The 72,089-nt window shown below is 41.2% G+C and overlaps 1 protein-coding gene and 1 pseudogene across 1 annotated transcript; both read left to right on the top strand.

The window, feature by feature from the left end:
* Positions 1-20,444: 20,444 nt before the first annotated feature.
* On the top strand, positions 20,445-28,080 carry LOC137090341 (uncharacterized; annotated as a pseudogene).
* A 2,992-nt stretch (positions 28,081-31,072) lies between these two features.
* On the top strand, positions 31,073-58,209 carry LOC137090185 (zinc finger protein 271-like). The gene is made up of 3 exons (XM_067453997.1): positions 31,073-31,109; positions 46,304-46,846; positions 56,009-58,209. Exons 2-3 carry the CDS (start codon positions 46,813-46,815, stop codon positions 57,895-57,897), a joined length of 1,923 nt encoding a protein of 640 aa, XP_067310098.1. The 5' UTR covers positions 31,073-31,109; positions 46,304-46,812; the 3' UTR covers positions 57,898-58,209.
* Positions 58,210-72,089: the final 13,880 nt, after the last annotated feature.

Genomic DNA, 72,089 nt, shown 5'->3' with positions numbered 1-72,089 from the left:
GCCATCTCCCCTACACTCTTACCAGCACTCACACACATCATCAACACATCTCTCTCCACCGGCATCTTCCCCACCACATTCAAGCAGGCTCGGGTAACCCCACTGCTTAAAAAACCCACATTAGACACATCACTTATAGAGAATTACAGACCTGTTTCTCTCCTACCATTCATTCGAAAACACTTGAAAGAGTTGTGTTCAACCAGGTCTCATCTTTCCTCTCACAGTCTAATCAACTGGACGTCAAGTGTAAATGGAGAAGAGGAGAGGTCCAAGCACTGAGCCCTGAGGAACCCATTGGGACTAAATCATTGGGACCCATCATTCAGGCACATGGGCTCTCATATCATTGCTATGCTGATGACACACAGCTCTACCTCTCCTTTCAACCAGATGATCCCACAGTAGCTGCACGAATCTCAAGCTGTCTGGCGGACATCTCGGCATGGATGAAAAAACATCACCTGCAGCTCAACTTAGCAAAGACTGAGCTGCTTGTTTTATCTACTAATCGACCATACAACATGATTTTACCATCCAGCTAGGTTCATCTTTGATTACACCAGTGGCGGCTCCAGACAATTTTGATTGGGGGGGCAATGGGGGGTCCTGGTCATTTCAATGGGGGGGTCTCATGAAAACCAACAAAAAATATAGTGGACACAGCTAATAACTGCATATTACGGCTACTAAACAACAAAAACAACACAACATATCAACTACTTTGTTTTAAATTTGCAGTTTGCAAACAATATGCTCAAACTTTAATTGCCATAGCCACACCCATGTCAGAGAAAACACATTTTTTAGCTTCAAGCTATAGCTTTAGCTTATCAGTTCTTGCGGGTTTGTTGCAGCGCCTTGAACGCAACGAAGCAATGCGCAGCAATGTTCATGGTGTTGCTCAGTAATTCTTATGTTTATATTTTTTTAGGTGCTGTCAATCGATTAAATATTTAATCGCAATTTAATCGCACACTTATCAGTTCTAAATGTACCTTAAATGAACATGTTTCTAATACATGTTTCTAATACTAAAGTTTTTTAATACTCTAATCAACATGGGTATGGAGAAAAATGCATGCTTTATGCCAATGTATGTTTATTATAAACCATACTCAGAGCATGAAGACTAGACATGTTCCAAAGGTCACAGATGATTTTCAAAGAACTTGTTCATGTCTCTTAAGCCAACAATTCAGAATAAGCAGTGATTTCTCTCATTTTAAGAATATAAATAAAGGGAGTTTTTACACAGGCAGTTTAATTCAGAGCACGGCACAGTTCAAAAGCTGTCATGCGGACCTGTGAGCACACCATATTCCACAAGTAGGAATATAGTGTGGCCCCTTTAAGAGATGCGCGTTCCTGCCCATATGTCTATGTTCCTGCCGGTATTTTGTGTGTGTGCCGAGCTGTGCCGCAGTGAGAGAAACATGGACTCGGGAGCGCTCTTGTCCAGAAAAGTAACCTGCTGCTTAATCGTTTTAGCCGATTATAATGTATCTAGTTCAATAAAACACATGTACTGTAGTAGTGATGATGGTGTTAATGATTTACTTCAGATATGAGCGAGAGTGAGCTTCAGTGCATCGCGCTCGGACTGCAGAGAATGTTTTTTGTGAAAAAACAATTTTCTTTCGACCTGCGGAGCCTAATAAAAGTTAAGCAGAAAATATGGTAGGCTAGCTTATGAAGGCAATAACTGCACTTGTTTCAGAGTAAAGTTAATGTTAACCCTTTTTTCCCTATTAATGTTTGCTGCATCCTTTGCGTCTATGGCTGATCTAAATTTCTCTAATACAGGCGGATCAAAGAGAAAATGCAACCGCATGTTAATCGCGGGTTTATCAGTTTAATAAATATTGTTCTGCGTAGTTTGAAGAGAAACATTTTTAAATCTTTATCACGGATATACAGTCTTGTTCAAAATAATAGCAGTACAATGTGACTAACCAGAATAATCAAGGTTTTTCGTATATTTTTTTATTGCTACGTGGCAAACAAGTTACCAGTAGGTTCAGTAGATTGTCAGAAAACAAATGAGACCCAGCATTCATGATATGCACGCTCTTAAGGCTGTGCAATTGGGCAATTAGTTGAAAGGGGTGTGTTCAAAAAAATAGCAGTGTGGCATTCAATCACTGAGGTCATCAATTTTGTGAAGAAACAGGTGTGAATCAGGTGGCCCCTATTTAAGGATGAAGCCAACACTTGTTGAACATGCTCAGCTCAGCACCCGCATACTTCGACTCACTCCTATGAATCTACACACCCACCAGAAGCCTTCGCTCAGCTAATGAGTGAAGGCTTGTGGTACCATCACAGAGAGGCATGAAATCCCTCTCCAGAACTTTTTCTTTCATTGTTCCTGGTTGGTGGAACGATCTTCCGTCCTCCATATGCACGACAGAATCACTCGCTTCATTCAAAAGACAGGTAAAAACTCATCTCTTCCATGAGCACTTAATCTTATCATAAAAAAATAAAAATAAAAAAACCTCTTCCTCCTCTGTTTCTCTTTTCGTCTTCCCTTTTCTGTTTTTTGCTACTCTGAGCAGTATACAAATCTTGGTATTTAGGGCACGTTTCGCGTTTTCTTTGCCTCTTCTTGACAGATCGCTTCCTGTACTCCTGAGTTGTAAGTCGCTTTGGATAAAAGCGTCTGCTAAATGCATAAATGTAAATGAACCAGCAGGGTCCTTCATATTATTGTAATTTTCTTTGGGGTAGCTCTATTTCCTAGGGTAAGACATAACCTAGGTGGTGTAGTTGGATTTTTTTTATACTTTTAGCCAAAGGTTTTTTATATTATATAATGCGCATGCAGGATGCTTTACAGACCAGTTAACCAAGCAACAGTTGGGCATCAAACCATCAAAAGGACAAAACAAAAATCACACAGAGGAAACACATTAAATAAATTCATATTAGATAAATTAAAATTAAATCAAAATGTGTTTAATGCAAAAATAACCCAACTCCGCTTAACCACCAAGCATATAGCATCCTTAAACGTATGTATATACAATGGGGAAAACAAAAGGAAAAAGGACAATACTAGTCCGCCAAAGGGGCCAAAACCCTCTAGCTGATCAGTGTGGGTGAATTAAGGGATTGTGTACTTTGCTACTGCTACTCTCAATACGTGTGATGTCATGTTCATCTTCATGTCTGATTCTTTCTGTGAGAGACAGCACATAGAGGAAGCCATGAGGTTCTGGAGAGCTGAGGGCTACACTATTGGCCATTTCTTGAGCAAAATCCTCAGGATTTGATGTAGGATCTGAATATCCAGGAGTATCAACAATGGACACTTCTCTCCCTAAAACAGCCGATGTATGAATGTCACAGTTTTTTGTGACGGAGTTAAAGCTGCTCTCAGATTTAAACAGCTTTTTTTCTCATTGGGGTTAGATATAAACATTATTTTTTTGTTGTTGTAAATGTCGGATGGATTGTCTCTAGATCAAACCCTATTCCTCCTCTGGGATCATCAGAGTCTCTGAAGCTCTTCCTTGGAAACTGCATTGATTTGGACCTTCAGCCGTTGGTTCCCATTGAAGTCCATTATGAGGAGAAAAAATATTTTCCACTGAAGAAAGAAAGACATGAACATCTGGGATGAGATGGGGGTGAGGAAACTATTAGAAAGTGAACTAATCTTTTAATTTCACTAACAGTATTAACATATGCTTTTATGTTAAAGTGATGTCAATGTCTATGAATAGAAGTAATGATGCTAAGATTTTATTTATAGTAACTTAATATTACACAGGAAAGAACGTTGACATGTTTAATTAATATTGACCTTAACACTACTTGCGTCTCTGAGGTTGAAGATTTCTAATGGCTTCAATCAATCTTTGGACTTGGTCATGTTTAGGATGTCCTGTGACATTATTAAACACAAATTATCTGTTGTCAAATATCTGAACAACTTTTTTTAGATCCTCTGATTCTTCTATCCTCTATGGTCTGTCCTCTCTCCAGCTCATTTCTTCTGGTGAAAATTATCCAGGTGTTCTTTATGAGCCAGTCTGGCAAATAATCTTCAATGATTTCAACGGTGCGTTTCTCTTCTGTGGTGAATCTTGTAGGTCTGAGCACCAGCAGAATCACAAGCGGCTCTGGAGGAATTAACTCCGGAAGCCCCTGATATCCCATAAACATCTCTTCAGGGGTCGGTTCATTTTCCGGTCTTGTGTTGATTGTAGCTATAGGTAATTAAGGGATTTTTAAAAAAAATAAAACTTTAAATATTTTAAACTTCATTATTAGAAAACTGTATTTACACATGTATTCAGTTATATAATAGTGTACATGTAAGTTACGTTAAAGTGTATTTTAGTTCACATGATTGCATTGATAGGTGTATGCCGGAGTCAGAACCAATGAACTGTGATCAGACAGTCCCAGACGTGGACAGGTGGTGTCTTAAACCCATGCTGGACGTTTCTACAAACATGGTCAGGTGTGTTTTTCTTGTCATTTCCTGTAGTTTTGGCAGTCTTTAGACGGGCTCTGTTGAAATGGCTTCCATCCATCTGGCTGGGCCGCTGTGGTTTACTGATAGCAGTCCTGACTCAGTGTGCTAACTGAAGAGCATCTGATGGGATAGATGGGTTGAGCCAAGTCCCTGTATTTACCACACACCGCAGTCCTGGATGGTCCTAACCCGAAATCTGAAATATGTATTGTTCATCTCACATCATGTCTGTTAGAAATTATACTTGCATTGTTTCAGGACAAACCTAGTGATTTAATAAAACAAATCATCTTCATGACAGATGTGATGGGATTAAAATGACTACTGTATTCCTTAAAGATCTTGAGTTTGAGCTTCACATTTGTCTCTCATTTGAAATCTGTTACGTTCGCTGGTGGAAAAGAGACAGAGAATCCAGGTGCGAGAATTGAACAGTTTATTATACTCAAGTTCAGCATGAACACAAACAGTTCGCTGGAAGACGCGAGACGAGTACTCAGGAACACAATAGGACAGGCAGGCTGAAGATCAGGCACCAGCAGAGCGGGCAGGCAGAGAGAGCACGCCGGGGTGTGACGCAGGGCTGAATGGGCTATCCGAATCGGCGGGAGACGGGACTCCGGAGTGACGAGTAGAACATCCAAGACACACAGGAACAGGAACACCACTTGGGACCCAGACGATCTGCAATAATCTGACAGCAAAGGAGAGTGAAAACCTCGTATAAATAGCCCCAGTGATGAGTGCAGCAGGTGTCCGTGATCAGAGTGAGAGTAATCAGAAACCACACCTCCAACAAACCCACACACACAGAAAAGGTGAGATGATGCATTCACCCAACGTGACAGTACCCCTCCCTCTAGGAGCGCCTCCTGGCGCTCCCAGAAGGACCTACCTGTCGATTGTATTCATCGATGAGAAAGTGATCCAGTATGTCCCTGGCAGGAACCCAATTTCTCTCCTCCGGACCGTAATCCGATTTACCAAATAAGTAAGTTCCCCATCTATGAGACGCAGGCTCTACTCCAGGTCAGGCGACACCTCTGGACAAATGTGTGAGCGGAGGGGACCGCGACCTCTGATTCCAGCCACAGCTGTCTCCTTGGCAGAAGGTAATTTGGCCAAGGGAATGAAATGAACCATTTTTGAAAACCGGTCCACGACGGTTAAAATCACTGTCTTGCCCTGGGAGGGCGGTAATAAAATCTAGAGCAATATGAGACCAGTGTCTCGAAGGAACAGACAGCGGCTGGAGTAACCCATCTGAAAAGCGATTGGAAGTCTTACCCACGGCACACACCGAGCACGCCAAAACAAATTTGCGAATATCGTGAGCCATCCCTGGCCACCAGAACCATTGCTTGAATAGAAATCTAGTTCTATTAACCCCTGGGTGACAAGCTACATTGGAACAATGACCCCACCGAATAATGTCGGACCGGACCCCCTCAGGCACAAACAAATGACTCGGTGGGCCACAGGGCGGAGGCATTACCCCTTCTAAGGCCTTCTTGACCTTTAACTCAATCTCCCATGTGAGTGTTGAGATGATAAGTTTCTCTGGAAAAATACACTCGGGAGTAGAAGGGCGTTCGGAACGATCAAAAACGCGCGATAAAGCATTGGGTTTGATGTTCTTAGAACCCGGACAATACGAAAGAGAAAAGTCAAAACATCCGAAAAAAGTGCCCACCGAGCCTGCCTAGAGTTAAGTCTTTTAGCAGATCTGATGTACTCCAGATTCTTATGATCGGTCCAAACGATAAAAGGAACCCCCGAACCTTCTAACCAGTGACGCCATTCCTCCAATGCAAGCTTAACTGCCAACAATTCCTTGTTACCAATGTCGTAGTTACTCTCGGCTGGCGATAAACGATGCGAAAAGAAAACGCAAGTATGCATCTTATCGTCTGAAGCAGAACGCTGTGAAAGCACCACTCCTACCCCCACCTCTGATGCGTCTACCTCCACCACAAACTGACGTGAAGGATCAGGGGCAACGAGAATGGGAGCCGAAACGAAGCTGCTCTTAAGTTTAGAAAATGTAGCTTTGGCTAGACCAGACCACCTGAACGCCGTCTTGGAGGAGGTCAACGCGGTCAGAGGTGAGGCTAGTCGACGAGCTCAGGAATCAAGTAGACATCTTTGAGGACCTGTTTGTCAATGCAGTCAGACCACTGGAGCAAAACATTTGGCCACACTTTTCCCGGTGGACTTCTCACCCCTTGAAAGCAACAAAAGACAGCTGGAAAATAAGACCATCTGTTTCTGGAGAGACTGGTTGATGGATGTAGAAGGTAGGGTTTTAATGCTTTATCATTAAAAAAATGTGGTAAAATTTAATTTGTATTAATATGAGCTTGAGTGGCAAATTTCTTGTAAAGGTAAAAAAAAAAATCCTATAAAGATAAATTGTTGGCTTGAAAAAGCAAACATACTGAATCTGCTATTGCATTTAAACCTTATTCTGCTTTTTTGTGTGAAGTAGTGTTCATTTCATCAGACAAGACGAGAATAAATATGTTCGTCAATGACCTTTTGTTCTATGACTAAGACGAGACGATGACAAAACTGCACCAATGTCCAAAAATGCTGACTAAGACTAAATTAACATGCATTATTGTTGACGAAAAAAGACGAGACTAAAATGTTTAGCATGAAATAAAAACTTAGATAAAATCTCTCTTCACACTTTGTACCCCTTTGTACCCCTGAATTAAATCGAATGAATAAATTAGTACATTGTGTTACATTCAAACTCGTAATTGTTTGTAGATGAATATTTCACAATAGTGAAGCAGCTGCTGAGATTTATCTCTGAAAGGTTATTGCTCACTGTCAATAAAGAACTGATCGTCTGTGATTTTAACATTCACTCTGTGACACTGCTATACTAGGTATACTTTATTATTCAAATGTGAAGGAGAATGAAATACTGCAAAAAACATATAGGTATGTTATATAGGTATTCGGTCCCTAATTGAAGTTCTCTGTCTTTGGCATGTGGGGTTTTTATGTTTGGTGCAGAAACAGCTTGGATTTGGACAAATGGACTTTTATTTTGACAGGAGAGCACCTTGGAACAGGAAGGCCTTCTGTAGTAGAAAAGGCCAAGCCAGGTTTATTTCAGGAGCATATAATGAGGAAACCGGGTTGTGTGACCAGTGCCAGAGAGCTGAGACTGTAGAACATGGGCTTATTTGTTCAAAATATGAATTACAGAGAATAGACATAATAAAAGACATGGAAAAAATAGGACATGAGATGGCAGTAATGCAACATCAAGGATGCAAGCTGCCTTTAAAACCCAAAGAAGAAGATTTCAGGAGCATGGATCTGAGGTGATCCTGTTTGTATACTCCAGCACGGAGGCAGTGGAGCGGGAACACAGACAGCAGGAGAGAGTGACGCAGGGACTGAGATGGTCAATCCTGTGAAGTGAAGGTGAGTCCGTGGTGAGATCGGCGATGACGAATCCAGAGTCCAGCACACAGGAAACAGGCACGGGAGACTCAAACAACGATCTGACAACATGGAGAGGGAGAGAAGGCATTAAAGGGTTAGTTCACCCAAAAATGAAATGTCTGTCATCAACTCCTCACCCTAATGTCCTTCCACACCCGTAAGTTCATCTTCACACACAGTTTAAGATATTTTATATTTAGTCAGAGAGCGTACACTGCATGAAAAGTGGGATTTTCGTCAGTAAGCGGCACTGTAGATTGTCGTGGAAGATCAGGTTTACGACTGTACACGGCAGTTTGCAGGCGACACCGAAAACTGCCGTGAATTGTCAGAAATTGACGTGGGCCTTGCTTGGCAGTTGTCTCCCCCAAGACCCCCCTTCCCTTAACTCCAGGGGAGGCTTTAACATGTAAATGAACATGCTGTGAGCTATACAAATGCAAATCAGGGTAGCAGGAGTTTTAACCCATGTGACATTTTTCTAAAAGGTATTAACTTCCTTCTAAAAAAATCTCTTAGATAGATCAGGCTCAGTATAGCCTAATTGTAAAATCTTAAACTTAAGCTTGAATTTATATATTTGATGAAAGTATTCTAGATTATTTATTGTGTGTCATTTGCAATCAGTCCCCGTGAATTCAGTGCGACTCGCAATTTTGACCAATCACCGCAACTTTTACCAATCATTGCGGTCTCCTGCTAATAAGCGGCGTCATACATCAGCAAACTTTATATATCATATATCATTGCCTGTCAAAATTAACGTGTTAACGCAAATTAATTTTAACGGCACTATATATATATATACATATATATATATATATATATACATATATACATATATATATATATATATACATATATATATATATATATACATATATATACATATATACATATATATATACATATATATATATATACATATATATATACATATATATATACATATATATATACATATATATATACATATATATACATATATACATATATATATATACATATATACATATATATATATATATATATATACATATATATATATATACATATATATATACATATATATATACATATATATATACATATATATATATACATATATATATATATATATATATATATATACAGGGGTTGACATTAACTTTTTTGCTCACCGGCCACCGTGGCTAGTGGTTTTCCAAAGTTACTAGCCACTCAGCATTTTCACTGGCCACAATTTTGCTGTTTGGAAATTACATTGTATATGTTTAAAGTTGACTTTGGCATATATAAATTACTTGATTTTGAATCATTTTACTTTATTTAGAAGATTTAAAACCCTTTCAAACTTTCAAATGCAGAATGTCCCCCCAAATCTTGTATATCAGCTTACAAAAACAATAGTTATTAAAAATAAAATAAAAATTCCGATACTAATACGGCACAATGTAATTTATTGAATGTAATTGTCATTGGATACGACTTTCATTGAAAAGAATGTAACAAAATGTGGGCGTGGTCTGTGTTGTGAAATGAAACCACATTAAAAATTCCCTTAAACTGCGTTTGAAACATACAGCAAAGCAGCGACAGAGGAAAACACAGAGCCTGATATTATGCTAACATTTACCAATAATGTGGAAAGCGTTTTAAATCTGTTCAGTGGAAAATCCGCTGTGACGAATCTGTCCTCGTCTAACATCTGCTGTAAATCCAGGTAAAACTAGCTACGTGCACGCGCCCGTCCCCAGATAACATGATCCCCAGTTGATCCGTAACACCGGCGGGAAGACACAGCTGAATGCAATCATTGGGCTATCTCGTCAGCTTGCTCAGTTTGCTGCCGATTTTAACGAGCAGTTCACTTTAGTAATCTCCAGGTTGCTGTCCATAGATGATAGGTTGCTTGCTTTGGAGTCGAAAAACTGTGTGGAAGATACTAACTTTAAGAAGAGAAGACGAGTGCCTAAGAGAAGACCAGTCCTAAGATTGCGGTAAGACTGTTATCTAAGCTAAAGTAACCTAAAGCAAAGCTTTTTAAGCAGCACAAGCTGAAATTAGCCTTGTAAAAGAACAAATGTAAGTTGCTTTATAAAAGTGTTTTCTTTTTCTGGTCATTTTACAGGAAGCAGTACGCCGTCTTCACAACTTCGTCATAACACTCATTTAATTGTTTTCCAGCTGCATGTAAGACATAGAGACAGTACGCAGGAGCTTCAGGTACAAACATCCAGTTCTTGCATCGCAAGCAGAAGCTGTGAAGAGTTCAGCTCTGAGTCGATTAAGAAGAGGGTAAGATTTATTAGATTAGATCCGTTTTTGGTCAGTGTGACTATTTTTCAGGTGCATTTTACGCAGTACATCGCGCAATACTGATTGTCTTTATTGTTTGTTTTTACAGCTGCTACAAGCAAGAAAGCGTGTGTTAGCTGAGGATGAGGTGGGCCTTTGGAAGTGCGCTACCATAGACCTGATGAGGAAGACGGCATCGTTCGCGCGGTGTTTGGATGGACTGTTTGACCAGCCAGGAGCTCGCCGAGCTCTGTGCCACGCTGCAGTCGAGATTAGAGGCGATTCCAAAGTACAGGGCAACGCACGACAGACATCTGAAAAATGGACTTAAAACAGACAGAATGGCGCTAGTTACCTACAGCTCTGAAGCGGAAAACAGAGACTTCATTGTGCTGTAGGATTTTGGGCTTCTCGTGAGCTTCCTATTGTTGTGTGGGCAGATCTCAAACGTTTTGCATTTGGTTGTGTGTTTGTGTTTGTTCTAATAAAGCTCTTTCTTTGAATAAACTGCACGTCCCTGGCATATTTTCCTTTCCTCAATAAATGAATGTCCTTGATGGTTATAATAGCGTAATCCATAGGATAACAATGACATGAATATAAAACATAATAGCATATCACATGAATATGAATATATACAATTAAAAAATAATATGCAAATCATAATTTTATATGGGTAAAATTATTATAATTTGGGGGTTTAAATTTATTAATTTATTACCCAGGTTGACCAATAGTAACAGATCTGCCAACCAATCACGAGTGATATTTCTTGTGTCAATGTAGTAATTTCAACCAATACTGAGTGAGGAAATTCAAGCAAGGCGCCGCCCAGAGCTGCTATTCATATGCTAATTAGAGCCATTAGCGCCGGCGCCAGCATGCCTCCGCAAGCTCCACATACGTCATGGTTCGTTTCCGTCAATATGTGGCACAGACGAACGCGACGTGCACAGGCTGTAAACTGACGTTAATTGTCGAAAATCAGGGAGATTTCCGGCCGTTTACGGGGACGAAAATCCCACTTTTCATGCAGTGGTATGCAAGTGTATGCACACTATACGGAAGAGAAGACAATGCTGAATAACGTTATAGTTTTTGTTATTTTTGGACCCAAATGTATTTTGGATGCTTCAAGAGACTAATTAGCCCACTGATGTCTCATATGGACTACTGTGATGATGTTTTTATTCCCTTTCTGGACATGGACAGTGTTTGTGTTCAATCCTCAAATAAAGATTCAAACGTTATGAATCAGTGAATCGATCAATCAATCAATCAACTTTATTTATATAGCGCTTTTACAATCACGATTGTGTCAAAGCAGCTTCACAGTGTCAAACAGGACAATATTGCATCAAAATGAGATCTGGCTGTACAGTCGTTCTGGAGAAAACAGTGATGTTATCAGCTTATTTTAATCTATCATATAGCGACAATGTTGGCAGATCTGCACTATAGTCCATAGAATCAATAATTTTATTTGTATTATTAGTTGAATAACTTTGATCATTACATTTACATTTAATCATTTAGCAGACGCTTTTATCCAAAGCGACTTACAAAAAAGGGGAGAGTAATAGAAGCAACGGAACAGACAAGGCCAACAAAAGAGCTGTAAGAAATCTCAATTAATTAGCACAATACACAACAATTTTTTTTTTTTTTTTTTTTTTAAGACATCTACAACAAAAACTCACGTACGCAAAGTGCCGAACACTGGATTTTGATAGCTATGATAACAACCCATTAGGACTAAGGCTGTTGCCCCAGCTGTTGTCGTTAATGCAGATTCAGTGGCCCAATGGGTTGGTTTTGTATTCTAGCTAAACGCGCAGCAATAGCCATCTACAACAAAAACTCACGTACGCAATATACAGAACACTGGATTCTGATAGTTATGATAACTATGTAACATACCCGCCTGAAGGCACAAATCCGGATGAGAGACGTCGATATGATCCAGGAGTGTGTGCTTTTTGGTCGTTGCTGTGGTGATCAGTAAGTGCTATTCTGTATTGGTCAAGTGCAAATGGAAAAGATGTGTCTTAAGATGTTTTTTAAGAATGGCTACAGACTCGGCAGCACGAATTGAGATCGGCAGGTCATTCCACCAGGTGGGAACGGTCCAGGAAAATGTCCATGAGAGCGATTTCATGCCTCTTTGGGATGGAACCACGAGGCGCCGCTCACTTGCAGAACGCAAGCTTCTGGAGGGTGTGTAAGTCTGAACAAGTGAATTTAGGTATATTGGTGCAGAGCCAGTGGTTGTTTTGTAGGCGATAACTAGTGCCTTGAATTTGATGCGAGCAGCCATTGGCAACCAGTGCAGTTTGATGAAGAGAGGCGTAACATGCGTTCTCTTCGGCTCATTAAAGACCACTCTCGCCGCTGCATTCTGGATCAGCTGCAAGGGTTTGATAGTGCATGCTGGAAGCCCAGCCAGAAGAGCATTACAATAGTCCAGTCTGGAGAGAACAAGAGCTTGAACCAGGAGTTGTGCAGCCTGTTCTGATAGGAAGGGTCTGATCTTTCTAATGTTGTATAAAGCAAAACTGCAGGACCGGGCTGTTGCAGTAATGTGGTCAGTGAAGTTTAACTGGTCATCAATCACAACTCCAAGGTTTCTTGCTGTCCTTGATGGAGTTATGGTCGATGAACCAAGCTGAATGGAGAAATTTTGATGAAGTGCTGGGTTGGTTGAGAAAACAAGTAAATCTGTCTTTGCAAGATTGAGTTTAAGATGATGCTCTTTCATCCAGTCAGAAATGTCTGTCAGACAGGTAGCGATACGAACACTGACTGTAGGATCATCTGGTTGAAATGAGAAGTAGAGTTGAGTGTCATCAGCATAGCAGTGATAGGAGAAGCCGTGTTTCTGAATGACAGAACCTAATGATGACATGTAGATCGAGAAGAGAAGTGGTCCAAGGACTGAGCCCTGGGAAACCCCAGTAGCTAGATGATGTGACTTAGACACTTCACCTCTCCATGACACCCTGTAGGACCTACCAGAGAGGTAAGACCTGAACCACTGGAGAGCAGATCCTGAGATCCCCGTCTTCTTAAGTGTTGACAGGAGGATCTGGTGGTTAACTGTGTCAAAAGCAGCAGACAGATCCAGCAGAATGAGCACTGAGGATTTGGAAGCTGCTTTTGCCAGTCTCAGGCCTCAGTTACCGAGAGCAAGGCAGTCTCAGTCGAATGGCCGCTTTTGAAGCCGGATTGGTTGTTGTCTAGGAGGTTGTCCCGTTCAAGAAACATAGAGAGTTGATTGAACACAACTCGCTCAAGGGTCTTTGTGATGAAAGGCAGAAGGGATACCGGTCGGTAGTTTTCTAAAAGTGCTGGATTCAGAGAGGGTTTCTTAAGCAGTGGGGTTACCCGAGCCTACTTAAATGCTGTGGGAAAGGTTCCTGTGTGAAGAGAAGTGTTGACAATGTGAGTGAGTTCAGGAGTGATTGAAGAAGAAATAGCCTGAAGGAGGTGAGTGGGTATAGGATCAAGTGGACAGGTAGTAGGGTGATTGGAAAGGATGAGTTTAGAAATATCTGCCTCGGAGAGCGGAGAGAAGGATGGAAGCGTGTTCATGTTAGTTGTTGAGATGTGCGTGTCAGTTAGTGATGAGGAGAACTGTTTGCTAATGAGAGCTGTTTTGTTTGTGAAAAATGATGCAAAGTCATCAGCTGTAAGAGTTGATGAAGGAGGGGGAGGAGGAGGACAAAGGAGAGAGGAGAATGTTTTAAAGAGTTGGTGAGAGTCAGAGCAATTGTTGATTTTGTTGTGGTAGTATGTTGCTTTAGCAGTGGAGACATTTGTAGAGAAAGAAGAGAGAAGAGACTGATACAAGGCAAGGTGAGTATTGTTTTTAGATTTCTGCCATTTCCTCTCTGCCGCCCTGAGTCCAGAGCGATGTTCACGGAGAACTTCAGACAGCCAGGGGGCAGATGGGGTGGGGCGGGCTGGTCTGGATGAAAGGGGGCAAAAACTGTCTAAGGAGGATGTTAGAGTGGAGCAAAGAGTGTCGGTAGCACTGTTAGTGTCCAGTGCTGAGAACTGAGCAGGTGGAGGGAGTGAAGATGGAACCATAGTGGATAGGCAAGAGGGAGAGAGTGAGCGTAGATTACGCCGAAAGGTAATCTGTGTAGGAGTACATGTTGTATCAGGAGTCAGTATGAGGTTAAGAGTGATGAGAAAGTGGTCTGAGGTGTGTAATGGAGTAATTAAAGTGTTGTCCGTGGAGCAGTTGCGTGTGTAGACCAGGTCTAATTGGTTACCTGATCTGTGAGTAGCCGTAGTAGATACTAACTTAAGGTCAAATGAAGTCAGTAGAGTGCTGAAGTCTGCAGCTAGGTGTTTATCAAGATGGATGTTGAAGTCACCAAGCAGAATCAGTGGAGTGCCATCCTCAGGGAAGCTAGAAAGTAACACATCCAACTCCTCCACAAAGTTACAGAGGTGACCTGGAGGACGATAGACCACTACCACATGGATTTTAACAGGGTGAGTAATAGTGATTGAGTGCGATTCAAATGAATTGGCCGGTAGAGACGGTAATGGATCAAATTTCCAATCATTTGAGATAAGCAAACCAGTACCCCCACCCCTCCCAATAGGCCGAGGAGTGTGTGAAAAAGTATAATTGGTTGAGAGGGCTGCAGGAGTGGCAGTGTCCTCTGGTTTGATCCAGGTCTCAGTTAGGGTCATGAGGCTGAGCTGAGAATGAGTCCCAATAGATGAAATAAAGTCTGCTTTGTTTACAGCCGACTGGCAATTCCAGAGACCAATTGGAATAGAGAGTAAAGTAGCAGAGGATGTTAGGATATAGCGCAAATTATTAGGATTACGGCGTCTCGTGCGTACAGAGCGTGATTTACGAGTGCTAGTAGTTATAGTTGAGATTTGAAAGCACATGGTGAATACAGATCAGAGAAAAGGCCAGGTAGGAATTATAAAAGAACCGAACACAAATAATGAAAAGCAAGATGATACTCAAGTGCCTTGCCGGGGTCCTTGCTCGGGTGGAGTTGCATTTGTAGGTCTTGCACAGGGAAGAGTTGAAGTCTTTACACTCGTAGGTCTTGCACAGGGAAGAGTTGAGGTCTTTACACTCGTAGGTCTTCACACAAGGAGGGCTTCACATTGCCGCTTCCGCTGCCGCGGACTATCACGCTATTTATACTCACTTGAGTATCGTTATTGAAAGCAGCTGGGAACGCCCCCAACAAACTCACTCCCAACGTGGCAATGACCAAACAAATGCTAACTCAACAAATGCTAACTCCCACACACACCGAGAGAATATACCAAAACTAATAATACACACCTCTGCACTACACAGACACACTTATCCAACAACAAATGAACAAACAATCAAATGAGAAAAGTTACAAACACATACAGAGTAGTTTTCTATCAGTCAATTAATTGCTCCTCTCTAGCCCATAATGATCATAATGTTAGTGTCTCCAACTGAGCAAGCCAAGCCAAAGGCGACAGTGGCAAGGAACCAAAACTCCATCAGGGCATGATGGAGAAAAATAAACCTTGGGAGAAACCAGACTCAGTCGGGGTGCCAGTTCTCCTCTGGCCTATTAACACACCGTGTAAGATTATTATTCTGGCAACCTTACAGGTCAGAAATCATATTAGATTGGATTATTCAAAATTTCAGGGTATCCCGGAAGAGACGGGTTTATTTAGGATGGTGCGTCGATTACACAAGAGTATGAATACATGAAAGATCGGAGTTATTTCGCCGGAAATGGGTTTATTGAGCATGACTTGCGGTGAGGCAAATTTCAGAGGAGACACCAACTGACACGGCTCAGCAGACACTCCAGGATGAGCTGGTCATGTCCAGGTGCAGGTCCACCATCCGATCCGGACATGGCCTGGATCCGGGATAAACAGAGAGACTAACATTAGCGTATGTAACATGTAACGAGTACATCAGGTGTTATGGGAAGTGTTCCCGGTTCCGGCTGACCTAGTTAATGCAGCCTAACAATCAGTCAGTTGATTTGAATAATGAAAGTTAAAAATGATCTGTGTGTATGCCATAGTAAAGAGATGTGTTTTTAGTCTAGATTTAAACTGACAGAGTGTGTCTGCTTCCCGAACAATGCTAGGAAGACTATTCCACAGTTTAGGAGCTAAATAGGAAAAAGATTGACCGCCTGCAGTTGATTTAGATATTCTAGGTGTTATCGACGTTTTTTTGATCCATTATCAATGATTCGGATTGCCAGTGTCACGTGATTTCAGCAGTTTGACACGCGATCCGAATCATGAATCAATACGCTGATTCACAACCCATTTTTTGGGTGAACTAACCCTTTAAGTAGGCTGATATGATGACATGCAGCTGCCGCAGAATATCTTAAACTGTGTGTGAAGATGAACGGAGGACTTATGGTGTGGAACGACATTAGTGTCATTAATGACATCAGTTTCATTTTTGGGTGAACTAACCCTTTGAGTAGGTTGATATGATGACCTGCCGCTGATTGGGATAATGAGAGACCACACCCGCCAGAACAAAAAACATAACGAGAGTCACACACACACACCACACATGAGACTAGAATGAGACAGTGGATCTACCGACCATGACAAGGAATCATTTCACTGATGATGCTTCATTGTGTGTGAGATACCTGAACAACTTCTGAATAACCATGCAATAATTGAACACTGAGGAATTTTTGGTAGTGATGGGCAGACCGAGGCTTCGTGAAGCACTGAAACAGTTGAAGCAAATGTGCCGAAGCTTCGAAACAACACCCGACACCCAGCTCCATGACGCCATCTAGTGGACACTTGCATGTATTGTTCTGAAATAACCTTGACAGTGATCCATGAAAAAAAGAAAAAAGGTTCTAACATCTGTCTGACAACTACTTGGTTTTGTAACCTGTAGCCTTCTTGTTGTGAATTCAGTCCTTCAGGTACTTTTTCTCTTCTAATGTTGCAACAGCTGTTGCACTGTGTGTCGTCTGGGTTTCACGGATACGGCTATCGAACAGTTCCCATAAACTGTCCTGGGTTTCTGCTGGTGTTGATGATGATGATGATGATGGGCCTGATGTTGACATTTGTGGCTCTGAATGAAAAAATAAATCAACAATTAGTTACAAAGCATACATACACACACTGACAGCATATATGAAGTATAAGTGACATAAGTATTCACATGACATATCTCCATAAAGTTAGATGAAGACTGAAACTGCTCACCAGAAGTTGCTGTGTTTAAACGCATCAGCGAAGCGCACTCCAGTGTGATGTTCTTTTCAGCCTCCTGGGCTTTGGCAGCATTTCCAAAAGCAACATTTTTAAACCTTGGGTCCAGCAGTGTGGCAAGTGCCATGGCTCTGAAGGACTCATACCCCCCACATCTGGAGTGCAGACCTTCTTGCAGATGTGATCCTGACACGAGCAAAACATATGAATTATATTATTGACACCAATATGACATTTATAGCCAATTACATAGAATGGTCATTGTGGCCTTCCTAATTGTATAGTTGATTCATGTGTTGCAAGTCCTTTTTTCTGAGCAAGTTTGTGCTGCAACATCCTGTAGAGAGGTATAAGTTTCAAAGCTGACACCCTCTGTTCCTCTGACAACTCTGTTGTTGCTAGTTTAAAGGGTTGCAGTAATGACAATGATTCTTCAATAATGTCATACTCAAAACTTGTCAGAGGAGCAATTTCACTCTTTAAATTTGAAAGTGCAGAAAAAATATAGAAATAGTGCACAGATATTACAAGCTATTACATTATTTGGAAACCTTTCTAGACAAACAAGTTTGCTAAAGTTTATGATCTGACAGACACAGAACAAGCTGAATATAGAACTACAACAATTAGGGCTGGTTGGCTGTCAAATGGTTAATCATATGTAGGCCTATACATGTTTTTCAATGAATACAGTAGCTACGTTTGTGAAGTGATATATTTCAATATTCACAGTAACGCTGTGTTTAACACAATTGGGAGTTGTGATTAGTACATTACTTTGTAGGGGTGGTTGACCTACAGGAATAGCCTAAGCCTTTTTAAAACTATAGACTTTCTAAACATGTCCAGACAACACTTTGTGACTTTATCTGAATGATATTTCAAACAATGCATACCTTGCTTAGACGGCCCAGCAGTGTCAGTAGCAGGCCTAGGTACAGGGGGAATATTACCATCCTCTGCACCCTCCAAAATGGCAGGATGACTGCTCCTCAAATGGCGCATCATTGATGATGTACTATTGCAGTAGGCTAGCTGCCTATCACAAATCATACATCTCACTTTATTTGGGGTTTCCAAATGAAAATGCTCCCACACCACAGATGTACGACATCTCTTATGTTGAGCCTCCATATCTATATATCAACTATTAATCTCTCTCTATATATAATAATCTATATCTATATAATTCTCTATTTCTATCTTATGCTGTGCTATCTGGCACTATCTAACTTTGCCTATATGAATGTGTCACTAGTCTATATCTATACTAACTATCTGTCACTGTCAATACCTATCAGTCAATTTATCTCATTTAAATCTAGCCTAAACATAACTAACCAAAGCTTACTATAAATCTCACTACTATCACAAAATCGCTGCTATCACAAAATGTATCTCCTCTCACTAAACCCACGAGGTGAAGATGGATTACCTTCACTTTTAAACTGTGGGGAATTAGGTTCATTCAGATGTGTGACTGTGCGGTTTGTTCCCGCCCTTTGCAATCAAAGCAGTTTCGACAGGCGCACCTGATGAAACACTTCGGTGCTTCAGTTAGCGTTAGTCACGTGACATGGGTGAGTCGAATCACAGTCCGGAGCAGTTTTTCCAAACATCTGCGCTTCGGGATCTCGACACAGCTTCGAAACGTCAGTTTCGCGTCAGCCATCCCTAATTTTTGGTTATCCTGAGATGGGAAAAGAGGGGTGGAGGATAAACCCCAGAACATACAAATGACAACACATGATAAACTCATGTCAGAAGTGCGAGTGATAAATACGGTCTCATTTCTCAGGGTCAGATATTAAGTGGGCAGGTCTCATTTGATCTCCAGATTCTTCACTAACACTGTGATACGGAAGTGGAATTTAAACGTGGTCTGGATAAATTAAAGGAAAGGTAACAAAACGTCCGTATAACTAGTATATTTACCAGCAGTATGCATAAATAAAATACATAATTTGATCTTTCAATTAGAAAATGAGATTTACAGAAACATATTTAAAATCTCTAGTTTAGCTTTTGAACTCATCTTCTGTGCATTTGATGAACAGGCCAAGTCTCACTCAATGATGCAGATCTGACTGAGAATTGTTTCATTTATTGATTGAAATGCGTTCCAGATCTAACTCTTCAGATATATTTTCATCGTTATTAGTCATATGTTGGAAACTAGGGGGCGCTCCCAGATTTCAGCAATGCTAAAGTCTGGACATAATAAACATTATTATCACTCAACTGATGTGTGACTATAGCCATGCACATGTTTTATGGACCTTAAAGTGTTTACATACAGGAAGTTGACATGGCTGTAAGCCGTAAACTTGTTCAACATAACTGAAAATAAATTATTATTTTCAGTTTTTTATTTTTTTGTTGTGGTATTTATGGAGTCATTCGACCTTCTGACCATTTGGATCTCTGTGGTGTGTAAACCCTGTGGAGGTAATGCCTGAGGTTAACTAAACACACAGCTTTCATTACATGTCCAGTAAAATAACTTCCCCGATCAGATCCCATGCAATCTAACGCTCTCAGAGACGATAAAGGATCTGATATATTTCCTCAGGGCTGGAGAGAGTAAAGCAGCACATTATAATCCATGTGTTAAACTCTCCCTGAAGACAGTTCATATCTTCTTTAGAGACACTGGACACAGGAACTTCTGAAATAAAGAAGTGAAACTAACAGTAACGCTCTCGTGTCGAGCCTATACTCACAGTGTTGAGCCAGTGGGGTTAACAGTATGCACTTTATCACACTGAAGCTCATCTTTCACAACCGTTGGCCTGTCAAAGCCTGCTCTCTATTGGGTTATGGTTATGGTTAGGGTATGGCACATCACCATAAGATGGGACAGTTCCTATTACAGTATACATCTACTGTAATTTACATTTATTAATGAATGAAAAACACATCTACTGAATTTAAGCGAAGCAACACTTCTCTGTCAGGCACTGGTCTAGTGTCACTAATAACAGCTCTAGCCGGATTTCAACACTCTTCACAACTTCAGAGGAAGTTCACAACTACAGGAGGAGCTGATGATGATAAAGGAAGAGATGTGTCTATATAAAGAACAGAAAGACGGACAGAAACAGAAAATGGCTGATAAGTGTGATCTGTGTCTGCTGGGACTGATCGTTCTCTCTTCTCTTCTCTCAGGTAAACACATCTGTATTTTCTCTAAAGACATTTAGTGTGTTAGTCTGGAAAGAGTTCATCTGATCATGATCAGTTTATTCACGCTGTGATCTCAGAGTTTTGTGTTGATACACACAGATCATACTGTATTATTCCTGATACTGGACATAGAGTCAGTCAAACATCTGAGGATGAGAAATGATCTTCATATGAAGAGTGTGTGAGTGATCTGAGCAGCTCTCGGATGAAGAACAATAGATCATTCTGGAGAGTGTGTTTGCATTAAAGGTGTCCTAGAATGAAAAATTGAATTAACCTTTCCATAGTGAAATAATAAGAGTTCAGTCAATGGACATCACTGTGAGTCTCAAACATCCTTGCCTCCTACTTCTTATGTAAATCTTGTAAAACAAAAACTACTGATGGTAAACAAGACACTCGAAGATAGCAAAAACAGCTCTCATGACACATGGTTGAGGTTTATTATATTCGGGTAACACAACAAAACGTCCGTTTGTTCGGCCCATTTCAAGCAAGCTTCACTCAGGCTACATCTACACTAATCCAGATAAATTTAAGAACGGAGTTATCGTCTAAAAACGCTCCGCGCCCACACTATCATTTTCAATCGTTTTCCAAAAAATGTTCATCTGCACTGAAACGTCTGAAAACGCTTACATCCCCGTTCTGCGCATGAGCAAATCCAAGACGCTTCGACTTGCGTCATTTCCGCTACTCGTTTATTTACTCTTTGAAATTTTGCGGCAATGTCGAGAAAAGGCACTGAGTTTTTTAAATGAGCCGACAGTGAGGTGGAGTTGTTGCTGCGAGTAACACATGAATATAAAGTGCTAAAAGCAAGTGAAAATGTAGACTGGGAGACGTGCCAAATAAATACGGCGTGAATTGGTCACATGACTGCATCACATGGCTAAAAATGCGTCATCGTATTAAAAAGCCTCCGTTTTCACAGTCCACACTACGACGCGAAGACGGCATTTTCAAATTTATCCGCTTTGGAGAGCGTTTTCAAAACGATACGTTTTCAGTGACTTAAAACGCTGTCTCAGTGTGGACGGAAGGCCAAAACGGAGAGAAAAGTGTGGACATGGCCTCAGCATCTTAAACTAAAGAAAGTGGCGACTATATTCCTGCAAGCAGTAAGTAATTGGTGCGATAAGCAGTAAGGGGCGGCAGTGGCTCAGTGGTTCATGTAGGTTGTCTACAAACCAGAAGGTTGGTGGTTCAATCCCCGGTTCCACCTGACCAAGTGTCGAGGTGTCCATGAGCAAGACACCTAACCCCAGCTGCTCCCGACGAGCTGGATGGCGCCTTACATGGCTGACATCGCCGTCGGTGTATGAATGGGTGAATGTGAGGCAAAAATGTAAAGCGCTTTGGATAAAAGCGCTATATAAATGCAGTCCATTTACCATTAAAAAAGTAATTTGTCCACTTATTGACTGTTTAAACAATTTCTGATTAAACTGAACGTTTCTTAGAGAGACAGCATTGTCTAGATAACACAAGGTCTAGTACAGTAACAACAGGAAACTCCAAGTACAATACAAAACTAAATAGTGTGTCTAATGACAAAGGGTAATATTATTTTGTATTACAAAATACAACCGTAGATACTTTGCTTACAGATCGTTCACGCGATCCTTCTAGCAAACGTCACCTTTTCCACCATATAAGTTAAAACGATAGTCAATGGAGATTGCTGAAATGCAGCTTACTTGTTTATTGGTGTTTTCAGATCATCCGCGCGCGAGAAAGAGATTGGACATGTTTAGGTAAAACACCGGATAGCATACGTTTTTTTCACAGAAAAGCTCTGTTTGGGGGATTTAATTCTGAAATCTGGCAACTGCACGAACGTGAGCTCTTTCTCGCGCACGGATGATCTGAAAACAGTAATAAACAAGTAAGCTGTATTTGATCAATCTCCGTTTGAGATGTTCTGCTTAAAGTGTCGTTCAGTCGGTCTGTGTTCTGTCAGGACTCACGAGCCGCTTTACTGAACTGCTGTGAGCTGCTGAAATAAGCCAATCAGAGCAGAGCTCAACATTAATATTCATGACTCTTCCAAATAAGGCAAAAACAGAGCATTACATCCTAGGGACAATTTATAGGGTGATAAATGGACCTGTACAACTATCTGGACAATTTTTGCCCTTAAATAAGCCATATACCCTCTATGTAGATATTAGAGAATAATTTAACATATTGTTTCAAATCATTCTAGGGCACCTTTAAATGTGGAAGAAAATCTATGATTTAAATCTGCTTTTTATGCTTGTATGTTTTATGTTTTTATTAATAACATAATGATCAGTCAGATGTTCTGTGTTTCAGGTTCCAGTGGAGAGGATGTTGATCATGTGTTCATCAGTTCTGGTGGAAATGTCCGTCTGTCCTGTAATAATGCTCTTTCTGACTGCACATCAACTACATGGCTCTACTATAACAGATTCAGACATTCAGCAGCTGTTGATCTGATTAATGGAGGGATAAAGGAGAAAGACACAGAGAGACATGAGAGACTGAGTCTGGGGTCTGACTGCTCTCTGAACATCAACAACATCACAATAGAAGATCGTGGATTATACATCTGCAGACAATATGAGAATGGACAACAAGAAGGACTTTATGATTATGTTTATCTGCATGTTCTTCATGGTGAGTTTATGATTATATGGCCAATTTAAAGGGGCAGATTCTTTGTGTTGTGTTTATAATTTGTACAGATTAATAAACACAGATTATTTGTGTTGTGTTTCAGTGTCTCCAGCTTCATCATCTTCATCCTCATCCTCATCATCATCATCATCATCCTCTCAGACTGAGATCAGTCCAGGCCGCTCTGTGACTCTCTCCTGTCAGTTGTATTCATATACTGGATTCTCCTGTGATTATTGGTTCCGTTCTGAGGATATTGAGCTGTTGTGGGTGAATCAGACTGGTGTTGATCTTCAGACAGACTCCAGATATCAGATATCAGCTCCAGATCGCTGTAACATCACTCTGACTACAACACTCCTGAATGAAGATCACAACAGAGAGTGGAGATGTGAAGTTACTCAGAGAAAACAACTCAAGACCTCAGTCACATACACTGTCAAGTATTCAGGTGAGAAAACACTCTTTGATGTGCCAAGTCTCTGGCCCCGTCCACACGGAGACGCGTTTAGCTGTATACGTATACATTTTGTACCGTATCAGCGTTTCGTCCACACGGATCCGTCGTTTTAGAAGCATGAATCCGATATTTTTCGAAACCGGGTCCCAGAGTGGATAAATCTGAAAATGGCAATCTTCCGTTTTCGTGTGTACAGCGAATCTGTATATTTTCTGAAACGGTGATGTCATCACACTACGTCCAGCACGGTGAAAGAGTTACGGGATACGGCTACGGGCTCTGGGCATGCGCACATCAATATCGCCTCATTTAATGACCGTATCTGCATTATTGTAAGGGTGTGTTTTGGGTTGGGGTAGGTGTAAGCATTAATAAAACACATCTGTTAAGGAGCAAATGTCTTTATTGTTATTTTATTGTGATAAAATAACAATTTTATCACAATAATAAAATTGCCTCACCTCCGACCACTGCTATACCCCTTCTCATAGACATCATATACGTAGACGCCCCATGATGTGCTGGAGCGTGATCCAGCGTCGTCGCCATATTGGTTGGGTCTCTCCACTCAACGCTAGCATTCAGAGTCAATGGAGAGCGAGCAATTATGCCCGCATTTTAAGCAGCTTACGGTTACAATAACGTAATATTGATACCAGATCGCATGGGATTACATGTCACAAGTAAGATTGAACAATAATTTAGGTTATTTTACAATTTATATATCATTATCATTTCATGCTTGTGTCATTTCTGGTGTCTGTAGGCCTATTTCACAAAGTAAGGCTGCAACACATCGCAAAATTAACTACCCTGGAGTTACAGAGTGCAAGCATACGCAAGGAGCTGTGCAGAACAGTTCTTTTTAAAGGATTTTAGCTCCCCAGTCCCAGTTGCAAGCCTGACAGGGTAATGTAAGATGCTGGAATGACCTGGAGTTATAACGTTTACTTTAGGCCTTTACAAAAATAATAATTCTGAGCTGGTACAGTATATATAGGAGTGTGTGTGTGTGTGTGTGTGTGTGTGTGTGTGTGTGTGTGTGTGTGTGTGTTTGAGTGTTTCTGTGTGTGTGTGTGTGTGTGTGTGTGTGCGTGTGTGTGTGTGTGTGTGTGTGTGAGTGAGTGTGTGAGAGAAATAAATTCAAATGAGCAATCAAACTTGTTTCTTTATTAAAATATAAAATTTATTCATTTATACATTTATCACTATGTCATAGTCTACCATATGTCTTAGTTAAAGCTCGTAATACAAAGTCTTTCTACATGAAAGCAGAATTTTTCAATGTGTGACAGCGTCCTGTATCATAACTAAGTCTCTGCAGTTTGTAACAAACCAAACCGTGTGGAAATCCGGTAAAAACTCGGGGAGTTATGATCATTGTAGTTGAGAATACATCTTCCTCAGTAGAAATAAATGCAGGGGCGGCGCATTGGAGACCCATCCAAAATGGCACCGCGCTGATACATCCGCTCCAATAGGCAGCGTAAGTCTATAGGGCGTCTACGTATATTAGCTGTGTCCCAAAGTGAAGTGCGCGCACTTTCCACAGGGCCCTGTCCCTCGGTTCGCCCTTCGTGCACTTCGTGCACTTTGAAGGCGTGGCCTGGTCTGGCCTTCGAAGTGCATGGCCTTCGAAGTGCGCACCCTTCACTTTGGGACACAGCTTTTTGCTGCGTTCCAGTTCGTTTTTATCATGCCCTTCACTCGCAAACTTCCCTCCGTCTCGTTCACTCGGATGTGCGTCATGCCTACGTTGCATGAGTGCCCACTACTGGCGGAAACTTTGCAAATGGACTGAACTGGAACGCCCTAAGCCCTTGATCACTTGGAATCCACTATGGAGTTGATATATTATTTATTTTTTACCTTTACGAAACTGTTTAATGCAGCATTCTATATGTATATGGATGTGTTTGGGTTGTTTTAAATGTTTTTAAAAATAGTTATAGTTGTTTGTGGTGGGGTAAATTAAACGTGATATGTGGTGACGTCACAATCGCGTTGCATTGTGGTATATGAAGCTGCCTGAAGTGTACATATGAAGTAGACTCGGTCAAAATCGAGGGAGCAAGGGTCTGTCCATACAAACTTCCCTTGTCCAATTCACGGAGTGGAACGCACTTCAAAATGGCGGCAGGGATTCCCCCAAGGGGAAGTGCTTAGGGAAGTTTGCAAGTGCGTGTCTTAAAGTGGAGTGGAACGCAGCAATTAAGTCTATGCCCCTTCTAGCCACAACTCTTCTTCTCCATTTTTAGTGTATTTCTGTGGCAGAATTATAGCGCCACACACTGGCCTGGCATGCAAACTACATTGCTTTTAGTCAGTTTTCTTAATCTCGTGTGGACGCAGATATTTCTTGTAACGAGGGGAAAAAAAGATCGGATTAGGAAAGCGCTGGCTTCGTGTGGACGAGGCCTCTGTTAGATGTGCTGTATATAATGACAGATTATGCTAGAGTCGTCTTGTGTGTTAATTTATCCCATTCTACTAAATAAGTTTGCATTGGTTGTCTGGTGTTGTATATGTGCCTGAGCAGTTTCGTTACACTGTTTCTTGTGCTGGATTACTCGCTTCTGTTTTGTAAAGTTTAAACTGCTAAAAGATCAGATAAACCTCACCTCTTCTTTTTCCTCATACTCATGGGCAATACAATGATGAATCTGAATGAATATTCATCCTTTACAGCTCAAGATGATAAAACAACACCAGTCACAAACTCTGAGGATCCCTCAACTGCAAACACACAAGTTACTAAAGGTACACCATCGCATTCCCATGAGCAATGGTTTCTGCTTTCGGCTTTATAGTTGGCCCGTCTCTGACTCTGAGCTCGATCTCTTCTTCAGTCGCAGTGATTTCTGTCGCTTCAGTCGCTGTTTTCCTTCTGGCTGTTCTCTGGATGATCTGCAGAAAAAGAGCTGGTGAGTTCCAGATTTACTCCTTCAGAACAATTAAAACCCGATCTCAGCAAACAACCACATCATGCTCAGACTGAATACGTGCCAGAAACATGTGGATTATCTCACACTCTCAAACGGTTTATTCCTCTATTCTCAGAGTTATCAAGTCAACATTCATTTCTACTGGTTCAACAGCATCTTATTGTTAACATTGTGTTCTTCATGTGTGTTTTATCATAAATCATAAATTTCACGAGGCACTTGTTTTCAGATAATACCAGAGGGACTGTCGACTCGGCGGTGAGTTCAGTAATGCAGTGATTTAGATCTGATTACGGTCTCTAAAGCTCAATAAAGTGTCCGTTTGAACTGTGTGTGTCTGAAGGTCAAAGATGAGAATGACCATAAAGGGACGAATGAGACGATCAACATGTCCATTCCTCCTGCTGCACGAGCCAATGTGAGTCAACCATCACACATTACATTCACTGTCTGCTCTATAATGGGATTTACTCAAAGCTTTTGTGTTCTTCTCATCTTATAGTGAGAGAGATGTGTCTGATCTGTGTGTGTTAAACTTCATTCTCTGATGTTTAGGAGCAGACCGATGATCATGTGACTTATTCTGAGGTCACTTACGTCAATATAAAGCCAGTAAAATCCCTCGATGTGAGTAGATAGCAGCAGCACATTCCCTTGTTCTTCATCACTGTCCACTTCTCTCATCTATATGAGTTTGACTCTCAGATAAATGAGGCTCATGCTCTGATAATAATCATCAGCACATTGATGAGCAGAATCTGTGCTGTTGTTTCAGGATCATGATGATACGGTGACTTACGCTGCCATCAGATGAACAGAAGATCAACCGCAGGATGAACTTTACACCTCTGTGAAGAAGAACAAGAGCTTCACAAATCAACATTAATGACAGAACATGAGCTCATCATATCAGGAGCAGACGGGAAGCTCTCATCTCTCTGGTGTTTGGAGGAATTACGTGATGAACAGAACTGTCATATTTGATGAACATCAAACCATTCAAAAGCAATATACAGTAATGTTTCCTACATTTCCAACCCAATGCAACAGAAACTACTCTTGATTTCGGCGTGTACGTATATATTTCCTCTACAAAAAGACTGTAGAATTACTGTTCACATATTGTCATAAAATATTCTCTATTCTATTTGTTGCTAAACTAAATGTCAGCTCTTCATTTTTTCATAAGTGTTAACCTCAATCTCCAGGTTTAAGTGATGCGATGTAATTTACCCAACAGGACTTCTTTAGTCTGCTAGATATAATACACTGAGTAACAGACTAGACGGCAGACATCACACTTTATACTAAAATAAATGTCCTTAAGTAACAACTTGTTTATTGTAGTTTGTTAGTCTGTGCAAACATTAAATGCATTTTTCTGGATTCAGGATCTTGGGTTAGTATTTTTTGTTGGCTCAAGCAGGTTTGTATATTTGTGCGGAACCACATGACGGCTTTTTTGAAGAACATCTCACTTTTTTTAAGTCCTAGTCGGGATGGAACATTTACATGTTTTTTTTCTTCTTCTTTTTAAACCGTCTGTGTCAATGCAAAATTACTTGGATTTTAGATAGTGCTTGATTTGTGGAAACTTTTACAATGAGATTGTCACGTTTCATTGTTTCTCACTGCTCTGTCCTCTGACTTTCAGGCTGCCGATGAATAAACAGTCCAAGCTATTAGATAAATCAGCTTTATAAGAGCAAAAACAGCCATCTGACGGGACATGTTAGGCTCCAAACACTGTTCTGGGGAGCGTTTCCCAAAGGCATTGTTAGCCAAATATGGTCTCACGTTCTGTTGAACTCTGTTACGCTACGTTCACACCAAACGCAAATTGAGCGTCAAAATCGCGTCTACGGCGTCTAGTTTGATGTTTTGAATCCATTCGCTCGTCCGCAGCTAATTGGACGCGAGTAGAAATCGAGCATTTGAACCAAAATATACGCGTGTTAAAGGCGCTCCAGGTGAAATATATTAAGCATTAACAGCCACACATGTGGTTCAGCCAACACACTACCTGGATTATCTTCACTGCATGCATATTTAAATAAAATATAAAGTTATGAAACTTTACTTTGCCCTCAGTCAAAATGATTTGGTAGGCAACAACAGATTAATTGGACCAAAGATCGGCCATTAGATGTACACAAGACGAAGTATATGTCATGTTAACCTCTACAGAGACATCCGAGCCAGCGGCAAATGCCAGAAGGACTGGCCGAGGAAAGGCTGCTCTCGCTGGGGTTAACGAGCGCTGAGCGCCCGGAGATCGCCTGGAGCTCACAACTCCAAAAACGCAAGGGTGTTCTTTTTAAATAAGCTCTGTCTATGAGTAAAACATCCTAGGTAAACCACATATTTTAGCTTTAAACAACTACATTATCAACTGAAAAGCATTAAAACTACATTTAGTGACAAAATATCAGTATTTTTTTAATTATATGCAGGGTTTCTCATCACGTGGCAGCAGCAAGCAGGCTCCTCATTGGTTAACGCGGCGCGAATTGACGGCAAAGTTCAAATTTTTCAACTCGGGCGTAGACGCGAATTCGCTTTAAACGCGTGAATGCACAAAAAGCACCACACGCGCAAGACGCTCAATTCGCTTCAAATTCGCGTTATTTGTGTGAACGAGGCGGAATCGTGTCCATCGCACAGCACGAAACGTGTCTATCGTGCCTCAGGACCTCCAGACGCGCGTCAACGCGCCTTTCCATTGACTTAACATGGAAATCAATCGCTCCAGACGCTCTATTCATGTTTGGTGTGAACGTACCTTTAGTACATGAACGTGCGAGCATAGCTGAGAAATGCACGTACGAGAAATGTAAATAACGATTTCTAAAATATTTTACAGTACGTTTTTTTGCGTTTAAAGACACAGTATGTAGGTTTTCGCCATATTAACGCATTACATATTAAAGGTAGGGGAGGTAGGAATTGGTTAAAAAACTTTTTTTTCCAAACTTGTTTAAACTTTCTTTATATATCAATACATAATTAAAAAGTAAGTACTCTGAAAAAGAAAGTATAAAAATTGAGTGTCTGTAGACCTCTCAGGACTGTTTTAAAGACAGCTCATTATTTCCATTCACTCCACCTTCTCCCTTCTGGGCTCTTTCCAAAGCCACGCCCCCAAAATACATGAACGCGCCTCACCGACCAATCAGCTGGAAGACGCATTATTGACCTCAGACGAGCAGTGTGCATGTAGTGACATCATGTCAGAATCACATGTAATAAAACATCTAACTTTATCAGTATGAATATAAACAGATAAGATGTCTTTTAGTACTCACTATCAAGCTAGAATGGTAAAGTTTAAAATATATTTTTGTTTGATTTGGTAACGAGCTAGTTATATTTATAAGGCAAAGAAAACGGGTAGCATCATGTTTTTCCAATAACATCAGTTATACTGTAATGAAGATGAATTTCGGGTAAGATTCATAACATATACAGTGTTCTGCATGTAAGAGTTTCCATGATGAAAGCATTGTTGATTAGTAGCAGCTAAAGCTAACTTAGCTCTAAAAAAAGTTCCTGGATGCGGTGTACTGGCTTTTACACATGCATTTTGTTATCTAAAGTTGAATTTTGCGAAATTCAACACAACAGCGATCAACTTGAGCTAAGCATATTGAATATTTACCCTACCTTTAAAGCATCTTTGGTGTTTCCATGGTTTCTACTGAAATCAAGGGTAGCGCGGTTATGACATCACTGACAGGTGACGCAATGAAGCGCTCGGTGTCCTGAAATTAAAATAGCTGATCAAATCTTACATATTGTGCCTTTAACTCTTCATTGAGTCTTTAAATTAGCACCTTTACAGAAAAGAAAAAAAAATCACTTAAAGTCAAACAGTAATAAGTCCAGCTGTTTTTGCTGTGATGCTATTTAAGGAGCTGGACTTTCTATAGAATCATGATCACAAGTACCAATTTTATTCATGATACACAAGGATAATTATGCTATTAAATGTGCCATTGGATATTTTATATGTAGGTGTTTTTATATATTAGGTTAAAGATCCATGTCCAATTGTTTATTTTTTTATTTATTTTTTATTTTGTGTGTGTGTGTGTTTTGTTTTTAGCTTTACATGTTTTAAAAAGCTTAATAGTGTATTTAATTGCATAATAAATATTCACCCACCACACATGACTGACATTAAATGAGATTGCTCTGTCTTTCCAAATACACTTCAACATTTTGTTTAGTCACCATTCACAATAGAGGCTTAATGGAGAACAACAATTACAATGAACTCTAAACAACAGTTTTTACAACAACAACAATAACAACAAAAATATCTACTGTTGTCGGTCGATGACGTCGCCGCTCGCGCGCGCGCCCCTCCCCCATTGAGTTTCAGCGGCGAGTCTCTGAGGTGAGTCGACAAGTTCGCGGTATTTCTCCTCATATTTACACACCATCACACACACTTTATACAGTTTGATAAAGCAACAGACTCATTTCTGTATTGTTCTCATCGGGCTGAGCGCTACTTGAGCGTTTTTTTCTGGCGTCTTCCTCCTGAAATAAACATTTAGTGCAGCAGCAGCAGCGAGCTTGAGGGGAACGCGACCTGAGTGAGTGTGTGTGTGTGTGTGTGATTGTTTCGATGTTTGAGTAAAAACTGTTACTGAAGGTCAAGTCAAAAGGCAAAGTTTGAGATCTGTGATGGGAATGTGTGTTTTAGGTAAATTTTCACTTGAGGAAATCAGAAAAGAAGCAGGCAGTTTGTAATCGCAGTTTTCACTTCTTGATTCTAAGAATTCCTCACAGTTTTTAGTCAGAAATGGTCATACTCTTGTGCCAAAGTTTTTTAAGTTGCCAAACTGTCTGAACATTTGTCATCATCTGCTAAATAAACTGACAGTTCATTAAATTGATAATGTACGTGTTTATTTAAATGTAATGCTGCTGCGTGACTTTGACGGGCGTGCGCGTTGAACGGTCAAACACTGGAAGTTACCATGGAAACGGGCCGGACACCCGCCTGTTATTTTCGCTGCTTTCAGGTAAGTTTTGTCCCTAAACATTACACAAATAATATAAAACTGTTCCGTACACGTTTCTTACTTGTAATTGACACGCTTCTGTCGAATATTTACTTTATTAAAATTGTTCAGTGTCTTTGAAAAAGTCTGTTAGCATCTCAACCGTTTTCAGAACAGTTTGCTAATATACTTTAGCTCTAATGAAAGTGAGTTTTTAATCACGTCTTTATGTGCAGAAGAGAGGCTTTGATCGTTTTTTTTTTTTTAGGTTTGCTGGTAGTCTGTCAATGGGTTATTGGAAGTGAGCTAATTTATTTAACTTCACTATAAGTTAGTGTTAATGTTATTACAGGAAATGCCAAAATCAAATGAAATGAAATGATCTTTCACGGTAAACAAATTACATTTAATGTTTAATTATTTAATACCAATTACGTTCAATTTTTCCCCCGTGATTTCAGTAAAAAAAAATAAAAAATACAACAACGGAGGCAAAGGATGGTCCCATGGGCTGCTGACAGAGAAGGGTAAATCTCATTAAATCTTTCGTATTTTTTCTACAAAAGGTAACACTTTAGTAAAGTGAACAATTCTTAGCTTGCACATTTGCTGTTTATTAGTATTATTAAGCACATATTAATGCATGACCTTATACTACAACATCCCTAAATTCTTCCTGGTATCTAACTAAACTTAAACGCTACAACAACTACCTTACTATCTATTAAGCAGTAAATTATGTATTTGAGGCAAAAGTTAAGTGAATGTTTCCCATACCAAAGTGTTACCATACAAAATATTTTACCTATATCCCCATGCATGTTATTTTCTTATGCAAAATTATTTTTTATTGCAGTTTGCAAGGTTCTGACAACCACACGTAAATAACACTGAGCAATGTAAAATGAAGTAAGCCTAAAACAAATTATGTTAAGAAATTATTGTATATATACTCTGTATATTCTACTTCTCTTATCTGCGTTTCACCTCTGCTCTAGCTTGTCTCCTTCTAATAAGCCTGACATTATATCTCTGTGATAAACTGTTTATGTTCCTAGATTCTTCCATGCTGATGGCCTGCACTCCTGTTGAAGAAAATCTCAGGCTAAAAACTAGATGACTGGTAAGCAAAACCTCAAAAATTATACTACTGTTCAAAAGTTGGGGGTCTGTACATTTTAGAAACATTAACTCCATGTTGTTACAGTGAGACCGTCTGAAAAGCCTTTAGGGTAAAATAATCAGCAAAATTAGACAAGGTGACAAATGTAATGTGTTATAGTTTGTATTTATGATCAACTATTATGATAACAGGATGTTATGGTCATTAATATTAATATATTTTCTCTAGGTCTGTTTGGAGTTACATTTCTGAGACACCATACTACAGTGCCCCACTATTTGTATGTATATTTTACTGATAAATTCTTAAATACTTTTACTAAATACTCAAATACTTTAAATGCTGACTGTGGTTCAGGCGGTCAACAACTTTAGGCACCCTAACCCTAACCCTAACCCTAACACACACACAGCCCCTAAACCTACCCATCACACACACACAGCCCCTAAACCTACCCATCACACACACACAGCCCCTAAACCTACCCATCACACACACACAGTCCCTAAACCTACCCATCACACACACACAGCCCCTAAACCTACCCATCACACACACACACACACAGCCCCTAAACCTACCCATCACACACACACAGTCCCTAAACCTACCCATCACACACACACAGCCCCTAAACCTACCCATCACACACACACACACACAGCCCCTAAACCTACCCATCACACACACACAGTCCCTAAACCTACCCATCACACACACACAGCCCCTAAACCTGCCCATCACACACACACAGCCCCTAAACCTACCCATCACACACACACAGCCCCTAAACCTACCCATCACACACACACACACACACACACACACACACACACAGCCCCTAAACCTACCCATCACACACACACAGCCCCTAAACCTACCCATCACACACACACAGCCCCTAAACCTACCCATCACACACACACACACACACACACACACACAGCCCCTAAACCTACCCATCACACACACACAGTCCCTAAACCTACCCATCACAAGAAACATTCTGCATTTTTACATTTTCAAAAAAACATAATTTTGTATGTTTATTAATCCATTTACTTTGTGGACACACACACATATTCAGACACATTTTGAAGGCGTAACTCAAACTCTTCCCTAAACCTGCCCATTTGTGTATTATAAAAACAGAATAACAGGCAGATACGACTGCAGGCACAATTTATTTCCCTAAGTACAAATACTCCAAGTGTTCCGAGGCCAAACGATTGATTTGTGTGAAGAAAATCCCCAAAAGCGATCAGAACGTCGACTCCATCCGCAAAAGATTAATACATTTCAAATATTGCCGCCGGAAGAACCGTCAGGTCAGCTTTGACAGCATTGGCTGTCGTGTGTCTCGTGACCAATTGCGTCATTACGTCAGCTTTGATTGTAAAATGCCATTGGCTCTCGTGTGTCTCGTGACCGATCGCATCATTCTCATCATTGTCGTCTCGTGTATCATTTGAATCAGAAATATTAACGAGTGCGTGTGTGTTCTGTTCACGAAGGGGCCCGATGATCATTTAAACGACTAAAACATTAAGATCAACTCTGTTCTTCACATGAAGATATCGTCTGACTTCAGAAGACTTGGAATGAAACATGAGTTAATACTTTTATACTGTTTTTGGTCCGTTTTTGCAGTAAATACCTGTGACTGTACATTTATTTGCCTGTTACGTGTTTTATATTGTTGAGAGTGGGTAGGTTTATGGTAGGAGTGGAGTTAGTTGCTCCAAAATATAAAATTAGGCTATAAATATTAATTCTGTCAGATCAGGTTGGCAGAATCACACGGCGTAGACATACACGCGGAGATGATGGTTCGTTTAGGCGTAGACATACACGTGGAGATGATGGTTCATTTAGGTGTAGACATACACGCGGAGATGATGGTTCGTTTAGGCGTAGACATACACGCGGAGATGATGGTTCGTTTAGGCGTAGACATACACGTGGAGATGATGGTTCGTTTAGGCGTAGACATACACGTGGAGATGATGGTTCGTTTAGGTGTAGACATACACGTGGAGATGATGGTTCGTTTAGGTGTAGACATACACGTGGAGATGATGGTTCGTTTAGGCGTAGACATACACGCGGAGATGATGGTTCGTTTAGGCGTAGACATACACGCGAAGATGATGGTTTGTTTAGGTGTAGACATACACGTGGAGATGATGGTTCGTTTAGGCGTAGACATACACGCGGAGATGATGGTTAGTTTAGGCGTAGACATACACGCGGAGATGATGGTTTGTTTAGGTGTAGACATACACGCGGAGATGATGGTTCGTTTAGGCGTAGACATACACGCGGAGATGATGGTTCGTTTAGGCGTAGACATACACGCGGAGATGAAGGTTCCTTTAGGCGTAGACATACACGCGGAGATGATGGTTCGTTTAGGCGTAGACATACACGCGAAGATGATGGTTCGTTTAGGTGTAGACATACACGCGGAGATGATGGTTCATTTAGGCGTAGACATACACGCGGAGATGATGGTTCGTTTAGGCGTAGACATACACGCGGAGATGATGGTTCGTTTAGGCGTAGACATACACGCGAAGATGATGGTTCGTTTAGGTGTAGACATACACGCGGAGATGATGGTTCGTTTAGGCGTAGACATACACGTGGAGATGATGGTTCGTTTAGGCGTAGACATACACATGGAGATGATGGTTCGTTTAGGTGTAGACATACACGCGGAGATGATGGTTCGTTTAGGCGTAGACATACACGCGGAGATGATGGTTCGTTTAGGCGTAGACATACACGTGGAGATGATGGTTCGTTTAGGCGTAGACATACACGTGGAGATGATGGTTCGTTTAGGTGTAGACATACACGTGGAGATGATGGTTCGTTTAGGCGTAGACATACACGTGGAGATGATGGTTCGTTTAGGCGTAGACATACACGCGGAGATGATGGTTCGTTTAGGCGTAGACATACACGCGGAGATGATGGTTCGTTTAGGCGTAGACATACACGCGAAGATGATGGTTCGTTTAGGTGTAGACATACACGCGGAGATGATGGTTCGTTTAGGCGTAGACATACACGCGGATAGCTCAAAATGCGTATAGATAACACGCCGCTTGCCTTTAGAAAGTGGCGTGTATGTTTACGCAAAGTCATGATGTCATGTTGCTCTGTGCATCATCCGAGAGCGCGCACGTCTCACAGCGCGCAAATATTGAGTTCTCTTACAAGTCTTGCGCTTAAATAGACAAACTCGCACAAGAAGTATGTCAACATGTCCATCTTGATGAGTATCCAAGCAGACAGTCTGTATATGCCTTAAGAGAACTTCATACAGTCGAGAAAGATGACACACTCTTACATTAGCATTAGCTCTTAAAGGGGCAGTAGCCTTTACTGCTTTCTGTTTAATGTCAAACAAAAGATAAGGACATCACTCACTAGTCTGATATGAGGTAAAAATAACACAAATACTGTTGTGCTTCTCACAGAAAGTGATCGTTTTGTGTCTTAACCCTCTTGGCGCCACGGTCGAGTTTACTCGACAAGATGCGTCACTGAATAAAACGGCCGATTTTGTCAAATAGGGTGTCGAATTTCATTCAACCTCCCCTCCACTAGATGGTAGACATGTCGTACTTCATCCCTGACTCATACAAACATCATGATTCTATACAAAATATACGAGCAAGAGCGCATTGAGTCAGTGTAAACAAAAGCAGAGCTGACGTGCGAGTGAGCTGTTTTATCAGAGCATTGTCAACGTCAGCGAGTATTTGCATTAGATCATTATTACTATTATTATTTTCTAATGGCATCAATAAAGCTTACCCGCAATGAAGTGTTGGGTCTTCTATTCGCGGACCCTGATTCTGAAGGTAAATATGAGATGACGGTGATTCTGAAAGTGAAACTAAACCTAAGGCCGGAGACACTGCTAGCGTGGCGTTTCTGCTGCGTGTCAGCCGCGGGGCGGCTGCCTGGCGTTTTCTCTGTCTTTGCACACCAGAAGCGTGTCTGACGCGGCGCTGCTGCTGCTGGGAAGCCCTATACTTCATGTTAAATATAAATATATATTGCCTATTGATACAGCAAAGACAACGTCGGCAGTCGCCTATTGACCATATATATGGTATTGACGGCAAAATAGGCTACAGAATATTTTGTTCTGTTTTGACAGGTTTAATATTTCAAAATCGATATTATGTTGTTTTTTATTATTACAAGTAGGCCTATATCTGCATTTATGTTAACCTAAAGACTTTCAAACATGAAAATGTCTTTTGTTAATATGTATTCGTGTCAAAATGGCATATAAACATCTTTTCCTATGCTGTTTCACGCGTGTTGCGTGAAAAATAGGCGTCTCTTCTATTTGAAGCATGCACGCGTTTTCCGCGTGAGCCGCGCGGCTGACGCAGGCAGTATGCAAGCGCTAACCGGTTAACATGGGAGCCGAAATAAAAACGGACACGCCACGCAGCCGAGACGCTCACAGCACGCTTGCAGTGTGTCCCCGGCCTAACGTTACACTAAGCACAACTGGTGGATTATTTGCCCAATGTAGATGGTCCTTTGCCCAATGTAGATGGTCCTTTGCCAATGTCAGTGGTGGGAATAATGTTTCCCGGGGTCCGAGTGTTCATCGCGAAGTTAGCAGGTGTGTTAGTGTTGGGAACGCGGCGGCCGCGGGAGATTTTTGCCGCGCTCACCATGAAGCGCGTGTCTTCTCACTGCGCCTCTCCGCGATCGCGGCGACAGTATTGTGGTGGAGACTTTATCTAACGCCACTGGGTATGTTAGAAGAGGTTAACCTGATAACCGTCACGAGGACGCACTGAAGGTCTCTTTGTTTAAATTAGCTCAAAATTACTATCAGATGTAAGTAATTACCTTGACAAACTATACATCATTAAAAAGATCTAAGACTAAAGTTTAATTTTTTTACCTCTGTTTTATTCTCAAAGTCTTATAGTGACCGTAATGTGTTAATATGTTCCAGGAGTTATGAATATGATCTTGGGCGTCGCTACCTTTTGATTGTAATATGCGCGTCATTTGCTCCCATTCATAAAAAAATCCTCCTTGGTCGTCATGAAGACACTCGACAAAACAACTTCCCTCAGGGCTTTTACTTCAAATGTGTGCAGATGTGGAGAAATATTGATAGATTCTCTCATGTTTGAGTCAAATTTCTATACAGAGAAGTATTATTTATTCAATCTTTATCCAAAATCCGCGGATGTATGATTATGAGAGCAGTAGGCTGTGATATGCTGTGTTTTCAATTCATTCTGGCAGCCGGAGGGCGCTGGAAAGCTGTACTACTGAAAATTCACCCCATGGGGAACACATGAAGAACAGACACACCATGTGACATTCAGGAAGTATCTGACATATGGACATATCCACACAGCTCCCTGGGATCGTCAGATCGCTATTTTATGCAGATAAACACGTTTTAAGACAATAAACACACAATCGCGGCAATATATGGTTGGTCTGTGTTCTTTATGCCATGTTGGGTGGTTTCATAATAGATGATATTTATAATGCAATGCTATTCCACATAGCTTTTAGCATTGTATATTTTCTATCAGATTTTTTGACCCGAAGCTATATGAGATCACATATTGTTATATAAAACACTCTACATATAAAATATAAAGTGATATGAAGCAAGTTTTGAATAAAACATGATTTTAATCGTATAAATTGTTGTTTTGCTGGTGTGCTAAGCTAACATGCTAGCTTGCCCTAGATGCACCTGCCACTGAGTAAATACTTTATTTTTATGAACATTTTCTAAATGTAAAACTACTGAAATGCTTATTTGGACGAAATGCATTCAATAGAGTCTCAGTGAGGGTAAAGTGAGAGGTTTGATTTAGAAATGAGGTTTGAATAGAACAGTTTGAATAGAGAATCGTTAGTAATTATAATGCAGACAAAAGAATAATAATTAGAGCCATAACCAGTCCGCAGAAGTGTGAATGTGTGCCGGGGAGACAAACTGAATGGGGCAGTTTGCACCTCTAAACAATAGAGGCAAAATAGAGAATGAAAGCTGAGAAGATGTGGCAATAAACATCAGTTGATATTTCAGCGATATCTCAAAATAAAATCACATGAAACGATCTTGTAAAACGTTTAATAAAATGCAGAGTTTTAGACTGATCATCTTCAGATCTGAAATATAACATGGTCAGACTTGTGGCTTTAGCTGTAGTGCATTTCTAGATTTCTCCAAGGCCCACTTCAATTTTATTTTCATAAAGATATATCATACAAATAAATTTCTAATAACTTTACAAAACTTTGAAGCTTATTATAGCTTTTTTTATTATAAAAAATATTATCATTTTGACTTTACAGTAAACTGCCAGGTGTCTGCTTTCAAATGAGACCATAATTATGCTTTTAGTGCAAAGGATTCACAAACTGTATTTGTTTTAGTCTGAGTATACATTTCTTAGGATTTTTTCAAAATTTAGAAATCAGCTTAACAGGTTAAAGTATTCATAAGGAAGTTCGAGGGCAACGTGGAGGCAGGGTGGAGGGTCAAAATGATTATAACACTGGCCGTGGCTGTGCACTCGGCGCCGCGCGAGGCAGATCTGGACACGAGCAGACGCGCTGTGACACGGGGCAGAGGGGCTATTATGCATAATATATAATATATATGTGCCCCATATATGCAATCAGAGTGCTTACTGTATGTAGTAAATGGGAAATCTCTACAGCAAAAGGAAAACCGCTACATGCATTCGGTTTGTTTCTACCATTTATTTGTAATGATTTACACAGTTTGTTTACTATTTACCTGAACATTCAGTATTGTGCAATATAGCACACAGAAGGTGAGGGACATTTTGGGGGTAAAGAAGGGCTGCATTTTATCATTTAATCATGTGGCTTTTCATGATAATTCTATAATCCAAGATGGCCCCCACGTTATGATGTCATAATATGCAAATTAGATGGGAAAATGTAATCTCTACATAAACTTAGGGTCCTCCTTAATATTTCTCTAATTTACAGAACGTTTCTATCTTTTATCACTTTTAAGATATAGTCTTTTGAAATTAAGATGTCAAAATCGAACGTTTTAGGAAAAAACATCTGATTACTTTATTCAATTGCTGTACCTTTCTGCAGGCCTGTACATTAGCTATTATTTAAAGGGTTACTTCACCGCTTTTTCATATTAAACTATGTTATTCCCTTAACTTAAACGAGTTGATACATACCTCTCTCGTCTCAGTGCGTGCACTTAATCTCTCTGACACGCAGTAATGATCTGATAGCATTTAGCTTAGCCCACTAAGCCCAGTTCATTCACTATGGAACCAAACAGAGATCAAGTTAGAAGTACCAAACACCTCCACGTTTCCCCTATTTAAATACAGTTACACGAGTAGTTGAACGATCAAGTATGGTGACAAAAGGGCTAAGCTAATGCTATCAGATCATTACTGCGTGTCAGAGAGATTAAGTGCACGCACTGAGACGAGAGAGGTATGTATCAACTCGTTTAAGTTAAGGGAATAACATAGTTTAATATGAAAAAGCGGTGAAGTAACCCTTTAATGTACACATGAGTGAGGTCAAGTTAAACATTTTAGTTTGAATTTTATTTTATACTGTGCATTGTTGCAATGAGCTAAATAAATATTTGCATAATTTGTAATTGATTGATTTTTTTAAACTTTAATATTAATTTATGCAATTGCAATGCCTTGATTTTTAGTAAAGTTACAGTCATAGCCATAAATGCAATGCTTACTATTGGTTACAATTACTAATAATTGGCATAATTTCTTTCGGTGTTTCGGCCTTGGTTTCCTTTTTTCTGGTTTTCAGTTTCGGCCAAGAATTATGATTTCGGTGCACCCCTTTTATCTTGAGAAAGGAAATGACATTGGTGTCAATGAAGGCCTTTCTGAGCCATCGGATTTCAACACTAATATCTTCATCTGTGTGTGAAGATAAACGGAGGTCTGACGGCTGTCCAACCACAGGAGGGATTAATGACAGAATTTATTGGGTTAATTTTTGGGTGAACTAACTCTTTAACTCTATATCGCACACCCCACCCACACCACAGGTTTAAAAGATGGTGGTGCGCACTGCAGCCTCACTTCACCGCTCTAAGACACCAGCATTGCATCCGTGGCTAAACACCCCCTAACCTTAGTGCATCGTCATTGGATATTTTGCTCATATCAGCATAGACTCATTGGCACACAAAACAGCCAATTCAGAGGGAAATAAAATGCACAGAAATTAATGCAATACACAAGCGCCTACTGATCCAAGGGTGTCGTACCGAATGGGTCAATATTATTTTGAGAATTGTGGCATCCCTAATATTTTTCCAATTTAGTTAATGCATCAATTATTTTTATTGTACATTAATCATTCATTTTGTATAAAAGTTAAATAGAGAAGAAAATGTGACAATGTCACTGGGCTTGTCACAAATTGCCAAATTAATGTAATATTCAGAGTGCAAGACAAAACCGTGCCTTTTGTGCAATATTATGCTGCAAATATTGTATATTAAGCTAAAGTTAAATTGAACCTTGTATGTTCATTTGTGTTACCAGATTCAATACTTTGTAATGAGTATGTACTAGAGTTTCCGCTAGAAAAAAATGGTGTCGGCCAAAGTGACCGGCAGAGGTTTCGTTTTCCGGACATTTTGATGATATGCCGGTCAAATATCGCCTCTTAATTAGTAAAGTTGAGGAAAACTGAAAGCAGTTTATGTAACTTAAAAAAAAGACATAATCAGGCCGTATATGCAACATGTTGATTAGCCTAACTTTCAAATAGACGGAAAAAAAAAACATGAACGTCCGATTGGCATCAATCAACCAATTTTTTAAACTATGGTTTCTACATAGGCGTAATTTGTGGGTGGGACGGGTGGGACAGGTCCCCACCACTTTTTTAAAACATCTTGCTTCACGGATGAACCTAACTAATACAAACAAAACATCTCTGGTTAACTAGAAGAGTATCATTTCATTCGTTTGTTAAATAAGAGGTGATCTGGCGCTCGTTGCCGCTGTTATCAGTGGAGCAGATTTCTCTCGCGGCTCATGCAGTCTTCACACAGACGAGCGCTTTAATCTAACGCTTAACACCGAGACTTTCTATTTGTTCCGGTCAGATCACGAAACAAAATGCACAAAAACTGCCCCTGCTAATGATGTACAACCACTGATGGTATTCGGTTTTGATGAGAGAAAAAATAGGCTATGAGGGCAGATTAGAAACGAGAACTTCTGACAAGTTTAACAGACTAGACCAGGGATTATAAGCAAAGTGTGCAAATCTATTTGCCTTTATTCACGTGAAAAATCTTGGCACAACACTATTGTGTTTAGATGCAATAATTAAATGAGATCTTTATCAATAAATTAACTATTTAATTGATTTCCGGACATCTTAATACACATTTTTCTGCAATTGTTATTGTACATATTTTAAATCTGATATAACATTGTATCAGCAATGCTACCCCCCTCTTAATACGCCTTATAGTGCATATCATATGTACACCAAAGCTCATTTTGACAAACCAACATAAAATATCTGAATATAGCATTGTTTTTACTCAAGAAAATTTTATTATAAACTCAGTATGTCTCATTTAGTTACTAACATTTCAATTGGCCACCGTGTGAAATGACTCCTTGTCAGATGAACTTGAACAAACAAATGACTAGGCGTATAACATTGTCTCGTGTCATTTGGCTACTTTTTACGCTTTTTTGCAGTGCTGAATTGTGCAGTTGCCGACTTAAAATCAAATGTTCCCAGTGTCTCTCCACAACTTGCAATGCGCATAAGCCGCGTAACCTTGTTCTCCGCAAGGCGACTTCGCTGCTTCGTCTTTATCCGATTCTGCGGCGAGAACCCCCTCTCTGCAGGAACACTCAAGACAGGGATTACACAGGATATCTTGGCGAGTTGGTCCACTCTGGATACATTTCTCTGAAATCACATACTCTGCTTCGCAGGCTGTGGAGAATTGCAATCCTCCATAGCCATGGAGCGCTGTCATGACAGCGAGGGCATCACGTCGCAGGCTTACGGTATCGATAAGAGGCAGTTTTAATCTGACAATTGGACCGAAAAGATTTCATTTTGTCGGACATTTAATTTTTTTCCCGGCCAATGTCCGGTAATTACCGGACAACGGAAACCCTGGTTTGTACAATGGATTTTGAACTGTCCTATTTTTGTTACAGGTTCTCTGGAAATCCCCAGTTGAAGGCATGAAGACATCAAATGTTGGCCTGGACAGATGTACCAACAGTCCACCACACTGACCTCTGCTTTTGCATGGATGGCTGATTGCTACCCTGTTCTGTGAGGGTATTATTATAGAAAAACTGAACACCTGTGACAGTGGGATTTGTAGTTGTAAAGAATAGTCACACATCAGTGCACTTAGGGTGCTTTCACATCTCTAGTTCAGATAATTTGGTCCGAACCAAGGCCAAACAATTAAATAATACATTGTGGCATTTTACAGCTTTTTTTGGTTCCTTTTCACACCACACTGATTGCTTTGGTCCGAACCAGTTGAAACACGTGACAACATCCACATCACTCATTGGCCATGGTGTATTACCTAAACTGCTTTTCGATTGGTCAGAATTTACTTTGTGGGAAAATTCCAACAGAGGAGGAAAAGCCAGCAAACTATAATAACACTATGGAGAGACGACTGCGGGCTGGTTTTGTCCCTGGCCATAATCTACTACAATTTTTGTATTAACCACAGTATGCAAACAATACCTTTCTATAATGAAGCGCGGATGCGACTTGAAAACAACGCCCTAATGCACTGTAAATGGCGAGCGCGCATCACTCGTCACTTCAAGCAGAGGCGTGCATTAATTATTCTTAACTCTGACATGCTCATTCCGAAAATATTGCCAATGATCCATCAGGTAATAATGTCATGCACATAATGTCAGTGCAGCTAACTACGGCAGCTGGTTTAGGCCGGATCACGTTCTCACCACCAGCTAACCGCTCCAGAGAGCGAAACCAAAAGGAAAACGAACTCTAGTACGATTCAACTGAGCTAAATGAGGCAGGTGTGAAAGCACCCTTAAAATTAGAGAAAGGGATGCTAACAGCAGGTGATGGCTTGGTTAGCAATGGCAGCCCCTATGGGTGGAACGCTTTCCGAGTGCTAGATTACCCCCTTGGTTCCATAGCTACTGTCCTCACTCCAGTCACTATCCATCTTTGCGAGTCTGACAGCTGTCAAACAAGTTGTCACTACGGGTCTCAGGTGCACACCCCTCCGCTCAGCCCCGCCCTCGGCTCCTTCCCTCTGTCTCCGCTGGGCTCTGCCCACTTTTGCAGCATTTTTCAAATATTGCCAGTGGGCGGGGTTAGGCTGTGAACAGGGGTTTAGTTACCTTTTAAATACTGTGTTTGAATATGGAATCACATGATTCTGGCTCTAAATATGCCAGAAAATGTTTTTTTTTTTTTTTTTTTTTTTTTTTTTGGCTATATAACTCTTTTTTTGTGTGTGTGTGTCTTTGACCTGAATACTAATTGACACATTTAAACATTTCAATCTGTCTATTGTAAAGTAAATGATGCCAATTCACTTTTTTGTATAATTCTTGCATTATTCTGTTTCTTAATGAAAATAATTGAAGATATCTAGAAAATTAGTAAAGAACTGTAAGAAAAAACATTTGAAGGCATAAAAACAATAATGTAAAATGTGTACCTTGAATGAAATGTAAGTTGCTTTGGATAAAAGCGTCTGCCAAATGCATAAAGGTAAATGTAAATGACAAATAAACATACATTTTGTGACCATCAATTCCCCTCCGTTTGTTGACACCAATGAAATGAGCTTTAATTGTCCATTTACTAGTGATGCAAAGTCCGATTCATTTCCGCAAACCGGTTCTTCTCGGACAGTTCGGCTCAATGACCCGGTTCAGAAAGCCGATTCATAGGTTCCAGACGTCATCATGCAATGATGTCACTATGCATTTATTTTATGCTTTTTAATACATTTCTCTGGGTCATGTCATATCAAGGGAACATTCAAATAAAGTAATAATCTGTATCAATGCATATTGAAACAATCGAATAGTTATTTACGTGAGTGCATTTTCTGATTATTGCCTTTCATTCACTTAATAGTGTTTGTGTTGTGTTCAGTTAATTCATTTATCCTTCGCGTCGGATTCAGCTGAAAACTGCGCAACTGCAGTACATTACAGGCACTGATCAACAAATGCGGATATGTTACATGTCTAAAATAGGCAGCTATATAGAAAGAATAAACTTGTTATAAACTTGAGATTCTTATAAACGTATACATTTCGCTTAACAATAATCTGCATGCACAATAAATTACAGTAAAATGTATGGTTTTTGCATGTTTTAATAAAATGTTATTTAATAACAGTAGTCATCATAATTAGCATATTTCCAGTAGTCTACGTGCCTCAGACTTGCATCGTCAACTCAATCACCCTGGCCTCGGTAATCCTCGGCAAATTTCGACAGATGTTTGAACCGCCTCAATCGGTTCTTTTTCAGTCGGACGTGCTACTTCAGCTTTAGCGTCTTGCGTCATCCACACGGAACTAAAGATCGATTCAGTTCGATTAGTGAACCGGCTCGACTGGTTACTTGCTGAGAACCGGCTTAAAAGAACGATTCGTTCAAGAACCTAACATCACTACAGGAGATTTGAAAAAATGAACTGTTTGTCTTTCAATAGATCAGTTTAATAATTTTTTGCCATATCCTGAGTGGAATAATTTGTTTGTAAGAGCAAACAGTCAGAATAAAGTGAGAATAAAAATGAATAAAGTAAACTTTCAACTGTTTTTCTTACGATTATTTATATTTGAAAGAATTCACATTGTTATTTTTTTATTTTTTATTTCTGTATGTTGTATAATATTTTTAATTAAACTGAATTGAGAGTAATCTATGAGAATATTCCCAAATAAGTTATACTATTATATGTGGCTCAGGGCAGAATCCTGAGAGATATTAAAGCAAGCGACTGGAATGGATCTTCCTGCTTATGGCTCCCTGTTTCAGGCCGGGGTGGAAATGCTCAAATATGGAGAAGCCTTTGTCTCGTAATGTATTGATTTCCTTTTAGGTGTGTGTATGTTAGAGACTGGACCCTGGTGTTGCTTTTGCTGAAGTACTCTGCTTTGTTAGATAATAAAGTTTACTGGATATTAAAACTCCAATACGAAAAGAGTAATTTAAAGAAGTGACAGACTCCACAACATTTACCTATAGGCTATTTGAGAATAATGTTAGTGTTATGGGTTGAATGAGCATCAGTTACTTTAAGACAGAAACACAGACATGCTTAGCTGTGTCATTTAATATAAAAACAAACTCTAAATAATTTTTTTATTTTTTTTATTTTGGTAGATCAGCTCCTCCCACAGCAGTCACATCATCAGTGAAGTTCCTCCCACATCAAGCACATCACCAGTGAAGCTCCTCCCATCTCAGGCACATGATCAGTGAAGCTCCTCCCACGTCAGGCACATCATCTGTGAAGCTCCTCCCACAGCAGGCACATCATCAGTGAAGCTCCTCCCACGTCAGGCACATCATCAGTGAAGATCCTCCCATCTCAGGCACATGATCAGTGAAGCTCCTCCCATCTCAGGCACATGATCAGTGAAGCTCCTCCCACGTCAGGCACATCATCTGTGAAGCTCCTCCACAGCAGGCACATCATCAGTGAAGCTCCTCCCAAGTCAGGCACATCATCAGTGAAGCTCCTCCCACATCAGCTCATCAATAAATGCTGGAATATTCCCATCAGGCTACAAGTGAAGACGAGCATCAACGCATCAGGAAGAGCTGAAATCTGCTAAGACTGAGTTTATTAAAGAGGACGGTGAGAACACGAGTGATCCAGAACCTGCAGAATGAAACACACTGAAGATCCTGAAGAACAAAGAGGTTGGTGTTTATTCTTCATTCATTCATGATGCTGGAGAACATTCATGATAGGAAGACTCAACACTTCAGCACATTTTTAGAGAAACAGTTATACTATCAAATATGTACTGAATTTAGCAAATGGTCAGTAGAGGGAGGTTTGAGAAACATCAGGTCAAATTAGCATCCTAATTACATTTTCACGCCCCTAAACATGATGTGGAACAAAATGAACTGTGGTTTGTTGCGGTACATGTCAGTCAAATGTCCTCTTAATTCTGCTTCGCATGCTGTGACATTTGGGTTTGATATTGATGAAAAATGATGATCTCTATTTTTGGGAATTACATCGATTACGATAATTCCATGATATTTTGCTGATAGTGTTTTTGTGCTGGTCTTGGCTGGTTTAGGCCTGTCATGGATAAATAAATATGACACTAAAACCACCAGCGGCAAGTCCCTGTCTTAATGAGTGAAGCGTCGAATCATTCATTCAACTGGTTTGTTTCTAAATGGCTGGTTCATTGTGATTGACAGTTTTTACTAGTTAAAGAATGGATGGATCATTGAATCACTGAAACATTTAACTCAAAACTGCCGAGTCATTTAGAAACTGAGCAATGCCAGACTAGCCTGGATGCCAGCCGAACTTAGCCCTGCCCACAATATTTTAGGTCGGGCAGTTTGGTCTGGCCTTGCTCCATAGAGGAGTAATTATCCCCGAACAGAAACTGTTCGGACCAATGAAATCATCAGGGCGGGCTTTAGACGATGACGGACAGATGATAAACAGAAACTGACCAATGAGATCATCAGGGCGGTCTTTAGACGATGACGGACAGATGATCAACAGTAACTGACCAATGAGATCATCAGGGCGGGCTTTAGACGATGACGGACAGATAATAAACAGAAACTGCAAAATGAGATCATCAGGGCGGGCTTTAGACAATGACGGACAGATGATCAACAGTAACTGACCAATGAGGTCATCAGGGCGGGCTTTAGACAATGACGGACAGATGATCAACAGTAACTGACCAATGAGATCATCAGGGCGGGCTTTAGACAATGACGGACAGATGATCAACAGTAACTGACCAATGAGGTCATCAGGGCGGGCTTTAGACAATGACGGACAGATGATCAACAGTAACTGACCAATGAGATCATCAGGGCGGGCTTTAGACAATGCACACAGATGATCAACAGTAACGTAATCATGCACATCATCAAAGGGGCTTGGATTATATTTTTTCGAATCCTAAATCCTAGAGCTTGTTTGTATCCACAACTTTCCTGCAAGTCTTAGTGGGCGTCGCCATGACACTCGATACTTCCGCTTGACGGTATCTCAGTTCCGGTTTAGCACACATAACAGTTATGCTGCGTTCACGCCAGACGTGACACGAATTAATAGTGCTATTCGCACGAACATTTTGACTCCATTCACTCATTTCGCACAACAGACGTGAATTTGCGTCATGGGAGGGGCTTCTGCCAGGCAGCGGCAGTCGTCAGAAGGACGAGCCGAGTTAAGGCTGCTCTCGCTGGGGTTGATGAGCGCTGAGCGCCTGGCTCTCACACCTCCGAAACCTTGCTTCCATAAACCATGCAACATAAACGGACCCGTTTGACATGTTGCCCTGCACCCTTCGCTCTCCATTCAATGCCCAACGAGCTTCAGATAAACACAAGAATTGTGATGTAGAAGTAATATTTATATTTTAATATTTGTAATTGTTGAAATCATGCCAGACATTGTCAGTAGACTTTTTTTTAATCAATATGAAAATAGATGCATGAACTTCAATTAATTTAAGTGCATTATAATAAAAATTAACATTTCATTGCTGTAAATGTAATTATTGAGTTGATATATTAGTTTAACCTATTTAAAATACTGCAGTAAAACTGTATAATTTTTTGCAAGGGGTATGTTTATTGATTTCAATAATTTACAGATTTATTGTGTAGCAAGACCGCTCTAACAACCTAACGTTAAATAGAGACATGCACTCCCGCGGGACCCAGCACAACCGAGTGCGGCGCAGGATAATATCTGATGGGTGAATGCGGATGCGGGCGGCAAGATATTATTGTGTGTGTGTCACAGGAAAATAAAATTATTTAGCGGGACTCCCGCAAAGTGGAAATATCTAACAAAATAAATAACTAGAAACAAATAAACCACACAGTGGCAAAATGTGTGCACCGCATAACTCAGGTGAACCGCTTAGTGCTACAGATATTAGTAAGTTCTTGTAAGATAGTCAGATCCATGCGACCATCTAAAAATTCTTAAAACAAGAAGTAGGGATGCACGATATTAGATTTTGCCGATATCCGATATGCTGATAGTTTTCAGCTCCGTTTGGCCAATGCCGATACCGATATATGTTTATTTGTTACCTTTGTTTGGAAACAACACCATTTTGAGCAAAAACTTTTTTTTTTCATTCTGGTTTCAGATTTCTGAGGTCTCCTTACTAAAAGGATTCTTGTTGAAGATAAATAAATGTTAATAAAGTTCTTTGTATGATAAGAGTATATTAAAAGCCCTGAAAATAACAATAATAAATTTAACCAATAATAAATAAAATAAAAAAATATTTTTTTACCCCAGATGCAGCTGTAACCTAAATATTGTATTTTGGGATTTAGCATTTGTGCACACCTATTGTAGAGCTCCTTGGATTATTTTTCATCGTCCATTTCCTAAAATTTTATTACAGATTAATACATGGTATATAAAAGTATTTAATTTACAAGTGTCTTGCTTGTGATTTATGACATCATTACTGATTTGTTTATTCAGAACAAGAAGTAACTTTAATTTATTTGTGTATTCTACTTTTCATTGTATAACTGTAACAACAGCGCCCCCACTACATGTATAAATATATAGCGGTCTGGGGGGCGGGCACTAGGACCTGGAGGAGCTTCTACTGCTGTGGAGGCTGCCGCACGTGCTAGAGAGTGGGGAGACGCGATTGGGCTTGTTTTGGGTTCGTTTTGGTCTAGTTGTTGTGAATACCAGGCAAATCTGCTGCTGACGGTCACGTGCATTCACAAATTTAAGGCAGCATTTAAAAACAGTCAATATAAATCCCTGTACATGCAATGTATTAGGCTGTTTTCACTTCAAGAATGACCGCAATGCTGACATGGTCTCATCGCTGTAGCACTCCTTGCACACGTTAGTTATTGCAGGCGCATATTAACACGTTATTATATCGGCAAGGCATATCGGCATAATTTTTTCATTTTGGCCGATGCCGATTTTTATATTTTAAGCGTTTATCGGCCGATTCCGATGTTGTGCCGATAATATCGTGCATCCCTAACAAGAAGTATTTACTAGACAAGCAAAAGTAATTGTCTTGTTTTGGGGGGAAAAATACTCAAAATTAAGAGTTTTTGCTTTAAATAAGATAAATAATCTGGCAATGGGGTGAGAAAAATAATCTTAATTCAAACAGAAAACAAGATTATTTTTCTCACCCCATTGGCAGATTATTTATCTTATTTTAAGCAAAAACTCTCTTAATTTTGAGTTATATTTCCCAAAACAAGACAATAATTTTTACTTGTCTAGTAAATGTTTCTTAATGTAAGAATTTTTAGATATTTTGACTAGACAAAAATACTGAGTAAGAAGAGCATGTTTTGCAGTGTATGGCACTATTGCGTGTGTGATATTACTGAACGTCCCTGGTTACGTATGTAACCGTAGTTCCCTGAGAACAGGGAACTCAAGCTGCGTCAGCTGACGCTACGGGGAACGCCTTCAGCGTGACAGGTGTCTGAAATCGCTATCAAATCACAATCCTACTGACCGTCGTCAGCTGGTGATGTCATCACCGTTCGACCAGGAAGTATAAAAGGGAACCGTGCCAACATACGCTATCCGCTTCGTCTGAAGGGACTGTGGGCAGGCACACCTTGAAGCATGGCCATCTGACGCAGCGTCTCGTCCCCTGTTCTCAGGGAACTAAGGTTACATACGTAACCGGGGACGTTCCCTTTCGAAAGGGAACTTGAGCTGCGTCAGCTGACGCTACGGGGAACGATATACCCACGCCGCCTTGCTGAGGGGAGTGCACACCCCTTACTGGCAGTGGGAACTGCCTGGACGAGAGTTCGAAGAAAGTCTGAACCACTCCCCCTCTAGCCACACAGGCTGCCAGTGACATCATTCCCAATAGCCCAAGCTATATGCCTAAGAGAGAACCTTATTAAGTTTTATCTGAGGTTTCCTACACTCGGCTTGCTCGAAGGCCTGGGACCTACTACTTCGACGGAAGGAGTCCCTTAAGGGAATGTGGCTAGGGGACCCGAGGGCGCCCCAGCCCGTCACTTATTCGGGAAAGCCTTCACCGAACGCCACCAGGGAGGCCTCACCTGGCATCACTTCTGTGGGACACCCCAGCTTGGCCAACCCTGTCTGTAAACAGAGCCTCCGGACATCGCTCTTACTCATGAGCATCCAGACTGAGGGACTGCAAACTAGCAATGTCCTCCTCCGAGACCAGAACTCGGAGACGGGAATCCTGGAGAGCTCTTCTGCTTAATCCTAGGATCTACTGAACACATTTATTACAAGGGTGCTCAGGAGGCCGGAAAGGCCTAGGGACTGATCTAACCGGAAGGCCCCGAGGGGGGCCTACCCGTCTGATCAGACTCAAGCGGCCGTAAGCTTGCAGACGACCCTCAATGAGGGGAGCTCTTAAGCCAGCCTGGTAGGTAAACCATGCTGTAGGCTAGCCAGTCCCTGTCCTGAAGGGACTGCGCAGCAGAAACGGAGTCTCGTCGTGCTAGGGCATGAGCCCGCCCTTGAGTTATACCGGCCAAGGCCAGGGCCTACCGGCGGGCAGCCGCTAGCTGTCAGCACAAAGCCAGTTATGCGTTCCCGCTCAAGGGAACCGTTTCCCCTCCAGGGAGGCCAAGAGGAGCCTCTACCTGGCACCTTTAGTGCTAGCTGTTAAGAGCCGCAGGAAAGTGGCTTTACTGGTTCCTCAGGGGGCCCATGAGGCCATAACCCCAGAAGCCACTCATGCTAATGGCTAGCTTGTCACCGAGACCTGGTCCGGGAATCTCTTCCCAAAGAGGCCCAGAAAGGCCTGACAGCATAATGCACTGAGCCTCGGGGGCTCACCCTCAGACGGCCTGGAGAGGCCTGCTACCTGCCAGCCAATGTGCAAACTGTCTGACTTTGCTGTGTTCCCGGGGCTCGCCTCCAGGGAGGCCTGTTTGATGCCCACGTATAGTCCGGTCTTCTAGGGCGGCCTGGAGAGGCCTATTGCCGAATGGCAGTTCCCTATTAGATTGGTGACAGACGGTGCTTATCCAATGGCAAATTCCACCGGAAACCCCGCAGGGCCGGGAAACGACCTTAGGACGGTCCTGAAGCGGCCTGCCCCTGATAGCAGACCATGCTAGCCGCCTGGCTAGCACCCACGCACACTGTTGCAGGACCTGGGAACCAGGGCTCACCCTACAGGAGGCCTAAAGCGGCCTAGATCCTGTCACCCAGTGGTCGGAACCCTAGGTCACCCCCTCAGGGAACGCCATCTGAGGCGTGCTGAAACTCAGCGAGCCCTCAAAGTCGGGCTGACAGTGGCTTGTCTGCTGGCTGATGAGGACTGGATATCCAGTCACTACCTGGGGACTCACCCGCAGGGAGGCCTACTGAGGCCTACCACCTGACCCAGAGTTAACTGCCTGGACTGCCTCGGCTGGCGTCTCCACGCCAGCCAGCCTTCTATAGATGGTCCGCCCCAGCGGCCCGTAGAAGCCTTCTGCGACGGCGCAGTCTCCCAGGCAGCGCCTACCAGCGTGAACCTAAAACACAATGCCCACAGCAGTGCACTCAGCATAAAACGCCTTGAACCCTCTAAAGCGAGGGGAGTACAACTTACGCCACCTGCCTCCAGGGCGGCTGTCTGGTCGTCCAGCTGTCCGCGGAAGGGGGTCAGCCGTGGCAGTGTTTCAGCTCTAGGGGAGCATCCTACCAACCCATGCTTTCAGATTGTTGCGAAGTACTGCTCGACACGAGCCCTAAAAGGTGGAGCAGAAGACACAGAGCAAGAGGTGAAGTATTGAACACACACAAGCCGGTCGTCTCCTGAACAAGGCCGGGGGGCCGCCCGGAAGCGGCGGCCACACTACGCTCTGGGGGGCGGGGTTAGCAAAACCAGTCTAACTGCGCACCTGCGAAGAGTTGCTACCCCGTCCCCACGACCACTGGCAGAGTCGCGACCCATTCTGCTGCACACCTTTCTGCATTAATAACAACCCCAAATGCAGAAGGGGGGTGGGCATTGGCCGGACGACCCTAACTGCGGGGAGGCCGGATAGGGATAAAAAGCTCCTGCGGGACTACCGACAGGAGCCCGGGGCAACTGCCAGGGCGATATGCCACCGCGAGAATCCACCGCCATCCCATCAACAGCCTAGGCCAACTTGATGCACTAGCATCGGTCTGATAATCCCACAAACGAAGGCCCTAAAGAGGGCTGGGACAGACCGTACTGCAGTTCATGCTCTAGCCTGACCTCACATATTCATCTAGATATTTCACTAGCAGAGGTGCTAACGCTACCCAAAGGTGGCTACGGCTAAAAAAGTTCGCTAGGAGAACGTACGTCAGTTTATATAGCCGCTACATGCCCGCGGTGGCCTCAACTACTCATATTACAAATATCCAGAAGAGAAACAGCCTCATAAACTACAGTTGCTACGCTAGCAAACATACAGCCTACATAAACACTCTGTGTTTATCACAAACATCGTTCTAGCCTCCTTAACAGGGGAACTACAGGCCCAAACTCCAATTGTTACAAATTTTTTGCAAAAAAAACATCCCTCAGGGAAGCATAGAGTCCAAAAATACGGCTTTAAAGAAAGAATGTTTGCCCTAAAATGGGACTCACCCGCTGTCTTCAGTGCCTCATCGCTTCATGTAACATGCATGCTTCGGCGCACTAACCTGAGGGTGGGGCACTCTCACACACCGGCCTGGCAGGCCGTCAGAGTCTCACATCCGCCCGGCCTGATGTAATGCGCGCCCGGGGAGAAAAAAGGAAGACAGGAAGGGACATATCATCACATTCTCCGCGCCCTCGGGGGCGGAGACCCACCGCGCTTCCGGTTCACTGGAAGCGGTTCTTCTCCCCAATTTCCCTCCTCCTGTTGCGGGTGTCCCGCCTCTCTCTATCTTTTTTTTTTTTTTTGCGTCCTACTCCTCCACGGAGGGGGCGCACGAGAGGCCACGCTACCGCGCTGGCCCAGCCGATGATCCTCAGATCTCGACGGGCCAGGGACACCCTCCTGCCTGGGCACCGCCCCGGACCTCCGCGGGATACATGTTCTATAAGCCACTGAGCACGCCCTCGCCTCTCTGAACCTTCCCACCACCGCCTCGATGGAGGTGCCGAAAGCTCAGAGGGCGAGACCGGGGCATCGAGGAGAAAGGCCTTTTCTTTCGCCCCGATGTCCACGAGGTTTAGCCACAGATGCCTCTCCGTGGCCACCATAGCCACCATCGACCATCCGATGGCGACTGCTGTCTGTTTGGCCGCCCGGAGAGAAAGATCTGTGGTGCGGCGCAACTCGGCCATCGCATCAGGGGGTAGAACCTCCCTCTTATCGAGGTCCCTCAGTATAGGCTCCCGGGAGCTGGGCGGCTATGGTAGGGGAGTAACCGATCGCCCAAACTATCAGGGCGGGCGGCCTCCCCCTTAGCTCTCTGCCATGGCAACTGAAGCCTCAGTGCCGCGTCCAGCAGCTCCTCATACACGGGGCAGGATGGCTGGGAGGATTCGGCCTCAGCCTCCTCATCCTCCTCATCCACAGCCATCCTCTGATCGACTGGAAGAGCACGGGCTGACGAAGAGGAGGAGTCTCCCTCCGACTCCTCCTCCGTCAGCCTGCCCTCGCGACCTGGCTGATCGTCCGCGAGCACTGTGCTCTCCAGACGATGAGCCAGGTCCATCTGGGAGCCCCAGGACAGACGGCGCCGCTCAGCCTCGGCATGAGCGGGACCGCTCCCAGATGCTGGCTCTTCTTCCCTCGAGAAGAAGGCCAAACGAGAGCGGAGCGTCCTTCATCGGAAAACGCTCGCAGTTCGTGCAGGAAGCCCCCTCGAGAACCCCCCGCACGTGCTCTTCCCCCAGGCAGAGCACACAAAGGGTGTGCGTGTCCTCAGGCGTGAGAAACCTGGGACACGGATCAGCGCCTTTCCTATACGGCCCCTTACTTTTTCGTGTGCATTTCATTTTCAACTTAGACAGACTTTCTAGCGAACAGAACAGTCCCTGAAGACGAAAAGGATAGCGTCATGTTGGCACGGTGCCCTTTTATACTTCCCGGTCTCACGGTGATAACATCACCAGCTGCCGACGGTCAGTAGGATTGTGATTTGATAGCGATTTCAGACACCTATCACGCTGAAGGCGTTCCCCGTAGCATCAGCTGACGCAGCTCGAGTTCCCTTTCGAAAGGGAACTACATCACATCTTATAAATATAGAAACAAAAACCCATGCAGGGATGTTTGTTGCTTTTTATAACTTGAATTATAGGGTAATTCTGACTGAACTCTATGGCTTCATCACACAGTGAATGTGTTTGAACTCTCAAGATGTGTTTTTGCAAATTAAAGTAAGCGATGTCATTGATAATGTCAGCTTGCACATGGTTAAAACAAGTTATGATATTATGGTATTTAACTCACTCAATAAAAGAAACTTGTTTAACAAATTGTTATATAAAGTAATATTACATTTCCAATGACGCTCACATGCTGCTATTCAGAATGCACTGCAAAAAATGTTTTTCTTACTTAGTATTTTTGTCTTGTTCTAGTCCAAACATCTAAAAATTTGATTGGACTAATTGGAGATAAGATTGGAGAGGTATGGTAAATATTGCACACCTTGTGTGTGAAGTAACCTCTATTGATCACACGTCTGAACTTGATTTAAATGTGCAGGTTAACCTTCCGATGTCTTGCAGTCGTATGAGTTTGAACAGAAATCAATGAAATGTGTGACCGGCCCTTAGTAATGACAGTATTCAGTCAAATGAATTAAATATTAATCTAAAATTTTGTGCCAAAATTATGGCAGTGCTGCATAATTTGTAATGTTAAATATTCAAATATAAACTTTGATTTCAGACGTGATGGAAGAGAGTGAAGAACATCATGTCAAGCCTGGAGAAAAACCTTTGAGTCGCTCAAAGACTAAAAAGATATTTATGAAGAAAACAGGAGCCAAGAAATCTACAACCTGCACTCAGTGTGGAAAGAGTTTCACAAGGAAACAACATCTTAATATCCATATGAGAGTTCACACTGGAGAGAAGCCGTTCGAATGTGATCAATGTGGAAAAAGTTTCAGTCAATCAGTACACCTTAAACATCACATGATGATCCACACCGGAGAGAAGCCGTTCTCATGTGATCACTGCGGGAAATCATTTATTTTGTCATCAAACCTGAAGAAACACCTGACAGTTCATACGAAGGAGAAGCCACATTCATGTTCTGTGTGTGGAAAGAGCTTTTCACTGCTGCAAACTTTACAAAAACATCAGAAAATACACACTGGTGTGAGAGAGTACATGTGCTTTGAGTGTGAGAAGACTTTCACTACAGCAACCCGTTTAAAACTACACGAGAGGATCCACCGCAGAGAGAAACCTTACAAGTGTTCACACTGTGACGAGAGATTCAGTCGGTCAGGATATCTGAAAAGACATGAGAGGATTCACACTGGAGAGAAACCTTACAAGTGTTCACACTGTGACGAGAGATTCCGTCGGTCAGGATATCTGAAAAGACATGAGAGGATTCACACTGGAGAGAAACCTTACAAGTGTTCACACTGTGATAAGAGATTCAGTCAGTCAGGAAGTCAAAAAAGACATGAGAGGATCCACACTGGAGAGGAACCTTACAAGTGTTCACACTGTGACAAGAGATTCAGCGTGTCAGGAAACCTGAAAACACATGAAAGGATCCACACTGGAGAGAAACCTTACAAGTGTTCACACTGTGACAAGAGATTCAGTCAGTCATCAGATCTGAAAATACATGAGAGGATCCACACTGGAGAGAAACCTTACAAGTGTTCACACTGTGACAAGAGATTCAGTCGGTCATCAGATCTGAAAAGACACGAGAGGATCCACACTGGAGAGAAACCTTACAAGTGTTCACACTGTGATAAGAGATTCAGTCAGTCATCAGATCTGAAAACACACGAGAGGATCCACACTGGAGAGAAACCTTACAAGTGTACACTCTGTGATAAGAGATGCAATCAGTCATCAGATCTGAAATCACACGAGAGGATCCACAGCAGAGAGAAAACTTACAAGTGTTCACACTGTGACAAGAGATTCAGTCAGTCATCAGATCTGAAAATACATGAGAGGATCCACACTGGAGAAAAACCTTACAAGTGTTCACACTGTGACAAGAGATTCAGTCGGTCAGAACATCTGAAAACACACGAGAGGATCCACACTGGAGAAAAACCTTACAAGTGTTCACACTGTGACAAGAGATTCAGTCAGTCATCAGATCTGAAAACACACGAGAGGATCCACACTGGAGAGAAACCTTACAAGTGTTCACACTGTGACGAGAGATTCAGTCAGTCAGAACATCTGAAAACACACGAGAGGATCCACACTGGAGAAAAACCTTACAAGTGTTCACACTGTGACAAGAGATTCAGTCAGTCATCAGATCTGAAAACACACGAGAGGATCCACACTGGAGAAAAAACTTACAAGTGTTCACACTGTGACAAGAGATTCAGTCGGTCATCAGATCTGAAATCACACGAGAGGATCCACAGCAGAGAGAAACCTTACAAGTGTTCACACTGTGACAAGAGATTCAGTCGGTCATCAGATCTGAAATCACACGAGAGGATCCACAGCAGAGAGAAACCTTACAAGTGTTCACACTGTGACGAGAGATTCAGTCAGTCATCAGATCTGAAAACACACGAGAGGATCCACACTGGAGAGAGAAGCCACTTAAAAAAAACCTAAAGTGACACATGAGGATCCATGCAGATGAGAAACCACATCACCAAAGTCTGAAATAAGCAGTTCATCTTTATATGCTGAGCAACAAAGTTATTTTGTGACAGTACAATTTTTTGACTGCTTGGAAAGTTTCTCATCATAGCAAGAACGTGTCTCATTATTAGGAGACATGGAGCTTTCACACCACATACTGCACACAAATATTACCATGACCTTTTATATCTCAAAGGCTTAAGGGAACGTTGATTTCTTCATTCATCACCCCTTTAAGGGTGGGGGTGTTACATCCCTGACGTAATAACGTGACACGTTTTGTTTTTTTCCTCCTGCTGTTCTCTCTCTCTCTCTCTCTCTCTCTCTCTCTCTCTCTCTCTCTCTCTCTCTCTCTCTCTCTCAGGATTGATTCTGGTTCTGGGTTTCTCCTGTTCTACTGGTTAGATAAGTAGATAGGGAATGTTATTGTATGTTTGGTTGTATATTGATTTGTAGGGAATGTTTTTTTGTTTTTTTTTCAGGGAAAGTTGGTTCTGGTTTGTTAATTGTTTTGGCATTAGCTCACCCCTGAAGAGATAACTTCTGACAATTTGTTTTTTTTAAAGATATTTTTCCTAAGCTAAAAACACCCTTAGGTTTAAAACAACAAGAGATAAAAAAACAACATCTCAAAGCAGAAGATTGTACTTTTTTCTGCACTGTTTCATATTGAATATAATTTAATTACATTAAAAATGTAGTAGTTTCTCAGTTTTACTCAAGTAAATGTAATTCAGCGTTGGCTTGAACAATCACACATGTTGCTGTTTAACTGGATCTTCTGTGGTTAATATGATAATAAGTTAAATATGATGATTTTTAATGTGTTTTTAAACGCAAAACACCAGCTATATGAGTTGAACTGAAAGACGTTCTTTAAATCTGGAAAAAGTATCCTTCTAATATAAATAAATGAGTAATGAAATGCATTGTGAAGTCACTGTGCGTTTACATCTGCATGTGCAAATCAGGTATTGTAGAGCAGATCCGATGCTCCAGTCATTGATGTTGCTGTGGTGATATTTCAGTAGTTGATCTTTGTTTTTGTGTCAGACATAAATCAGAGGTTAAATATTTCACTGTCATATGTGACTGTTGGTTTGGATCAGTCAGTTCTCTGATCGAGTGACTTCAGCTCAGCTGGAAACACAATGAGCCGAAAGTGAAACTAGATCACAGTCACGTGACACACGGCGCTTCTCACTCATTGGCTGTCAGCTCAGCTGCAATATCCCTTGTGTGTTTGGGTCAAGTATAAAGGTGCAGATCCACTTATCCGTGATTGCTAGCGCGCCGTGCTCCACTTTATTTCTATAGGTGGAGATCAACTTGTCCGTGCAACACTTCTGTCGCGCCGGCTCCACTTTATTCCTAATGTCCACCCAGCCGGTTGTTATCGTAGAATAAACCCCTCAGAGTGATCAGGACCCCGAGGCGAAGCAGAGCATCACTCTGAAGGGGTTTATTCTGCGATAACAACCGGCTGAGTGGACATTATCCCGCTTATTACACGGCTACTAGTCTCAAATAAATTAGACACAAAATATTGTCTTGAGATTAAATATTTTATTAGCTCTTACACAAAGCTTCCGCGAAGAAAAACAGTTCCAACCTGCTTTAAGCCTTTATCTATTGCTGCTAAATGTTGAAATGAATGCTGAAAGGGTTAGTTCACCCAAAAATAAAACCAAGCCTATGATTTACTCTCCCTCAAGTCATTATAGGTGTATATGACATTCTTCTGTCAGACAAATACAATCAGAGTTATATTTAAAAAGTCCAGGCTAACGTTAATCCCAGCAGTAGTTGTAGTTGTGTTTGAAGTCCATAAAAAATGCAGCTGTCCGTCAAATAACGTGCTCCACACGACTCCGATGGGTTAATAGAGCCTTCTGATTCGAATCAATGCGTTTGTGTAAGAAAAATATCCATATTTAAAGCTTTATAAAGGAAACCTGCCTTGAAATCTTCCATTGTAACCCACGGCTGTTTAAGCCACAAGATGGCGCCAGTGTTAAGCATAGAGGTAGTACCGGTCAAGATAACTCGTAGTACCCGGATGAGCGGTTGTTATCTGGAAATAACATACCGCTGGAATGCGCGATTGACCAATCAGAATCAAGTATTTCACAGAGCCGTGTAATAAGCGACTTTAACCCGCCTGCATAGCATTCCGGGAAGGCAGCACTGCATTTGAACCGATTTGAACGCACAAATGACGGGAAGCGTCACAACATCACGCTTCAGTCGTGTCGCAAAAGTGGATCTCCACGGTGTGCGCATTAGCATGGTGTAAGCAGCGTGTGTTTTTCTGCACCCATGTTAACAGATTAGATCGTTCACACCTCACACAGAGGCGGCACAGGAGCAGAGCAGAAGCGGCAGTGCCCCGATCTTTTCGGCGTCGAGTCTATTTTTGCTGCGCTGCTCATGCTGAATTAAAGCCACGTGCATAGTTTTTGATAAAATTGACCTTGATAACTTGAAAAATAACAAATTTCACCATAAAATCATTAACTGAAGTGTTCCGTGAGTTTCATTATCACCACATGACATGAAATGCATCACTGCCGAAAGTTTCTGCCCAAACTTCAACGGGCCGTTTAAATGATTGAACCCAGAGAGGCATATTTTAACTTTAAGGTTACTTTTACCACTACCATATACAGCATGTTATATGCATGTGCTTTTAAGACAGAGGGGAAACACGGTCGCATTTGCAGCATATATATGCATCCCCATCATAAATCAAAGCACAAATCAATAAATGTGACAGAATGGATGACATTCGTCTGTATTTGCAATACACGAGCCGCGGTTAAAGGGTTACTTCAGCGATTAGGATATGGCTTTGTATCGGTAGAAACCCTGGAGTATAATCAAATGATTGTGCTTTTCCCCCCTCATACCCCCCTGAGACAAGAGATCTATGCCTTTTATTTCTGGAAAAATTCCTCCCGTGACGCAAATTGACGATATTAACGTCATCTTTGTAATGTTTGGCCAGAGGCTAAAGACTACAGCCAACAGAGGGAGCCATTTCCTCATGTTTTACACCCACACATGGGGGATGGAGATCACACTCACAGCACTCGGCACGGGCAGCTGCAGGCACTCATTTAAACGGATGCTAAGCAACGTAAGTGTTTTAACTTCTCAAATTAATTTCTATGAAAAAAAAGAAGAAGGAAAAATAAGGACAACATGATTGTGTCAAGATGGACAACGGTTCCCACTTCCCGTCATAATAAGATTAAGTAGGCTAAATATTAACGGTACAGATTGTTCACGGTTTGGTTTGTATCACGGCTTTAGGTTCACAGTTTCGGTACGGTTCAGTATTTGCTGTGTTCAGGGGGAAAAGGACTACTATCAAATAAAAATAAAGAAATTAGGAACAAATAACTTAAATACAAGCAGCAGCACAAATAAATACTATCGAGCAAAGATATTAAAATAATGCTTTTTGGGTTTTTCAGGTAGGTCTAACATTATAGGTACATAAATTGAATAAAGTAATCAAATTTAACTGCATATTTAATTGTTTAAATAAAAGATTCATCCTTATTGAACTTACAAAAGCTATTCAAATCAAAAGCAGTGAGCGATGTCCTTATATTTTGACATTAAACAGAGCAGTAAAGGCTACTGCCCCTTTAAGACCTAATGCGGGGATATGCGTCGTCTTCCTCGACTGTATAAAGTTCACTTAAGGCATATTCAGACTATATCTGCTTAGATATTCATCAAGATGGACATGTTAACATACTTTTTATGTGAGTTTGTCCATTTATGTGCAAGACTTGAAAGAGAACTCAATATTTGCGCGCTGTTAGACATGTGCGCGCTTTCGGATGAGTGCACAGAGATTCATATTCGAAGGTACGGCAGCACTCACATGCATTGAACAAAGTTTACTAAGAGAGACTGTTTGCCCACATTTTTCTTTTATCATAGCCGTTGTTGTAGTGTATCACTGAGGAGCCAGCACGTGTATCCATCGACAGAAACATACATAAAGCATTATTTTCGAGTAAGAACCCATATTAAAGATGCGTCATCAGATGAACCGCAGCACCTTTTACACGGCACCCCTGCTGGGCGTCACCCCGGTTGAGAAACACATGGTTTACAATACTAATCATCCATTTTACAACACAAACTGGAGGCACAACAGTTTACCTAATTTCTGTTATTTGAAATGCCAAATAGAACTGAAATGTTTATTGATCATCTTTTAGTGGAGCGACACACGAGAGAGCACAACAGACAACTCCGGATAGAAGAGGAGAAGAGAAGATTAAAAACAGTGAGCAGTCAAGGCCAAAGACTGCTTTCGTGTCACACTGTGGCCTATTTCAATTCAAAGTTCTCCCTCTTGGTCTCTGTAACGCCCCAGGGAATACACAGGTGTGGATTTTGTGGGTCCACTTCCTCGTACTTAGAGGGGCAATGAGTATCTAATCGTCTTCGTTGACTACTTTTCAAAGTGGGTAGAAGTGAGTGCAGTACGGTCAGCGACTGCTCAAGTGGCAGCGAGTAAGTTTCTGAGTGAGAGATTTGCCCGACATGGTGCACCAACCTACCTCATATCAGAAAATTTGAATCGGAGCTCAGGTGAACCTTCTAAAAAACAGTGTACTGAACTCTCACTTGACTTTGCAGCAGACAGTCTGTTTTTTTATGTTAATCGCCTCCGTGTTTGCATCCACTGCAGTTACATTAAGTGAGCTATCCGCATTGTTCACCCGGACACAAGCGTAACATGTGGTTGTGTATAGTTATTAACAGTTAAAGTAGTCAGAAGGGGCAGACTTTGTGGGTTGCGTGTTATGGGTCCTGCACACTGTGCGATTTTTCAAAATCCTTTGCGAATGTTGCTTGTCAGACTGTACGAACATGATCCCCATGTCACACTGTATGATCTCAGTTGTCATTAATGTCAGACTGTACGATAGTCAAGGCGCGCTAAAAGCAGACACGTGCAAGAAAACTCATCCGGTGTTTTATATCATCAATGAATGACACGCTTGGTGACAGTGAGCTGCATTACACCCAGGACTGAAATGCTGGCTACAAAGAAATCTCTAGCTCTCGTTTTGGTCATAGTTTGTCTTGGTCATCTCTTTGTCGTCGTAGGAGAAGTCACACTGAAGGAGTGCGCCAAATCTTCTGACACTGTCAGAATTTCGTCTGAGGTAAAATTTGATCGCAGCGGTCATTAATCGGCTGCCGGTGAACATATCAAACTAACGATCAAAGACGTCAGATTTTAGTCTAGGATCAGAGGAATCTTTTAGGATTTGCAAAATTTGTCTCAGACGGCCAAGTCGTGGGCAAAATCGCACAGTGTGCGCCCAGCTTAAGTAGTTCATTAGTGATTACTATATTGCTAAGAGACATTAAGGAGCGCTCCCGCGGCATTCCATCTGAATGTTTACATTATTAATTCGGTTTGCACGTTATCTCGTCGCCTAAATACATTGTCTTGATGCCATTTAATCTTCATGTGTTCTTTATCGTTGAAATATTTGATGTGCAATTATATTGTGTGGATTTAAAACTGTGTCTCAGGGAATGTTAGTCACTCAAGTGAGATTGAGTTTGTATTCATATATTCGGGGTTATATCTATTTCTTTAACATGCTTGATAAGTTTTATTTCCGTGCCCTTCTCAGTTCAGTGTATTTGGGAGTTAAAGGAATAATTAAAGGAGGATATCAAATCTTTGTTCATTGCAGAAAATCAGAAAGAGTAAAAGAGGCGGATTATGCATCTAACTGTTCAGCTTTTGCCACCATGGCATTGCCTCATATGGTAAGCTAATTATTTTATTATTTAAAACAGAATTTGCATTTGCATAGGTGGTGCTGATTTGTTTTTAAGAATTAAAAAAAAAATCTGAAAACATGGTTCTCTAAGCTTTTATTTTAGTGCAATTTTATCAATTAACAAAATCTCCAGTCTTTCACATGCATCTCAAAGATCATCTTTAATTGTGAGTGCACAATGGTGTTTTGCCTAGAGTTTTGCAGTTGAGCTTGTGCCGGCCCTCATTTATGAGCAATTTTTTCAATAATTAAATATATATATATATATATATATATATATATATATATATATATATATATATATATATATATATATATATATATGATTTCTTTATTCAGTAGGAATAGGCTACTCAATGTTTAGGTTCTATGTTCGCAAAGAACCTATTAAAGCACTAAGACATGGGAACAGTATAGCTAACATTCACATTTGAATATTTATCGCAAGATATATCGTCATTTCAATATTAAACAATGTTTAACAACAATATAAAACACATTGCAACTTTTCCTCATATCGTGCAGCCCTAATATATATATATATTGTCAAAGGCAGTATTTTTCTCTGGTCCCCTCCCTGTTAAAAGGAGTGATGAAATAGCAGATTATCATCACTCAATGGCTGGTTGTCTAAGTGGTGTCTGCAAAATAACATAGGGTTCATAGACAATTGGAAAAGTTTTTGGGGCAGACCTGACCTGTTGAAGATCTAGTCTTAGAGCTAAACCTTGACTCACTGGGACCCAGGTCAGGAAGCAGACAAACTGGCTAAACCAACCGTCTGCTAGCTGTCTCATGTCACCAAAGTCAGCTAAATCCCAGCACATAGAGACTCTTTCAGCTAGATATTATCACATAGAGACTGTGTCTGTTCCCCGAATTAGTAAATACAAAAAACCATCAAAACCATTCAACAGTAAAAATTTAATTGATGTCCAACAAATAAACAACAGATATAATACGGATGAACAATTGATAAAGCTTGGGTTGCTGAATATTCAATCCCTTTCGCCAAAAGCGCTTATTGTTAATGATATGATTATAGATCATAACTTAGATGTGCTGTGTTTGACAGAAACCTGTCTAAAACCTGACGATTACATTACTTTAAATGAGTACACCCCCCGAGATTATTGTTACAAACATGAGCCACATCTGAAAGGTAAAGGGGGAGGTGTTGCTGTAATTTATAATAATATCTTCAGTATTACTCAGAAGTATAGTTTCAAATATAATTCCTTTGAAGTGTTGGTGCTTTATGTAACGTTGTGTAGTGTAAATTATAAATCCTGTTTGACATTTGTGCTGGATACTGTATACAGGCCACCAGGGCACAATACAGACTTTATCAAAGAATTTGCTGGTTTTCTATCAGAGTTAGTATTAGCTGTAGATAAAGTACTAATTGTTGGTGATTTTAATATCCACGTAGACGATGAAAAAGACGCATTGGGATTGGCATTTAGAGACATTCTAAACTCTATTGGAGTTAGACAACACGTATCGGGACCCACTCATCGCCTTAATCATACTTTAGATCTAATAATGTCACATGGAATAAATGTTGATACTGTTAAAATTCTGCAGCAGGGCGATGACATCTCAGATCATTACCTAATATCATGTATACTTAACTTACCTAAGGCTGCAAAGCCATCCCCTCGCTTCAAATATGGCAGAACGATAACCGCTGCGACTAAAGATTGCTTTGTCCATAATCTTCCTCATCAGTTCCATCTCCTCAGCATTACAGATAGCCAAGAGGAACTTGATGCTGCAACTGAAACTATTGACTCTCTCTTTTCTAGAACTTTAGACATAGTTGCTCCCCGGCACTTAAAGAAGATTTAAGCAGATAATCCAACGCCGTGGTACAACGAGCACACTCGGGCCCTTAAAACAGCAGCCAGAAAAATGGAGCGCAGCTGGACGAAAACAAAACTGGAGGTTTTTCGCAATTTGTGGAAAGAGAGCATGATTGCATATAGAAAGGCCATAAAAACTGCTAGATCTGCTTATTTCTCAACTCTTTTAGAAGAAAACAAACACAACCCTAAGTATTTATTCGATACAGTGGCTAAATTAACAAAAAATAAAGCTTCAGCTTCTGACGTTTGTAAACAACACAGCAGTAATGACTTTATGAACTTCTTTACTAGTAAGATTGATAATATTAGGAATAAAATTATAACCATGCAGCCGCCTACTACAGTATCACTTCAGACAGAGCATTGTAGTGTCACTGAGGAAAAATTTCACTCATTCACTGCTATAGGAGGAGAAGAATTGGCTAAACTTGTAAAATCATCAAAATCAACAACATGTATGCTTGACCCTATACCGACTAGGTTATTAAAAGAGATGCTTCCAGAGGCCATAGATCCTCTGCTTATTATTATTAATTCATCCTTGACATTAGGATATGTACCGAAAACTTTTTAAGTTGGCTATAATTAAACCACTTATTAAAAAAACACAACTTGATCCTAAAGAATTAGACAATTACAGGCCAATCTCGAATCTACCGTTTCTATCAAAAATACTAGAAAAGTCTGTGTCTTCACAATTATGTTCTTTTTTAGAAAGAAATGGTATATGTGAGGATTTCCAGTCAGGATTTATACCGTATCATAGTACTGAGACTGCTCTAATTAGAGTTACAAATGATTTACTCTTATCGTCTGATCGTGGTTGTATCTCTATTAGTGTTACTCGATCTTAGCGCTGCATTCGATACTATCGACCACAATATTCTTCTGAATAGAATCGAAAATTAGCATGGTTTAAATCGTACTTATCTGACCGTTATCAGTTTGTAGTAGTAAATGAAGAGATGTCACACCGATCACAAGTTCAGTATGGAGTACCGCAAGGCTCAGTGTTAGGACCGTTGCTCTTCACCCTGTATCTGCTCCACTGGGAGATATCATTAGGAAGCATGGCGTTAATTTTCATTGTTATGCTGACGATACTCAGCTCTATATTTCCTCACGCCCTGACGAAACCTACCAATTCACAAGATAAACGGAATGCAGAGCTGATGTAAAAAATTGGATGAATTGTAATTTCCTGCAACTTAATTCAGATAAAACTGAATTTTTAATAATTGGACAGAAAAGCTCCACAAGTAGTAACCGAGAATACTGTCTAACACTTGATGACTGCTCTGTCAAGCCCTCGTCGTCAGTGAGGAACCTGGGTGTGCTCTTTGATACCAATCTCTCATTTGAAAGCCACGTTTCTAGCATCTGTAAAACTGCATTCTACCATCTTAAAAATATATCTAAATTACGGCACATGCTTTCAATGCAAAATGCTGAACAGTTAGTACATGCGTTCATGAGCTCAAGGCTAGATTATTGTAATGCTCTACTGGGTGGTTGCCCTGCTCGCTTAATAAACAAACTCCAGCTGGTCCAAAACGCAGCAGCTCGAGTTCTTACTAGAACCAGGAAGTATGATCATATTAGTCCAGTTCTGTCAACACTGCACTGGCTCCCTATTAAACATTGCATACATTTTAAAATCTTGCTTATTACTTTCAAAGCACTAAATGGTTTAGCTCCCCAGTACTTAAGCGAGCTCTTAACACATTATACTTCATCACGTCTATTGCGGTCTTAAAACTCTGGCCAGTTGATCATACCTAGAATATCTAGATCAACTGCAGGTGGTCTTCCTAGCATTGTTCGGGAAGCAGACACAATCTGTCAGTTTAAATCTAGCCTAAATATATCTAACCAAAGCTTACTATAAATCTCACTACTATCACAAAATCACTGCTATCACAAAATGTATCTACTCTCACAAAACCCACGAGGTGAAGATGGATTACCTTCACTTTTAAACTGTGGGGAATTAGGTTCATTCAGATGTGTGACTGTGCGGTTTGTTCCCGCCCTTTGCAATCAAAGCAGTTTCGACAGGCGCACCTGATGAAACACTTCGGTGCTTCGGTTAGCGGTAGTCACGTGACATTGGTGAGTCGAATCACAGTCCGGAGCAGTTTTTCCAAACATCTGCGCTTCGGGATCTCGACACAGCTTCGAAACGTCAGTTTCTCGTCAGCCATCCCTAATTTTTGGTTATCCTGAGATGGGAAAAGAGGGGTGGAGGATAAACCCCAGAACATAAAAATGACAACACATGATAAACTCATGTCAGAAGTGCGAGTGGTAAATACGGTCTCATTTCTCAGGGTCAGATATTAAGTGGGCAGGTCTCATTTGATCTCCAGATTCTTCACTAACACTGTGATATGGAAGTGGAATTTAAACGTGGTCTGGATGAATTAAAGGAAGGGTAACAAAACGTCAGTATAACTAGTATATTTACCAGCAGTATGCATAATTTGATCTTTCAATGAGAGAATGAGATTTACAGAAACAGATTTAAAATCTCTAGTTTAGCTTTTGAACTCATCTTCTGTGCATTTGATGAACAGGCCAAGTCTCACTCATGATGCAGATCTGACTGAGAATTGTTTCATTTATTGATTGAAATGCCTCCGTTCCAGATCTAACTCTTCAGATATATTTTCTTCGTTATTAGTCATATGTTGGAAACTAGGGGGCGCTCCCAGATTTCAGCAATGCTAAAGACTGGACATAATAAACATTATTATCACTCAACTGATGTGTGACAATAGCCATGCACGTGTTTTATGCAGTTGACATGGCTGTAAGCTGTAAACATGTCAACATAACTGATCTCTGTGGTGTGTAAACCATGTGGAGGTAATGCCTGAGGTTAACTAAACACACAGCTTTCATTACATTTCCAGTAAAATAACTTCCCCGATCAGATCCCATGCAATCTAACGCTCTCAGAGACGAGTTTGCTCAAACTTGCTCCACTCTGTTTGTGGTTCATTACAATGGGGAAAAAAGACATCACTAAAAGTTGTGTCCAAAAAATCATTAATCTCATCCAAGGAATACAAATCCTCCATATTTTGAGACCCCATCTCAGTAATATCCGAAAGCATATCATTATCCCTTATTTCTTCATCTCCAACCATCTCAGGTCAACTCAACATCTTATTCATCTCCACATTGACCACTTCATTCATCTGGACGTCCTCACTGTCCTTCACCTGTTCCTGATCCAAGACATTTCCCTGTTTAAATATAACACTGAATAAATATAATGGTGGAATAATAACAGCTGTGAATATCCGACATAATCCATGTCCAATCAGCCGCTGGGGGTGAATAGGGTACGCTGGCGCGTTCTGGCTGCCGCTCCTCTCTCTCCGTAGTGATGCAGCGTGCTTTCATGTTTGCCAGGAAATTGTTTTTCTTGGTATTGGCCTGGTTGCTTTCTATCGGCTCTGTGGACTCACAGATAGGCTCATTGGGAGCTGGTGCAGACGAGGCTTTAATGAACATGGCCTTACAGTACACCTCTCACCAGCTCTTATCCCTGAAGCGGAATTACTATCTGTCGGGGGACTCCTACGACCGCTGTGACAGGGCTGGATTATTGCGGCCCAAGCGGTATATTCATCGGAGCACAGGACGAAGCTACATCTCTTCCTCGTCATCCTCCATCCCAGTTTTGAACTACCGACGAAGGACTACAAGAATGCCATCCTCCGGGGCTGATCTTACTAACTTTTCTTCTCTGCCGTACGAGCGGCATTTCTGTGATGCGGTGTCTACAAGCCCTTTAAAAGCCACGTTACTGAACGCGCGCTCTGTGAACAACAAAGCTCTGTTACTGGCGGATTTTATTATGGACAAGGAGCTGGACTTGTTTTTCATCACGGAAACATGGCACAACCAGGACGATGGTTTTCTTTTTAATCAGCTGACTCCAGCGGGCTTTGGACTCATTGACGTTTCACGAACTACAGGTAGATTTGGTGGTATTATAGTTCTTTACAAACTGCAATACAAGATTCACCCTGTGTCCGTTCCTCCTTTTAAAACTTTTGAAAGTCTAGTTTTAAATGTGTCTGATACTCACTCTGCTCTCCATTCTGCCATGGTCACCATCTATCGACCTCCTAAACTGACTAAGGACTTTCTGTCTGAGTTTGCTGATCTTCTTTCTATATTGTCCGTCAGATTTAAGAGAATTTTGATTCTGGGTGACTTTAACTTGCATGTTGATCAGAAAAATTGTCTCTTGGCCAAGGATTTTCTATCACTCTTGGACTGTTTTAATTTTTCTCAGTTTGTAAATGTCCCCACTCACTGTAAAGGACACACGTTAGATTTAATTATTGCAAATGACTCATCTGTTTCTAATCTCTCTGTTGTGGATGCTGGACTCTCTGATCATCTAGCTATCTTTTTTAATATTGAGACATTTCATTCTAGTAGAGAGACTTCACGAATTATTTATTTCCGTAAATGTAAAGATCCAATTCTGGGCTGCTGTTCCACTCCTAGCCTGCAGGGGGCGCCCTCCTTAAGCTTCCCTGTCATGCTCCCTCCAGGTCTCCAGATGGCACTTTAACTACAGGCTCAGTGCTCTCCACTCCTGCAGATGGCACTAGTGTATTTAATTGTACTCGGAACACTCCTTGTTAGCCCTGATTCCCTTCACCTGTGTCTTGCCCTTTATAAGTGTGTTTGTACCCTGCCATAGTGTTCAGTCTTGAGCCTATGTTCCCCAGCCTACAGTCTCCAGATCTCAAGATAAGTTTTGAGTCTTAATGTAACCTTTTTGACCCTTGTGTCTATTTGTGTTTCTCTGTTTTTGGAAGCTCTGCTTTCCTAGTTACTTTGTACTTTGTGCTTTGGTTTCTCAAGTAAAGACTATTTTAATTTTTTGGAAGACTCAAGTCTCTTGACTCTTTACTCTTCTGCTCTTGGGTTCCATTGTCTGAGAGATAGCTCAGTGGAGAACACGCCATACTTAGAACACCAGAGACCCGGGTTCAAGTCCAGCCAAGGATGACATCATTACAGTAAATGGCAATCTATTGATCATGCTACCTTTGCAAACTCGATTGTCTCTTCTTTAGTTGGCATGTCTTCTGCTCCTCTTAAGGATAAAATTTCAGCATTCAATAATGTCCTTACAGTCAACTTGGACATCTTTGCACCCATAAAAACACGTAATGTTTCATTTGCACAGTCAGCCCCCTGGTATAATGGAGACTTGCGTAGACAGAAGGCTGTGTGTCGGAAATTAGAGCGAAAATGGCGTCACTCTGGTTTAAATGTGTTCCACCAGGCATGGAAAGATTGTTTGTCAAATTACAAAGTAGGCATTGAAACTGCAAGATCTACCTATTTCTCAAACATTATTGATAATAATCAAAGCATTCCCAGGAAGCTCTTTCATACAATTAACAGTCTGCTCAAAGCAGATGGGGTCAGTTCTCTGACTTTATCTGACGGGCTGTGTAATGAGTTTCTCAAATCTTTTAGTGAAAAAATTTATAATATTCGCACAAATATCCATTCTTTGCAGTCGGCAGATCTAGCAGTAAACACTCCTAGGTTCTCTGGCATTCCTTTATCCAAATTTACTTTATTACAACCTGAAATGCTCTGCAACCAGGTTTCTGGTATGAAAGCTACCACTTGTATACTTGATCCCATGCCTGGTAGCCTGTTTAAATCCTGTTTTAGTGCATTATGTCCCTCAGTTCTTGCTATCATAAATGACTCTTTGTCAACTGGGGAGGTGCCAGCAGCACTTAAAACTGCTGCGGTTACTCCCGTTATAAAAAAGCAAAATTCTGATGTGAAAAATCTCAAATCTATCATTTCTGTCTAAAATCTTGGAGGGTGTGGTTGCAGTTCAATTTAACAAACATTTAATTGAAAATAAACTATTTGAGCTGCACCAATCAGGATTCCGTAAATTACACAGCACTGAGACTGCATTGGTGAAAGTCGCTATTGACTTACTAATAGCATCCGACTCCGGCTCCACGTCCATTCTCATTCTCTTGGATCTCTTAGTTCAGCCTTCGACACTATTGACCATGTCCTACTACTTAATCGCCTCGAACATGTATTTGGTTTGTCAGAGACTGTTCTTGACTGGTTCAAGTCCTATTTTACTGACCGTAGTCAATTTGTTTTTATGGGTGGTTATAGGTCCAAGGTTGGTTCTGTTCATACGGGTGTTCCACAAGGGTCAGTCTTGGGTCCTTTACTTTTTAATATGTACATCTTTCCACTTAGTCAATTATTACAATCTCTCAACCTTAACTATCACTTTTATGCTGATGATACACAGATTTATATCCATACTAGACCGGGTCAGCAAGTGAACGTTGGGCATCTCTCTAACTGTATTTCGGAGATACAGAGTTGGATGTCCAATCATTTTCTGTCTCTAAACGGCTCAAAAACAGAAGTCATG

Source organism: Pseudorasbora parva, chromosome 2, assembly GCF_024679245.1.
Source record: "Pseudorasbora parva isolate DD20220531a chromosome 2, ASM2467924v1, whole genome shotgun sequence".
NCBI lineage: Eukaryota > Metazoa > Chordata > Actinopteri > Cypriniformes > Gobionidae > Pseudorasbora > Pseudorasbora parva.
The sequence above is the reverse complement of the archived record's forward strand: the minus strand, read 5'-3'. Positions and strand labels throughout refer to the sequence as shown.

Bases quoted from the DNA above. Each gene is read 5' to 3' on its own strand.
- LOC137090185 (XM_067453997.1), top strand. From the start codon at position 46,813: ATGAAACACACTGAAGATCCTGAAGAACAAAGAG. The intron at 46,847-56,008 runs GTTGGTGTTTAT...CTTTGATTTCAG, and splicing joins AGATCCTGAAGAACAAAGAG to ACGTGATGGAAGAGAGTGAA.